Source organism: Leptonotus elevatus, chromosome 13 (assembly GCF_054856555.1).
Source record: "Leptonotus elevatus isolate MCC_2025b chromosome 13, RoL_Lele_1.0, whole genome shotgun sequence".
NCBI classification, from domain to species: domain Eukaryota; kingdom Metazoa; phylum Chordata; class Actinopteri; order Syngnathiformes; family Syngnathidae; genus Leptonotus; species Leptonotus elevatus.
In genome coordinates, this window is record NC_141251.1 from 11250010 (window position 1) to 11322098 (window position 72089).

The 72089-nt window shown below is 38.4% G+C and overlaps 2 protein-coding genes and 1 long non-coding RNA gene across 4 annotated transcripts in view; all 3 read right to left on the reverse strand.

Moving 5' to 3' along the window:
- Positions 1 to 2083, reverse strand: part of rab11fip2 (RAB11 family interacting protein 2 (class I)) — a 14185-nt gene extending 12102 nt beyond the window's left edge. Inside the window, exons 1-2 of the mRNA XM_086093637.1 lie at positions 1909 to 2083; positions 823 to 1369 (exon numbers count right to left, since the gene is read on the reverse strand). Coding sequence (XP_085949763.1) covers positions 823 to 1175 — 353 coding nt within the window. The 5' untranslated portion in view covers positions 1176 to 1369; positions 1909 to 2083. The remainder of the gene's footprint in view (positions 1 to 822; positions 1370 to 1908) is intronic.
- A 19402-nt stretch (positions 2084 to 21485) lies between these two features.
- On the reverse strand, positions 21486 to 42025 carry LOC147163810 (uncharacterized). The gene is made up of 5 exons (XR_015096899.1): positions 41929 to 42025; positions 40930 to 40964; positions 34298 to 34441; positions 30381 to 30515; positions 21486 to 21691 (listed from the first exon to the last, which is right to left on the reverse strand). It is a non-coding gene; the product is annotated as an uncharacterized LOC147163810 (long non-coding RNA).
- A 9370-nt stretch (positions 42026 to 51395) lies between these two features.
- Positions 51396 to 68089, reverse strand: fam204a (family with sequence similarity 204 member A). 2 transcript variants are annotated; one of them, XM_086093106.1, is made up of 7 exons: positions 67776 to 68089; positions 67491 to 67581; positions 66762 to 66792; positions 66530 to 66632; positions 65036 to 65125; positions 51714 to 51823; positions 51396 to 51522 (listed from the first exon to the last, which is right to left on the reverse strand). In XM_086093106.1, exons 1-7 carry the CDS (start codon positions 67962 to 67964, stop codon positions 51471 to 51473), a joined length of 666 nt encoding a protein of 221 aa, XP_085949232.1. In that variant the 5' UTR covers positions 67965 to 68089; the 3' UTR covers positions 51396 to 51470. The 2 variants fall into 2 exon arrangements, with proteins under 2 accessions (XP_085949232.1, XP_085949231.1); XM_086093105.1 differs by having other exon boundaries at positions 66530 to 66635.
- Positions 68090 to 72089: the final 4000 nt, after the last annotated feature.

Here is a 72089-nt window from a genome sequence, read left to right on the forward strand (position 1 = left end):
ACCCAAATGAGGATAAGTGGTATAGAATATGGATGTGTACAGTTGATGGGTGTCTCACATAACTTTTAGCCAGGGGCTTAATAGGCCAATTAGCAGAATCCATGTTAGTAACCAGGTTAACAATAATATTTAGAAGTTGAGCTATTGCTAAGCCTTACACAATAGTTGGCCTGCTACAACTAGCTGCCTCTTAAAGGTGGAGTCAATTCCACTTGTTTTACTTCTGCGCAACAAAACTTTGTGCCATTTTGCCAGAAAAATAATAAAGTAATAATTTGGTGCTTTAGACATGGTGTGTAAACTGTGATGCAAAATAACTTAATTTTGTTTTTCCCTTTTTCTTCACTAGTTTTTAATGACTCTCCATGCACTAACTAATCTCCTGCCCATCGTAATCAAGTGTACCATCATGATTTTAATTTATGACACGAAAACACTTCCTGTCAAAAGCAAATTTAGTCGATGCAACTTTTGCAAATATATTGCACTTCCTCGTGTACAGTTCTAAAACGAAACATTGCTTAGCACAGACTAAAGAAAAGGGGAAAAAAACATCCCTTTGAGGTGGTGCAAAAATCTTGACAGGTTTCTGTTTGTTCAATTTGTACAAGCCTAATACTGTATGTGCAGTGAAATACAGTGATTATTATAGGCAGCATTTTAAATGAATAATAAAGAACTTAAAATATGGATGGAAGGTAATTGAAGCGTAATGTTTTTGCACATTAGGGAGGAGAGTAAACATTCATACATATGGAATAAGGTATTAGTGATATAAGGATTTACAGTGGAATCCCATGCCACACTACTACTAATACTCACTCAGTTTTTTGTCGCTGTTTGTTGTCAAACACTTCGTTGAGGTTGATGGAACTCTGACCCAGAAACTTGTCCAGCCCAACCAAGGACCGATGCATAACAATGAAGCACAGCTCATAGACTTCTGGATTGCCGTTCAGAAGTAACCCAGGTAGTTCAAAGGAAGCTTCTTCTCTCCAGACGGGGTTGAGTGTCTTCTCTGCCACTGATGTCGAGTACTTTTCCTTGCCCAGCTGGATGATAGTGTATGCATCATTGGTGCCATTTTTGCCCTTGGCCTGTAAACCAGTAGCTTGAAGAACAGTGGCTTGGACATGAGTTGGAAACCACTTTTGAGACTGTTCACCCAGTGACATTGTCTGTGCTGGTTTTCAATGGTGCTCTTATATTGTTATGCAAATAAGTGTGTCATGTGAGAAAACATATTAAACAATGTGTTATTCATATTATTTTTTAACTTCCTAAAGTTATATAAAACATGACAAAGAGAGTAAGCTACATTTCAGAAAGTCACAAATCCAGATATCCAAGCCACTGACTGCTGAGTCATCTGTGGAGAGAGAGAGAGAGAGAGGTGAGGAGAAATCCACCATTAGCACAGAAAATAAACAGAAATAGAAATGTTTGTTTGTTTTTTATAATAGTATCACAAGAACTAATGTGGGATTATGACACACTTGTTCTTGTAAATATACTTAATTATAAACATACGCAAACACATATGCACAGTAGGTAGGTATATCAATAAAATATATACATATATATGTATACATACTATATAGCTTTTGTGACAAGTCCTTTTCTTGACAAATTGTATTTGCAGAGGGTCGGTTCCCCAAAACTTGGTACGGTACATGTAGTGAATCGGTGTGATTTTCTTTTCCTACCTATATACACTGACAGTGAACAACACCATGTTTACCTAACAATTCAAAGAAGTTGATGTATTAACGCTATCAACACACACTAACAAACAACGATTCTCACGGATTTTGCCATTGTTTTAATCAAAACAGGGGACAAAACATTAGCTATAAGCGGCTAGCTGCCACGCTAACACTTCCACAGAGCTCTATAAAGTTTTCTTACCTCGCCACCGTCATATGCAGCCGCCTTTCATCCCAAGATCATCTTGCTCCATTAATACACAGATGCTGTGTTGTTTCACCGCAGATGACAGCAAGTTAATATTAGTAGGGGCTGCAGTTGCTGCTCTTCGTTGCTAACAACTGCTGTCGAGCAGATGCAAGCTCCACTTCCTCGTCTGACGTAACTTCCTCCTTACACCGTCAGACATTGAGGAAGTACAGTAAAGTGACAGTAGAGCAGCCCACGCCCACGAGAAACATTCGCCTGGCATGCGATAACAATAAAGCCGAAGACTTGTCCTCTTTCTGCTTTTCATTTAACATCCAAGAATATTGTTTTATATTGTCTTTTTTCTTTTACCACTAAATGAAATAAATGATCGATTGAATTGAAATTCATTAAGCAAAAGAGTAACCTATTATTTACTAATTTGCTGTTTGATCTATGTGTCTATATTATATAATCAAGATCAGGTTTGATTAATTTACATCTTAGAGTCTTAATTTAAAATTTTAAAAAACAGGGAGTTGTCATTACCACATTTAAAAAATGTTGTGAACACGTTTTGATATAAAACTTGTTTGAGTGTAATTTTTAAAAGAGCCAATCAAATCTACATGAGACGATGTGATATTAATTTCTTCTACTCAGCATGGGCACTATATAAACTAATAAAAGAGGGAAGCTATGTTGAATGTTTTCACACAGAAACAAATTTTTTTTGAATGTACTAAATTCAAACATGCACTAGTTAGCATTAGTTACAAATGATTCAAATGTGTTAAACTAACATATAATTTAAATATTTTCAAGGGAAAGGGGGAAATTACCACATTTTAATCATTACACATTACAAAGAAAATTAATTATAGCCTACATTTTTTCATTTTGTTGTTTGTGTGCCTATATGCACTGATATCAAAGTGCCAATATACTACACCACCAATACTATTTCACCAGCCTGACATATATCTTCTTGGTAGAAATCATATGTCAGAGTTGTTGAGATATATTAGATTAAAATGGATGACAACCCTTTTAGTCTATTGCAACAATCTGCTAAATGAATGATAAACTGAGTCCACTCGACAGAAGCAAACGCCTGATCTAGTTGTGTTTCCACCACAAAATAGGTGGAACCCAGAGCTAGGAGGTTGCGCCAAAATGTGTTACCCACCCACTCAAGTAACGACTAATCATGGCTCACCTATTTTCAATGGGTTTGGTCACATGATGTTCACAAGCTGAGCCCTGTGATGTCATTTTTAGTCGACAGCAAGTGGCAAAATGGCCGCCCCCTGTGATGGATTAAAACGTGTGTATTTTGCTGCTTGATTCTTCATATTCCACAAACACAATATTAATCAGAATAACAAAAAAATTAAAAGATTGTGAGTAATTTTTGCCACCTCTGTCTCTATAACCCCGAGTTCATGTGCACAGATGAGTGTGTGACATACTGCTTGTACTTTATTTGAGAGCTAAATCATACAAACATCGTAAGTGCTTATGTCTCCTGAGTGGGACATGGAGGCAAAGATAAGAGGTTCCCTTGAATGAGCACAGATGTGATTGTCAGCCCACTTGACAAGTGCATCTTAACCAAACACACCAGACTGTTAGTTTTATCGTGGTGCTGCTTCCACTACCGTTGTACACACAACCAGGCTGAGGCGCTGGCTAGGCCGTCTATCAAACATTGTACTATATATTGTTTTTTTTTTGTTTTTTTTATTCATTATGTGGCCCACGAAAGAAATTGTGCCTTCTTCATGGTTCTTGCTAAATTGATTAGTTCTTCATAGAAAATTGGGCAACAACAACAAAAAAAGTGAATTTTTGTCATGTAAATGTAATAAACTACAACTTTCTATTGAAAGGGAAAAAAGGATTAGCCACCCGTCGAGTTTCTCAATATTGCTTCCCAAGTGGTGACATGCCTTTCTTTCAGTAATCAATAAGAAAGCACATTGATGAGCTACTTTTTGACTCCCAAGTATAACTCAACCGGTTCCATCAGCACCCACACTATTTTTTTTTAGGAATATTTTATGAGCTGTTGTGTTTGGAAGTGTTGTGTTGAATGATGCATGCTTATGGTCCACATGCACTGCCACGACTTGACAATAAGTCAAACACTTTCATACTATGCCATATAACAAAATATCAGTGCACCACTCCTTTGTGAGATAAAACGTGAAATTCCAACATCACCTGTATCCTTTTATTACCATCCACTGCTAGAGAATACATTGCTGCATTTGAAAATAAAACACCAGTCTATAAATTAGGCAGCAGTATGGTATGAACTCACTCACAATGCCGTAAACTGTCCAACATGCAAGTGTATAAGCTTGCAAAGTTTGGGTCCACGTCCACATGCTCAACCATATTAGATGTGGGCCCTAAGGGCTGCCATTCTCTATTGTGCATGTGGTTGTGGTTTAGACCACATTATTTAACAGTATAGCATATTTGTTGTATTACATTTTAAAAGTAATATCTAGCCACCATATTGTCCATCTGCTTTGGGGAGCTACTCAATTTATGCTCCAAAATGTGAAGGTGATGTACAAGTTCTGCAGGGCCGACTGATTTAAAAGGCCTTTAGCTTTTAGTTCAGCGATCAGTTTAGATCCTGAATACATTTCAATGAAAAAAAGGAGAGAGGCACACAAATCACCCCCGCTTTTGCTTTCAGGAATGTTTTTGTGGAAATTCATTGATATATGGATGCAGATGTGCGAGTCCAGTGGAAAGAGAAGAGCTAACACAGGCCACTAAGCCGGAGCCTGGTGACTCCCTAATAGTCTTCCCTTCCACCTTTTAACCCCAAAAAGAGTATGGGAACAAGTCCAATTTCAACTGTATAGTTTGATCTTATCGTGTAAAGATGCTGAAATTACTTTCACTTCAATGGTTTATGCGCAATGTACTTTGTATATAAGATTTACCAATCACTGCAGAATTTCAGTGAAGAAAAAGCAACTTGTAAAGACGGACAACTCAGGACAGTCATACCAAACAATGAAGTAGATGGCTATTTAATGAGCTGCAGCGAAAGAGTCCTTTGAAATCTATTTTCGTTGACGGCGCATGTGGAAATGCTGACGTATCCTGATGCTCGTGCAGCTGCAAGGTCACGCCATTGTATTTTATGCATAATTATGACAACAGCGGGCATAAATCCCCATGAGTCATTTTTGAAATAAATTAATTGAACACATTATTATTATTATTATTATTATTATTATTATTATTATTATTATTATTATTAACTCATTCACTGCCATTGATGACTATAGATGTAAAAAATGTATGTGAACTATTTCTATTAGTTTAACATTTTTTTCATTTCATTTAATTTTTTTATGAAAACCTAAATTTTTTATTGTACATTTTCAACAGATATAAAATTATCATGCGATTAATTACGATTAAACGCCCTTTATTTTTATTTTTAACTAGGCCTGTCAGGCGATTACATTTTTTAATTGTAATTAATCACATGACTTTACTTATCACCAATTTTATATCTGTTCTAAATTTACAATATTTTTTTCTAGGTTTTCATACTCTTGTTAGCAAAAGTGGAGAAAAAAAATGTAAACTAATAAAAATTGTTCAAATGAATTTTTGACGTCCATAGCCGTCAATGGCAGTGAATGAGTTAATATTATTATTATTATTATTCGTTATTATGGTTGTTTTTTAAATCACCCAACTTCTTGCAAAAATGCAGACGAGCTGCCAGTTTTTCATGATATACAGTATATTACATCACATAATTTTGATAACAAGGCAAATAAACATTTAGGTGCTAGACAATCACATTGTACATTTTCACACTGCAAAAAAACAAAACTTGCTTCAACCCCCAAACAAAGTCAATGGAAGCACGTTTTCTTACTACTGAAGTAGAGGTGAAGCATTAGACAGATTATAGAAAGAAATGTTTGCATGCTGAACAAACTCTCTTCTTGCTGCAGATGCACTTCATGCACAGTTTAGGGTCAGCAGCACATTCACAGGTCATGTTTAGTGGGGCAGGGAAACAGGTGTACGTGCCGAGGTCAGCCCCGGAAACAGTGATATCATTTATCAGAACTGCTTGGGAGGCTCTCTAATAAAAAGAGCATGTTTGTGAACAAATAGAAACTTGTCAACCCGGAATAAAATGTAAAATTTGAGTTGTTTTTTTTTAGCACCCCGCTAAATATAAATGTAAATCATGATTCAAATGCCTTTCTTATTATAACCATTGGTATGTTAAGTACATCAGCATGTACATAGTTAATAAACGGGATAACTCTTGCATACGATAAAATCATCATGTATCTGAATTTGCAGAGACACACACCTTCGTGCTACGGAGTAAAAAAAACAGAGTGGGCTGAATCAGTATATTTACAAGCTTTTGGTGCTAGAAGCAGAATGGAATCAGCTTATTACCAATTTCTACAAGGCTATAAGCATCCCACACAGCTACTCATTTCGTTCTCTTTTATAGCAATTTGCCTATATTAAATATCAAATTAACATTTTCTTCTCACTCATATAAGCGTTTAACTCATAACCAACATCAAGGATATTAAATATAATCTCGAGTTATTCAAATATCATCTCAAGTTATTCATTTCAGAGCGCAGGATGGATGCAATGACACATAAAACAGGATTTCTTTCTTACTTTTTAAAATGTTTCATGCCAGAAAATGTTTTTTATTTTATTTATTTTTGTTATATATGTTGCCAGATTGTTAATTGGTATCATTTTATGGCCCACTTCATGGAAAAATCGCTCTAGGAGTGAGTTCTTTATAAAGAGATATCCAACAATATCAATAACACGATCGTCAATAAGAATGAGATTAGTTGCATTAATAGCAACACAAATAAAATAAATGTAAATTATATTGGTTTGGTTTGGTTCTTTAGTGAACATATAAACACAAAGAAAACACATAACAAGTTTGAAATATAAATTGAAGTAAAAAAGAATAGGAAGAAAGAAAAGAGTTTATATGTTCAAAAGCGGTAGGAGAAAGTTAAAAACTGATCTAGTCCTACCCCTTATTAGTTTTATGTTAATAAAATAATACGGTAATGTATTTCAACAAAAGGAAATGTATATATATATTTATATTTGTACTGAGGATTTTTTAGAAATTTATATAACTGGAAAAAAGTCAATTATTTATTTACATATTTACCCCTTCAGACCCACATTTTCTTCTGCTGGGCATTTTTTATTGATTGATTGATTTTTACTCTTTTCATCCATAATAACAACATGGGCAATTTCTCATGTTTTTATTTGTTATAGTGGACGACATGATAGTATGGCTGTAACATGTTGCAAACTTACCAAGCTTATATATAACATTTTTAACATGAACATCATGCAAATCAACTTGTGATTGATCCAATCATGAGCCAGAAGTGTTGACATCATCCAAATGATGCGTTTTTATTGGTTTAGACACGCAAATATGTCATGTCCACTGTAATCATCTATGGATCCGAAAGGGTTCAACTTTAAAAAGGTCTGTCACATATTTCCTGACACACCATGAAAAAAAGAAAAAAAAGAACTGTTAGTCTGTTTCCTTGATTGGGCATTAAAGCTACTGAACACAGAAACTTCAATTTGGACTCACTACTGCCACCTGTTGATGGACAAAGAAACTGCACACACCTTTCTTCATGTACACAAGGCGCACATGACGTCACAGGGCGGGAAATTCCAACCCGAATCCAGTCTGGAAACTATTGGCCAAAGACTTGCAGGAGTACCCATCGTGAACATCTAAGGTATTAATCTACTAATTAGAAAATGTTTTAGTTATAAATGGTTAAATAAAAAGACTATCATTGTAAAGATATATACAGAGCTTTAAATACACTATTTTGGTGTATTTAGAAGTATTATATCAAACTGCTGGCTGCTCCGCTTTGACTTCAACAAGCCTTTGATCCGCTTGTGACATGGTCTGAAACGATAATGGTTGCATTATGATTAAATAATACCTGTTGTAATCTTCTAAGTGTAAGGGTGTATACATAACATCCTCACTCAGTTGACTCAAGGGAATATCTCCGCTTGCATTGAGGGGCTTGTAAAGAATTATGACTAGTGTGTGTTACTATGAGTCACCTTAAATGTCTCAGGATCAACTTGAAGTATCTGTAGTCATTGTTCCCCAGAGTGGTTCCTCAGTCAGGTCAGATACTTTGTTGGTCTTTCAACATCCTTCTTGCTCTTCTTACCGCGCCAAAAGCACATCACAGACACGCTGTCCTCTGCATGCAAACGATAACTTCATACGAGTTAGCGTGTCTGCCAGATGTTTTGATTTTAGCGACAGCATTGTTAAACGCAGTTTCAGTACAGTTTCAAAAGATTGATAGGTCATTTGCATTGCAATTCATAGAGAGGTTATTTAATCAATTAGATTGACAAAAAGTTGCAACAAAAAAAAAGGTACATTTGTGTTTTGAGAATCAGGTGGATTGGTTTTATGGACAGTTCAAATGCATGTATAAATTAATTGATGTAAGTATCTGTTTGGTGGTGACATACAGGTGACACGAGATCATTTCAGTGAGACAACAAAGGTCAAGGCCAGTGATGGCGAGATGCTCTAATACAGTTTCATTCTTGCGTTATATCAACCACAAAAGGTTAGCCAGATGACATTAAGCAGAGCTGACATGTTTGATTGGCAATTTGAGGCTCATGACCTTTTGTGATGTACAGTTGCTGCTTCCTGATGATATTAAACAACTTCTTTGAGAATATCTTCCAACAGATAGTTTTCTATTCATGTAAATGTCTTACTTCTTATTCACAAAAGCGTCATGGTACGTACGACACTGTGGCAAAAAAAAAGTTACAATGGTGGAAAAATAAGGGCTCATTTGAGCTTGACCCAGGAAGGCCAACCAAGGAAGAGGAAGTGGGGAAGGGATCATATACAACATGTACCTGAGCTGGGAAAAACAAAAGGGAGGATCAGAAGGTGGCAAGGTACAGAGATGGAAGTGAAAAAAAGAACTTCACAAAGCACCTACGGAACTGCTAGGGCAAGACCTTTACATTTACTGCAGACTGACGACATTTGCCCCAGTGTGTCCTGTTAACAATAAATGTATTAAATTATTAAATTATAAAAATATACATTATAAATTAATTGGGAGACTAAAGAAAACAATAACAGTTAATGATAGAAACATTGCCAGATCAGAGTGAAGTCTGGAAATACTTTTTTATTTTAGTTTTTTAAATTAATTAATTAATTTATTTTTTAATTAAAAACTAGTATGCCATTTAGGTTAAGTGAAATCGAGAAAGACTTCTAAAAATATATATACGGTGTATAAAAAACATTATTTATGTTTGCAACAAAAAAAAAATCATTAATTATAAAACGTCATCCACAATACTGTAAAATATGCACTTCCAATAAAGTTTTGGCAAAATCAGTTGTCATTTTTATGTGAAGTAGGATTGTTGGCATCTGCAGAAAGTAACTAATAAAGCAACTTGTCGTCTAACTTAGTTACTTTTAAAATAAAGTCATCAATACAGTAACTGCAGTTTTTCAGTGTAACTGTGGCAACGCTGATCATGACTGGCACTCGGCCTCAGGAAGTAACGCACGCACACACACACACACACACATTGATTTCACAAGCATTGATTTCATGATCGAAAGCTGCCTTTATAGTAAAACGATCAATTTAATATGCCCCATAACTTGCCGTATTTCAGCTGCAGGGTTCCACTCACATGATTGGTGGCATCCCTCACACTTACACTCCACAATTAGTACTTACATTTTTTTGGGGGGTCGAAATTTTCAATTATGTTAATTTTAATAACCTTCTTTCTAATGTATGCAAAAACTCATACTCAAATGTGACTTTTGCCAGAAATATGCTATGCCAATTCGATGCTCATCACACGACCTGCCGTTCCCAAGAGCTTTTTAAAATACATCAATGCAAAGACGGATTAAATATTTCTGTATTTTGCTAATCATTTATGAAATGCATAATTATCGCAGCTGCTTGTTGATGGGATTAGAATTCATTGTTTCCTTTCTCTCTCCATATATATATATATATATATATATATATATATATATATATATATATACATATATATACTCATACACACAAACACTTGTAAAGTTGCCAAGTCTGCAGAAGAAATATTGTGGATAATGGGCACACATACGCCTGGCAGAGCTGCACCCCGTCTCATATTTCATGCAATGTGAATGACTAATCCATGAAATGTGTGGGTTGGATGATTAACACAGACACCAGCACTGAAAATATGTTTGCTTTGAAACTGCGAATGCTTTATGAACATGAAACTATGAATAATTGGCAGAGAAAGGGAGCCTGTATAAATGTAGAACTTAGAATCACAGTTAATGACTAATTGCATTAAGTGAAAATAAAGTGTACTTTTGTTAGCGCCGTAATTGGCTTTTTAATGTGGCGATGGTGATGACGAAGCCTCTCCGCACTGTGCTCCTTTTTGGAGTGAGCCCTCGAGCTCCCCTCCTAATAAATGCAGCCTGCTTGACCTGGGTCGGCAACCCACCATTGATAAAATGTGAAGCAAAACAAGTAAAGGACTCTTTCTATTTATGTGACTTTTGGTTGCACTTGTTATCTTCAATATCTTTTTGACACTTACCAAATTAATAAGCATTTAGTTTAAGAACTAGGGATATTCAATACGACTTATTTTCAGAATGTCAGTATGAGTATTCAGCTCTTGAGTAGTCACCAATACTGATACGAGTACCGATACTACTAGTACTTTTGATACATAAAATTTCAATTTAATAAAATTTTCCCCCTTAAAATTGTATGAAATTAATGGCAATTTTCCCGTTATCTGTTTAAAAAAAAATCTGAAAAAAAGATTTTAAAAAATCTGATAAAATGTATTAAAATAAATAAACAGATAAATACAATTAAACAAGCAATCCAGTAGCCAGAAAAAGTCCAACCGAAATATTTGGTTGTGCAACTTCGTCCAACAGATGTTGGTATCAGCCGCCACCGCGAGTACCCGATGCCTCGAAAAAATGCAATACCTGGTATCGGTACTTACCCATCCCTAATAAGAACACATCAATGAAAAAGTGTCATACCAAAAACATGCACACTTACATTAATTTAATGTGTGATTAAGTCTTGAAAGAGACTTCATTTTCATGAGTATGTCAACCATCAAGTAAGTGTTCTTGATTGGAATCCAATTTAGGAATCAGATTTGACCACAGTCCGCAATTAAGCGTAACTATAATAATGAACCTGCTTGTGATTATTTGATATAAAGCAACATAGAATTAAATGTCACGACCCCCTCACAAACAGCCAGTGAAAACGTGTTTGGATTTCAATTCATTCTTGTCGAAGAGTAGATTAGAAGATGTTTGAGGGAGTGGGAAAGGAGAAGGAAAAGGAAGATTTACGAAAATCTGGGAAACAAAATAGGCGGCAGTTGGATAGAGGGATGAAGTAATGACTTGATGTAAAGGCCACAAACAGAACGCTTGCTGTTGCTGAAAAATCAAATCTGTCAGCAATTAGAAACCGGCTAAGCTGCACTTGTCAGTGGACAATGGAGCGACAGAAGAGGCGGTTAGCAATTATTAGAGCTGATAGAGTACCTTTATCTAAACAGCAGGTTAGTTGCCCAATCTCCTCCTTTGTCACTTGTTGCACATGTGAAAGGGGCACCACTTAATCCGAATAGTGTTCCTTGCGGTATTATACCCGCTCCAAGAAGTGGAGAGTGCTGCTTTTGGGACAATGGCCCAATAATCCAGGGGTTGATCTCATGCTCCTGCTATGCTTCCTTCACTTCAAGCACTGATCAGGATCCCTTACCTTTGAAGCTCTTTAGGAAAAGGAGGGCTCGACTCAAACGTGTACTCGCTATCGAGGCGTCATGCTTCTTGAAGGCATTCGAGATGTGTGGGTCTTATTTTCATTCAAAGGCCTTTGCAAAAAAAAACAGTGGGTGGCGCCGACTCACAGCGATACGTCTCATCTTGTGAACTAATGAACAACTTACCGAAAGTCTCAAATGAGAAAATCATGGCATATTTGGGAAACAAATTGTTACTGTTTGGGGTCATTTAGTACAACGGCGTATTAGGGACACGTATAAATATATTTATTTAGAGGGCGTTGGCAATATTCGGAGAAAAAAAACTAGCAAATTGCCATAGCAATTTGTCTCCGTCATTCACTTGCATTTACCTAAAGTATGCTAGCTTCTGATTGGTTAGTGTTTAGTCAGCTGGTAGGGGATCAGGTGTTGTCCCTCTCGCTGCCTTGAATGACGAGTAAAGTTTAAATTAAGAATGAATCCATTTCCATCCTGCCTTTTTATTTTATTTTTTATAAACAGTGTCCCATTAAATCAAGTCATCTTTATTTATATAACCACCAACGAATCCTAACATTAGACTATGACTACGCTACGTGTATTTTTCTGTAAGTTTCTGAGTTTTTTTCTTGCAAATCTGCCACTTTATAAAGTGGCAAATTTTCCACTTTATAAACTCACAAATTTCTGAGTTTTTTTCTCTCGCAAATTTGCCACTTTATAAAGTGCCAAATTTGGCAATTTACAAACTGGCAAATTTGATAGTTTTTTTCTCTGAATATTAAAATTACATTTAATTATTTAAAATGTAGGATAATCAGCCTAACACAGTTTAGGTCAAAATATGTCACAAATGTAACAATAATATTTGTAATCTATATAATAAATCTTAGAAATTTTTGGGCAAGCAGTAGCCGTACTATGCATCTTTAACGTGTTCATATTTTCCTCACAGTTTGCTACAAAAGGTAAACACTTTTCGAGCTGTTAATTGCATTCGTAGCTGCCAGGTGCTACAGTTTTACATCAGGCGGCAAACATCATTTGTTCGACAAAGCCAGTGCAAGGCTAGACACGGGGAGTGACTACAAACTGCCAAATAAGAAAAGTGGATTTGAATGCAAGAGTCAAACTTGTACTATCAATTAAGGACAAACTGCAAATGGAATTTGCAGATGAGGTGAATTTGTTTAATTAATGACGAGTGTGTATTCATGGTGTTTCTGAGAAAGTTAAAAGCAGAGTGACAAATGCACAGAATCGTTTAATATGTGCGATAAAACGCTTGCTGACACCGGCAAAAAAAAAAAAAAAAAAATCCAACATTGTCAATAATTGTTAAAGAAATTAGTTCAGGCTCTCTGTTGTAGAAGTTTAATTAAAATTGAAATTGAAAATCTTATTAATGTTTCAGCTAACTTTTAGGAGAGAAATAATGTATTTGGAGTGTCAGATTGAGTCAGCCAAGATAAAACTAAGCTACAAGTGCTAATACTGAATATAAACATTGTACATTTGCCTATGTGGGGCTCCTGAAATTGCCTGATGAGCTGAATATTGTTTGTAGCAGTTTTAGGTTGAATAAAATGGGTCAGTTGATGTTGTGAACACACGTACACACGCACGCACAAATAGCCCTCCACAGTTCTTGGCATCTTCCTCTTAAATCACAAAGAGGGCATTTGCGGTGATGAAGAACGCAGAGGCGTCCTATGTATTTATGTTCCAGATGTAAGAATTATGAAATACAGTAAATCAGTAAAGCGCGATTAGTACTCCTTGCAGATGATGCACATAAATCACTCAAAGCAGATTTGTAAAGATTACATTTTTGCATAAATTATAAATATATAGGCCGGCCTATGTATTTTTTAGAAATGTGATTTGATGCTGTGTGCAAATAGCAAGTGTGAATACAGACACTACTCATTAACATAACTGTTGAAGTTAATTATTTGTTTCCCTTTCAGCATGTGCTCTCTCAGTTACATCACCCTCTTGCAGGCTGAGCACATGAGGACCACATTTGTATTTATTGCAAACCAAAACCTCCCTCCCATCACTGGTCATGAAAAAAAAAGGGGGAAAAAATCTATTCATGTGAATTTGTGATGAAGAAAAATAAATGTAACACCGTTTCCACCTTGATTTTGAACAAAACACATCATGTCTGATTGGACGTTTTGTCGAGGAGGATTGGTGGTCACGGAGAACACATGAGGAACATTGTTTCTTTCCGTCAGAATGCTTTCACAGCTTAAACAAATTTATTAAGAATTATTTTGATTGACAGGAGCCCTTTCTCCCACAATGTCTTCTTTTTGCTCTCACATTCCTCATCAGCAGCTGTGCAGCGTTTTGAATGAGATGAAGGCTAAAACTTGCTCCACTGCACACACACACGCATGCACACGCCGACTCAAACAAGGTGAACTTTTATACAGGCCTGAATGTGCTACTCATGACATATTTCAGAAGTGCAACAAACAATCACAGCAGTTGTTCATTAGTGTGTTGCGTTTGTTTTTGGTCAAAGAAGTAAATCCCAACATTTTTTATTTTTTTTTTACAATAATTTGTTATATGCAGCGCTAGTAGTCTAAACATGGTATTCTGATCAATATTGTGTTTGTGGAAGATGAGTTAAGCAGCAAAATCCGCCCCTTTTCACCCATCTCAGGCGACGGCCATTTTGCCATTGATGTCGACTAAAAATGACATCACAGTGGCTCATGGCTCAACAACCAATCATGGCTCAGCTTGCGAACATCATGTGACCAGACTCAGAACACAGGTGAGTAATGAATGGCCGTTACCTAAACAACTTTGATTCATGTGATTCTGTGACGTCATTTTTAGTTGGCAGCAAGTGGCAAAATGGCCGCCCTCTGAGATGGATTCTGCTACTTAAATGCTGTGTTTAGACTAGTGGGTGTGTATACAACATAGGTTATTGTAAAGAACATTTTGGGGTTGAGTACCCCCCCAAATTTTTTTGACAATAATATTTTTAGTATTAGTAATATTGCGTTAGTAGAATATGAGTTCAGCAGCAAAGGGGGCGGCCATTTTGCCACTTGCTGTCATCTTAAGATGATATCAATGTTTCTCAGGTCTCAGGTAACAACCAATCACAGCGCAGCTTCAGAACACAGGTGAGCTCTGATTGCTTGTTGCCTGAGTCCTGAGCAACTGTGATGTCATCTTCAGTCGACAGCAAGTGGCAAAATGGCTGCCCACTGAGATGGATAAAAACAGCTGTATTTTACTTCGTAACTCATATTCCACAAATGTAATATTAATCGGAATGTCATGTTTAGACTAGTGAGGTCACATATAACATATTATTGTCAAGAAATGAAAAAAGAAGAAGAAAAAGAGTTCAACCTAAAATCAATTGGGACTTTAATCATATGCAAATATAACAGGAAATTCCAGCCGGATTCCTAAAACGAAAACGATGTTCACTTGACTATCTGCTGCAACGTTCTTGAGGTTTCCCAGCAGTGAGTGAGTCAGAGGCACAGTGGAGGTCTGTGCAGGTGGCATGGTTGCAGAGCCCGCCGGGGGTTTTCAGCCCCCGCTACCACCGCCCCCCACTCTTCTCCACAGGTGCTTATTAGCACACATGAGCTGCCACATGTTCCCAGCTCAGCCACCGCCCGAGGGTGCAAAATCAGTCTTGGCCCATAATCTTCACAACCTGACCAAGCCCTCGCTCCCACTAACAAGGGCACATGGCGGAGCATTTATGCGCTTGAGCAGAAGGTATTACCCTTGTGATTCCTTTTCTTCTCGCTGAACTGTTGGACCTTCCCAAGCATCCTTTGTTTTGTTCCCGTGTTTGTAGTTTAAGGTCAAAATGGCAAGTGATATGGATGCACGTGACACTGTAAGGTCGGGCAACTGCGCTCAAAGGCAAAGCGATTACAGTTGTTGTCGATTATCTGCAAACAGATATCAAACACCTTGGTTGAAATGTTTTACACCTGGTCAGCATGACAGAAACTCATTGTCATCGTAACAGCCTCCCCAACTCTGAGTCATGTGGATGAATGGCTACGCTGTGTGTATGCAAGGCAGGGGGTGTCCTGCGAGACGGGATCTGTCCATGTTTGAAGTGAGCATATGGTCGCCGCATTTGCATTTAATGCCATTCAGATTACTTGTTTTAACTCGTGCTAAACACCTCACTCGTTTGGGCTAATTTGATGAGGTCATGGTATGACCCCGTGACCCTCCTCTCTCCATGTTCTCTAAGTGAAACCAGCTGAGTCACAGAGCAATGGAACGATCGAGGGAGGGAAGGGTGTCATGGCTGGATTGGACCAATAACGGACGAGCTGCACAAAAGCCGTCAGACACGACTCTGAACCGCAAACTGGCGTGAAGTCTTGAACATGACAGAAGTTCATTTTGATTTCATTCATTTATTTGATGCATATGTTGCATCAAAAAACAATTCGCATTCCCAGCCCTAATATATATATATATATATACACATTAGTGATGCACCGAATATTCGGCAACAAAAAATGGCCAAATAAAATTTAAGCCGAAAGAATATGGCCGAAAGAGGATGTTGTGGTGACGCAAGCAAAAAAAAACTGCTGCAAGGAAGCGTCTGTTTGAATTAAACACCAAACGCGGGGGTGAGTGTCCGCCTCGCTGCTCGCTGGCACCGGCAGCTTCATTGTGCACAGAGAGGAGAGGTGCGTCGCTTGGTAAACTTTATCAAAAAAGGCACTACAGGTGAGCCACTTTTTCTCCTTTTTTCCCTTTTTTTCTTTGAGAAGAGACCCTCGAGCGCTTCCACTTTTTCACTTGCATTCTGGTGGCCGTGCTAAATACTTTAGCTAATGTTAGCACTATTGCTATCAACAGTTGTAAACACTTACCACTATCTCCGGGTGACTACAGACCCGTACAGGACGCCGTGTGTGACTTTGCAGTCCGTTCCCAAAGCCGGTTGCGAAGAAATATAATAATTTCTTTTTAAATGTTGGTGAACATGTGAATGTGCCGATTTTGAAGCCGGTGCGAACTACTGTATATTAAAATGCTCAGTTGCTCACCCTGCGTTGCGCATTTCAATTTGTATTGTGCTTTGTTAAAATGCCAGTGCTAAATAGGCCTAAATATTTTTATAATAATATTATAATTTTAATTAACTTTAATAAATGCAATGATAACAAAAGATTGGCATAATTTTTTTTCACCATTTTGGCCAAGCTTTTCTCATTTTCGGTCAAAATTTTTCATTTTGTTGCATCCCTAATACATATATATATATATATATATATATATATATATATATATATATATATATATATATATATATATATATATATATATATATATATGTTTATTTATATATGTATAAAAAAAAAAATATATATATATATATATATATATAAACTAAGCAGACTGCAGGATGTTTTAAAGCCATAGCTTCAGAGGAAAAATGAAACCCCTCTACTGGTTCCTCTGATAAAATGTTGCGCTTGCTACAGTCCTGCATGCAAAACACACACACACACACACACAGACACAAACTTCCTCCACTCAACATGAAAGGCAGTCCAAAGGAATATAAAAGCCCTCTTATGGAATGTTAGTGAGGCCCGTTGACGACGAGCGGATCCACAGCAGCAAACCAGCTCCTTTCTATTGCTGTAGACTTGAGTGTTGACCAGCCTCCAGAGAGGAGTCCCGTATGGTCTGAGAGGCTACATTTTCCTAACCTCCAAGGCCACCGCCGCGAAGGCGCCTCAAGAGAGCCTCTTTCGTGTCAAAGGGGGGAAGCCATTGAACTGGAGGACGGCCCCTGGCTTTTGATCAGTTCACAAGTTACAGTTTTGCTGAGGCCCCTTTTTTATGCAAATAGAAAAATCTTCAAACACTGTGGAACTACGTCTCTTTCGGATGTGCCTTAATAGGTAGTGCTTTTAACATGGGAGCCAAGGACTCACTTGAAAGCCCCTTCAGAGTACTGAAAAGCACGTTCGGTGCCCAGGTGTAGACGGTCCCCCTTTAAGAGCTTCTTTTCGGACCAGGCCAGAGTTTTGTATCCTTACTGGAAACCACATTTGACTCCCAATTAAGGGATTAGGATCTAGATTATCGGGAAACATTTTCCAAACACCTAACATTTACTAAAATTCCCACAACACTTTCTGTCACTTGTACCACACTTTAACTTTATTGTTTAAATGGAGAAGCTTGTTTGCACGTAATTAGCGGCTGGACTCCTCCACCCAAATGCACGTTAGCATATTCGTTTACCATTTAACCACAGAATCCAAAATCTATTTGAATGGTTTACTAATTGTACTTTTACCTAAAAACATACTAAATAAAAAAATAAAATAAAAACTCCAGGATCTCTCACCATACACGGGTCAACTGGTGTTTTTTCCGCTTTTGGTAAAGTTTTAAAATCCATTCATTTGTGTCAGTCGTAGCAGCTAGCTAGCGCTAAGCTAAACCCTATGAGGGATCGTTTCACCGGTCCAAAATTCCAAGATTGCAAACTCTCTTCGTGCTAGGATGTCGTCAGAGGCCAACAGCAAAGTAATGTCAAAGACGGTAATATACAGCCTAGATGGTTTTATTGACTGTTTTGTTTGTTTATGTAAATAAAAGTTGACTTGATTTGACTTGACTTAAAAATGTATTTGCCAGCTAAACATTGCTGTACACACAAACAATTCTGGTTGTCTAATCTGATCATTAACATGAAGTAACTTGTGAAATTCTGCACATTTTAAAATTGTAAAATACAACTTGACCCCAGTCTCCACAAATATCTAAATTATTATTAAATGTATTACTGCTCAATTTTGACGTGAACGTGTCTTTAGTATTATTATAGTTTTGGAAATTTCATTATAGTTCGTTTTTATTTCGTTTTGAGTTTTGTTTTTTAAATTAAATTTGTTTTCAGGGTGGCTCTATTAGTTTTTATTAGTTTAAGTTATTTCAAAAATCATATGTTTTAGTTTTAGTTAGTTTCAGGATTATTTTTCATTTTTTAAAGATGTGTATTTATTTTTTTATGTGTACTTGTGTGCAGTATTTAATAAATACCATAGTACAATGAAAAAAAGTTATGCACTTCTTACCTAGCATTGTATTTTGGCTGAATTAAAAGATAAAGCAGGCAAGGCGAGCCATTGGAGCCAAAAGTCAAACATGCAAAATTGTCACCTAGGAGTGATGTCATCTGAAGGTGTGTTTTTATTGGCTGCTGCTACATGACATCACTTCCGTGCGACACACTTTCAAAAACGTCCTTATTCCGGTTAATATCGAAATAAATATATTTATTGAAAATCAACCCCAAAGGCTCATGTATTAAATGAATTACCAAAGATGAAAACTAAGGACATTTTCACTATAATTATAGTTAGTTTTAGTTAGTTTTGTAAACATAAAACATAAAATGTAGTTTCAGTTAGTTTTGTCTTTATAAAAAGAATTTTCATTTTTATTTTATTTTGTTAAATGACTGGAATTCTCCCAGTACAGGCAAGTAAATGGCGGTCATTAATCGCGCGTTAAAATAAATTGTGGCATTAAAAGAACTCAAAATAATGCACTAATTTTGACACCCCTAATGGGGAAGATGCCACGGACTTCCGGGTTTCACACATCAGCACCGGTTCCGGCCACTGCTGGCCACGCCCCCCCAACCGCGCGCTCCCGCTCTCTGAAATGCTTCGGACAACTGAGACAGACACACTACACACTCGCACCCGTCGACGGGAACGCGCAACCGAGGGGCACAAAGGCGGAAGCGCAAGTGCTGCGACGCGGCCCACATGTCGCAAAAACCGGAAACAAAGATGATGTGTGAAACCCGGAAGTCGGAAGTACCCGCTCCTCCGTGGCATATACCCTATATAAATATATATATAAAGATGTCCGAATGTCAGGTTGTATTTGGTGCGTGTGTCTGCTTACCCTTTAAAAGTGCTCATTCTGCTCATATTCAAGTTGACATTGCTGCAATATTGGGAGGAAGAGGGGGTCGAGGTTGAACCAAACTCTCTTCAAGGTCAAGTTCCAATGGAAAGGGCCAACAATGCTTGTGCTAATCCTTCCCCCTCCACCATGCTCTGACCTCGCCCAGCGGCTTGTGGTGGGAGCAAACGAGAGGCCCGGCTTGTCCCCGCTACTCAGGCTGGCATTATGCGGCCCAGAGCTCTTGGATTATCTACCAATTAGCACCAATTGCACTGGACGGCATTAATTTAATGTTCTCTATACATTTTTAATACCATTTAATTTTGCCCCTCTTCTTTTCCCGACTTCGCTTTGGCCTAATCAAGATTGTCAGCACTCTTTTCCCTTTTCTCATTTAAAATAAAAGAGTTAGGGTTTAATTTGGCTTAAAGCAGCGTAGAATATGCTTGCCCGCGCTGCGTTTGTTGGAGGGAGAGAGAAAAGGGAGAAAATCATTTTATGGGAGATAGTGTGAAGGACTTCAATGAACAAGGCCGCCAGCTTGTGTGCACTGCGCCATATTAGCCGCAAAAGTCAGTTTTAGAGGAGTAACGTGTTTTCTCACGATTGTGCCCCCTGCAGTGGAAGAGTTTGGTGGGTTTGGATTAGGAGACTCCATTACATTACCCTAATAACTGGATAAAGCCGCCTCATCCAGTGCAACTGATCCTCAAGTATTAGCGCCCGTGGCTCATTACAGTGTTTCAGCAGCTGATCTCCAGACAGTTGATTTCTGAGTACAGAAGACTGATAAAAACACACAGCTGCAGGAGTAGCTGCCCAAGCATGCCATGCAACTTTCATCTCTGAGAAAATGAATGATTCACGCCAAGCGAGCGTCAGTCTGCTTCCTGCGATTCCGACTGGCGCGCAGTAAACCGAGTCACTAAACTCCCCACTCATTTAAAAAAAAGGCTAAATGATAATATTTAGTCTGCTATGAGGGAATTTCCATGGAGGTGAATTTTATCACCAACAATTTTGTTTCATACTTACGGATAATTGACTAGGTTCTATCCATAAATCATGATAAACTATGCTAAACTCACACAGTGTAATTGCAGTCTGTAATCTGGAAATGTTTGGACATGTTCACGTTTTGCATCGAGATGTTCACACCCATAGTGGGAGTTATTTTTTGTGTATTATAGACACAAACGCGCACACACTACAATATTTAGTTTGCCGTTGACATATTAAAACAAAAACATTTGGTACAAACATCTACAAACTTGACATATGAAGGTTTTAGTTTGGTAACACTTCATACACGTTAAAAAATAAATACATATTATTATTTATATAAAAGCAGCAAGTCCGTCCCCGAATGCATCCCACAATTAGTTGCACTGGTTGTTATAAATGTAACCCTTTGTTGTTAAAATATGATTTGTATCAAACTTTAAAATAAGGCACTTTATTTTGTATGTATATAGATGTCATCGATTTAACAGAATGGACACAAATGTCCACCTCATTGAAAGCATGGCCAAAAAACAATGGAAAAACTAAGAATACGCTCCGGCAGGCGTGTGTGAAAACAGTGCGGGGAGTCGACAAAAAGCCAGAAAGCGATGAGTTTTTCTCCCTTTTTTTTTATTAAAATGCAAAATTTTTGCCATTTTAGATCAAAGTGAATTGATGGAGAATGACCTTCATTACAAGGTTTGAACATAAAAAAAAAAAGCGGCGGCATGAGAACGTGGCAGAGGAGCGAGCAGATTCCATATAAAGCCCAGCTTTCTTTGATGTTAACTGTCCAGACCAATTAGGCCCGAGGACACGAGCGAATCCTGGTCGCTTTCATGGATGGATTCAGGTTGACGCGCACTCTGCTGCAACCACACACCAACTCCTGGAAATTCAATTAAACCACATTTTAAGAGGGACTTTTAAAATATGAAACTATTTTCATTAGCAGAACTTTTAAAAGTAGTATCAGCACATGCCGATGTGTACGGGGAATCAAATTATTGAGACCAAAAAAAGTGATCAAATGTGCAATATCCTGGAGCGGCTGCTCACGTCCTGCAACTTGTGGCCATAGTTACAAGAGATGTGTGTATTACGTTTGCGGGTGTGTGTGTGTGTGTTTTGTAATGTTGTAGACCACAACACTTTGTATTACACAGAATGGCCAGGGGGCTATTTGCGGCCAACCATCCAGCGATTAGTGGCCTTATTAAAAAAAAAAAACAGTATATGGCCGGCAATACTGTTGGGTGTGGATGTTAAACCAGTGTTTGACACACCTTACAATTACTACTACTGATGATAAAAAATGATTATGTAGAGCAAGCAAATAAACTATTTTAAACTAGATCATAATGTCGAGGTTAGTTTCAGAAGCCAAAATGTTTTCCTCTACCTTTTTGTTCTTTGTCAAAGTCAGATTTTGTGAATACGGCGTATTAGTGATTAATTACAATCATTTCTTGAAGCTAATTTGCACTTTTATATCATGATATTATACTACATATAGGCTAACGTCAATACAAAATTATACATTTTTGTAATTTCTTGTGTACTTGTGTATAATATTTTGCAAATAAATATTATTCTTGAGAAATTAAAAGAATGACACTCAAGTCAATTCTACTTTCAAGATTGTCGTCTTATTACAGATTGCGCTCTGCTTTACAGTAACTTTAATTTTATACTAAATGGCAAAGCTGTTTCCCGCCATTATTACTAATTAGGCCTCCATGTTCTTTAAATTTTTTCAAGCAAAATTTAGGATTTGTTGGAATGTCAGGGTGTCTTTTAAAAGAGGGCTTTTTTTGATTGCCTTCTTCAACTCAAATACAACACAACAACAAAACCGTATAATATATATGCATAATAAGAGAGTTCATTAAGCAGATTCTAAATAAATGCTCATCGTCTCGGTGTAGGGGGAGCTCAGGTGAGGCCAAAGGTCATCAGTCATTAGCAATCCAGCTTCCCTTCAAAGTGTTAATACGAGGTCAGCTTGTGGACTAGAAATCCACTGCCACAGCTGGTACATTCACTGTCTCCACGCTTGCTGTTTTCACTAGTGGAGTGAAAACAATCCTACTGCTGTTCCCCCCCCCCCCCCAGTCTGCCGGGCCGACCTTGCCCTTGGGCCACACCATCGTGCACCGACCCCAGCTGTTGTCACTCTGCAGGCCCTCTGCCTTCTCGCCTGCCCCCTCTTGCCAGGACCTTTTTTTTTTTGCGGTGGCCCCTTCCTGCAGGTGTGCAAAGGTCCCGGCTCTCGCTGTTTGATTATAGTGCCGGCCAAACAGCAAAGCTTGCCTCGGCCCCCGGTCCTGGGGGTTTGATTCAAGGCCCCCAAATGCCTTTTAGATCCCTAATCCTAAACACTTAAGCCTTTCCTGATGGGTTCAACTCTAGGTCCCAACGATTTAACCAATCCAAATAGTGAGAGCAACGAAGGGTCGGGTTCGTCCTGATCTACCTTTTGCCCCTTTCTCCTTTAATTCTGTGTATGGACGCTTTCTCACTGATTCAAGATCTATAGATGCACACAAATATTTATGGCACTCCCTATTTTTAGTCACATTCCCGCGGCGCCAAAGGGAACTGCACCAGTAGCTACGCGACCCTCCAAAAGTATTGGAACAGTCTAATGGATTTCTTTAAGATAAGAAATCAGCTTTTAGTTTAGTTTGTGAGTATGTGAGTTTGGATCTGATACACAACAGGAAAGATAGCATTGTGCTCAAAACATGGCCTTTTTCAGTTATTTTTTTTCTTCCCCGTCATATAAGGCATCCTCTACAGGGTTTAAGTCTGAAGATTGACTTGGCCGGTCTAAAAACTGACATGTTTCGTCGGCATCTTTCTGCTACGGATACCCGAAGAAGAAGAACCTTGCAAACGTAGTTAGCCTCTGGTGGTAGTTGCAGCTCGTGTCAGACCAAATGAGTGTGCAGGTGTTCGTCACCGAGTCCCGTGATTCGGGCTCCCGCAGCTTGTTTACCACTGCTTTGCTAGCTGCTCGTTAGCCGCTCCAGCTAGTTCTTGCTAGCCGCTCTTGTTAACTGCTCCAGCTAGTTCTTGTGAACCACTCTTGTTAGCCGCGGTGCCTCCAGCTAGTTCTTGCTAGCCGCTCTTGTTAACTGCTCTAGCTAGTTCTTGTGAACCACTCTTGTTAGCCGCGCTGCCTCCAGCGAGTTCTTGCTAGCCACTCTTGCTCGCCGCTCACGCTAACTCCTGCTGCTCACTCCCAATAATAATTGGTAGTATTTGGTGGTAGGCTTGCGAAGTGTCTGTCTGAGGCAATTTAGTGTGTGTGTGTAAAAAAACTGTTGCATTCTATTAGTTCACCACTAGATGACACTAAATAATACACACTGTATCTTTAATAGCTTGTCACTTACATTATTTTGTCAAAATACTGACTTGCATTGCTGAAACTCACCTATTGGGTAGTGATGCCTCCTGCAAACGAGCCACTGCTCACCCTGCCGCCCTATACTGCTGGGCCAAATGTGAGTATGACTTTAATTAGCGTTATTGACAGGGGGCGGAACCAGAAAATGGAAGCTCTAAGCTCAGTCTAAGCGGCCAAGTCATGAGCCGAGGCTGTCAACTTCCGAGTTCATATCGCTGTTGTCATCATGTTCCATCAATGCAGATTAGTGAGCCCATCAGAGAAGAAGTCATGACATTACCTCTACTGAGTTCCACAGATGGGCTTTTGTGTTGGGGATCAGATCCATTCTTCCCCAAAGCTTCAGTCTTTCAATTATGGTTAAGGTTAATCATTAGTTAGTTGAGGCTCATCTCTGTACTTTTTTTCATGCATGCAAATTTTACATTTTAATATGTGAACTAAATCTCTATTCTCTACACAGTACAGTTTGTGTTTATAACATGAACAAACGTTTACTTATGACCATTATATTAACGGTTGATCAATTTTCACAAATTGTGTGCATAAAATGCTGCATAGCTACAAAATATAACCACGGTGAAGCTAAATTTGCGTAATTATTATTATTATTTTTTTTTTTTTTTAAGTGTCGAGATGAGATCTTTTTCATTTTCCTCTTGCTGTTAGAGTAAACACGGCTGTCCGGGCCTCCACCTGCTTCAGGGGGCTTGAGAAATGAACTTTTCCTGAAAAGTCTGTGACCTTTGACCATGCCGAAGCAGGAAGGGGCTGCCAGCAGGCAAATGCCCTTCTGTGTGGCCAACTGCCATTTAACCCCGTAATTGTTACAAGGCAGCTCCTGGCCGTCCGAAAACTTGGTTTCCGGAAATCACTCTTAAGCAATCAAATAAACGCTCATGTGGGGAATTTGCCATGCCCGAGGCCAGCAGATTGAGACTCTCAAACGGTGATTACAAATTCACTGGTTGGACTTGACACCCTTAGGAACATAAAACATTAAGGGGTAGGAATATTTGTGGGTTTTTAGGCATATACATCATTACACTAAAATATTTGTCACTACAGCAAAACCGCAATAGGCCTACTGGTCAATTCTAATTGGATTAAATACGACAGTTTGCGGGTGAAAATGTGTATTTTGCACATCATTAAAACACAGAAATTGTCCCAAAAAGGTAAGGTTGCCACAATGCACTTACGACACCTACGCATGGGACGTAGGTGGCCGACCGTCGAGGCAAGCTCGGTGCTACTTACGCAACAACTAGCTAGCAACAAGCCTTGCTGGCTACTAGTGTGGCTAAACACTGGCTAAACACGGGACTCGCTCATGAATCCGTAATCATCACCTTCATGGCGGCAAATAAGCTACACATCTGACAAGTATCGTTCTCACAAAGGGATGACGAGGAAAAATGGAGAAGCCATGCTAAGTGCTAAGCTAACCTAGCACCAGAATTTTGCAGGCAAATTCATGTGTGTTTGGACGTCGGAGAGAAAGTCTACTTGCTAAATAGAGCCGGAAACGGAAATTAATTACGTTATCCTACGCCATACGTCAGCGAGGAGAAGTGGCCTATTAGCTTAAAAATATATTGATAAGCAGTTCGGAAAAAGAATAATAAAGAATAATATAGAAGTAGCATTAAATGTTTATAATTTCAGTAGGCTAATATTATTTGTTTGTTTTCACAATAGTCCTGAGTTTTTATTTTAGCGTTTGATATCTGATAAATGTGAATTTAAGAAATAAGAATTATTGATTATATTGTTATATTCTTATTGAAAATCCTTGCTTCTGGTCCTTGCGATCAATCTGGGGGGTGCTACAAAAATTACAAAGTTGCTCCTCAAATGACGTCAGTGATTTGCAAAACTGCTCACACACAGAAAAAAATATTTTGGGACCTGCATGACCCTAGTGAGGATAAGCGATATAGAAAATGGATGGATGTTGATATTATTTTATCGAACTGCACTTTTTCACATAATTAGAGGAACAACTATTAGAAATAGATCTCAAGTGTGATGCAGTTCAGTTCTAAGCAGCTGCAAAACATCACCACAAAAATAAACTAATAGCTAAATGTTTAACTTTGTGACCATTGGTTGTTGTTTTTTTTTGATAGGGCACCATCCATTTAAGTAGTCTACAAACACTACCAGTTGTTCTTATATTTATATCGTTACATAGGTTCTCATTGAACAGTAAATAAAACACATGAAAACTTCACAGATGAAATACTATTTTGCAATCAACTCTGCCAAACTTTCACTAGTGTTGGTCTAATTTTTGATTAGCGTTGAACCCCAACAGGCCTCGGGGCTGTGTTGTAGATACAATATCCACTTGAACTTTATCATGTTGCTCCCCAGCACATCAGGCTTTCTGTGTGCTTGGCTGCACTTGGTCATTTTTTCCACCCGCGCACATTTGCTTTTAGCAGGGCGCACACCTCCAGACGTGGGCTTAGAGTGTTTCCTCAGCAGCCTCTCTGATAGTAGAGCACTCTGTGATTGCTTCCCAGGATCAGAGCGACGAGCGGCGCGAGCGGGCAGCTCAGCACACCTCACATGCTGCCAGATCAAAGGTCATTCGTGGAAGCTCGGGATTAAGAGGGAGGTAAAATTATATTTTATATCCTCTCGCATTGTTTTTTATCTGACCCAGCTCAACCTGCACTCCCGCAACACCTCGGCGACGCCGAGAAGGTGTTACTTTTCAAGAGGGGGGCGGCGGCGGAGGGGGGGGGGGGGGGTTTGCTAAATGTCGTGAAACAACAGACTGATTTGATGCGACCTTGAGCAGCGGGTTTTGGAGGGAGCTCGAAAGAGACTCCGAGGTCACGCAATGTGGGAACTGTTGCTGTCTCCTGGGTCAGACGGAAATAGTGTCCCGAATTAAAGACGGCTCATGAGTGATACGTTCTCTGAGGTCACGTCTATTTATTTCTGCCTGGGGAAAGGATCACATACACTAAAGGTCTGTAACATGTGGGGGGGCTGCCAATTACTGATCATCATTAAAGTTATGATGCCACTTCATTTCAACCAGTTTTTATGTAACACCTCCGCATTATAATGTCACATTTTTTTATTTTCCTATACAGTACTTTTATTCTGCTATTTTTTTTAATGCACGTTGTATAGTGTGAAATTAACAAAGAACATTATTTTAATGTCAAAATTTGGTCAAACAAATAAAACAAATACACATGAATAAAAGTGTGTCAGTGACTTAATGTGGCAATTTCAAGCCTATTGTAATAAATGACATGGTGTTTTCCCAACAACAAACATAAAAACAATTTTTGTGCTCTAATTATTAATTGACAAAGATATCACCCTTTGGGTCCTATTGGTTCTTTAGGGCATGTTTGTTAGTAAGTTGTTAAATGTTCTTATTGTTTAATTTGTTCAGGTAGGAGAATTATGTTTATGAGTGAAAAATGGGTGAAAAATGATGATCCCTTTTCTTAAGACAAACTTTATTCGAAAAGAAAAGAAACAAATACATGTAAACAATTTTACATACACAAAAAATTAATAATTATTATTTTTTTTAGCTATGATATCATTTTTGCCTTACCAGTATTCAAGATTCTGTTGAAAAAGGGTGTAGGAAGAAGTAAAACGACTTATCTAGTCCCACCCCTTATTCCTCATCAAAAATGAATTCTTAAATTCCCCTTGAAACCCTGTTCAGATAATAATAAATAATTTAGATTGTAAATATAGTAACAGCAAAATCGGGCAAATAACAACATAAAATAAAGAAATTGACATCGCTGGATACAAAACACTCATGATGTTATTTTTATTCTTTTGTATGTTTAGCAAATACTGGATAGGTCAGAATTAAGGGCTTATTTTGCTCAACCGATGAAAAAAAAAAAAAGAGTAATGAGACCATGACTGAATAATAAAATGATTAATATCTAATGATGAAACATAAAAACAATCTGAGAAGTGGTTTCACATCATATGATGAAACTTTTTTAAGCAACTTCTAGAATTTTTTTCTTACTAAGAATTTGTAAATGGTGACATTTTAATCATAATGACTACTTCTAATTCTAAAAAAATAGTTCACGTAGTATAATGTAGCTCGTAACACCCGATAAATATTAAGAATGATATAATAATTAAAATAATTCTACCATGTATATTATGTGTTTTAAATCACATCTTGTTTTATGGTCATGTAAGCGAAATAATTGCCAAAGTATTTTTTTTTTGCGAAAAAATATAATAATTTTTTGCCTAAATCATCTAAATCATGATGCAAATGGTTTAATTTTTTGTTTCCTGAAAAATCTGAAAAAAATTGACTTGGGTGATCATTTTAATAAGGCATGTCATGCAGTATATTTCATAAATATGCCTTCTTGTTTTGTACATATTTCATTAATTGATTTCAATATTAAGACTGGAAATAATATATGCAATAAGGACTCACAAAACGAAGTGTCTCACTTTTTGCAATCTGTCAAACTAGCTTAACTATAATAATATTCATAATGAGTACACTTTTGCCTTTTATTGTAAAAAAAAAGAAAAAAAGAAGTGAAGTGGACACAAGTGAAAAGCGTATGTTTTGACTTCATAAGAAAATATAACCATATTCGGTAATTAAATGTATGGTCAGACACATAGCAATGAGATCATGTTGTTGTTAGGCTCACATGCAGGAGTGTTTCACAGTTTCTCAAATGCGGCGTATAATAGAGCAAGTCTTGGATGAAGACTGGATGACAGGACCTTGTGTGTGTCCAGGGACCGGAGACGCTGCCCTCCATGTGATTCAAAATGTTCCGTCAGAGAGGGAGAGGACTATTAAGTGGTGTGCTATTTACACATCATAAGCCAGTCTATTATATTGACATCTAGACGACCCAGTCCAGCAGTGTTGTGCGCCCGCTGCGGCCTAGCTCCCTCTGTTTGCTCTCAACAGCCGCATGCTGATTGGGTGATTTTCAGATACGACATTCCAATGCGCCGCGGACTATGCGCAAGATCTTTTCATCGGAAATAGTCCGAAAGCATTCATTACCCGCGGAGAAATGAGACAAAAGGTCACGAAAGCAGTACGACAGGGTGGAGCTCTGTGAAGTGGAGGTGGGCTTTACAATCCAATTGGGGATTAAGTTATCTCTTATATCTCTTACTTACAATAAATCCACACGTCCCCATCAGAAATGTCTTGTTTAAACTGCGGAGGAGCATGAAGCAAATGTTTGACTTTATTTAAAATTCATTGTTCAGAATTACATAGCCGAGTGGGGTGAGGCCTGAGATTGCAAAGGTGAGTGGACAGGCTGTATATATTTTTTTATTTTGATCCAGAAATGGTTTAATTTCCATCCAGTTGTTGTTCTCTTCACCAATCTGCCATTTACACACGGCATCAAAATATTTGACATCCTATAATGGGATTGCATCCAAAGTAATTCCTGTAACTACTGTTGACATAAGTGCCCCAAGTAAAATAAATCTATTTTGGCCATTGATGTAAATGAACTCTGTGTGAACCATTCAATGCATTTATGCAGGTAATTGATCATTTATTCAATTTATCAACCACATTGTTATAAAAAAAAAAAAAACTACAATTCTTTCATTCTGGTGACATTTCATGCAAAACATTTTTTTTAATCATCTCCTCTTTAAACAATTAAAAGCCAAATCCAAAATCATATCATAAATAACCTGACATTATCACAATATCTTAAAAAAACCCAAAACAATGACTAGAATAATTAAATCAATAATAAACAATACAAAACTCATATTAATTCCAAGCTAGTTTAGTACCTGAATTGGGAAAAATGCAGGAAAGGTTTCTATGTAGATACAGCGGACCTCCAGTATATCAATATCAACTGCACGATTGTGTAAACTCGTCGACTTTGAGTTTAATGAAACCATTTTTCACATTAAGCCTTGTATGTCTTACTTAATGTGATAATTTAACGGCTCGGTGAAGTCATCCACAAATGAGGCTTTCATAAAAAAGGAAAAAATGGCAACAAAAAAAAAAAAACTTTTGGGGGAATGAGACATTAAATTAGCTTGAGAAACATTTGAATTGGAAAAGACACAGATTGCACGGATGATAGGGATCTGTGAAAAATTTGGCAGACAATTTCCTTCTACTCACCTCTCCCATGAAGCTGCGCCCAACTGGGGGGGGGGGGGGGTGTTGTCCCGGTGGGAGAGCCTCTCTGTGGTTATCATACCCCATCTAGTGGCTGCTTTGGGTTAAAGGCTGGGGGTCAGGAACCAGTGGAATTGTCTACATAATGTACAGACAGACAGACAGACAGACAGACATAGATAGATAGATAGAAAGACAGATGGATAGATGGATGGATGGATAACCTTGCTCAAAGTGTTGACACGTTTGACGCAAATGACTGTGAAATTAAAAGAAAACAAAAACCTAATTGGGTTCAGTTTGATTATGTTTGAAGCCGTCATTTAGAGCGGCTACAATAGTGTGTGAAATTGCAGTAGCATTTGTACAGAATTTGATTGAGGGGGGGTAGAAACAGTTTGCGGAGGTGTTGAGACTGCGGCAGCACATGGTTTTGTGTTACAGGCATACGAAGGCAGAAGAATGTGTGAAAGCGATGCCCTCTGGATCCCCTCGTTTCACAAAACTATTATCCAATTGAAAACCGATCTTCAATACACTCCCATTGTGCGCCTCTCTCAAAGAATAAATGCAGCAAAATTGATCTCAGGTCTCTGAAGTGGGCCGCTGGCGCACCAGTTTACAGATGGGACCATTTTATTCACTTCTGTAGGCAATTTACAAACATGCAAAACGGAGAGCCCTCCACCACAACCTGAGAGCCATAAGCAGGAGTTCCACCTGTCTCATAATCTTGTTGGAGGGAGATTTTCATGCCTACAGAGGCACGGCTGGGGTGGGGGGGGGGGGGGGGGGGTGGGGTATACAGCTGAGACGACATCAATGTGTTTTAACAATTGAACTCGGTGCAGTGAGTGTGCCATGTAGAAAGGAGCAACATCTGCTAATGCATTGTGGCTCATGCTGTCAGCAGTTTGACTTTATGGTCTCTTCCTGCCATTTTCACCATTGTTGCAAACACATTCTATTTTTCATTATTTTTCAGGGTGTACCTCTGGGATCAATTTTAAGTCACATATTGTTTATTTATAAATATACTAAGAGTGGCTAACTAGAATTTGGGGAAAGTTTAAATTGTAAGACTATGATTTGACGATTATTTTCCGTCATTCAGGATGATTACAATTTTAATCGATTTGAATCTAACAAACCCAGCAAGCACGACGTTCAGACAACAATTTATACTCATTCTAAATAAATTTTAACATAAACTTAACATTCATAGTTTGTGCTTAATTGCCACAATTAAGTCGTTGGTAGCTTTTTGTAAACCACCCATACAGCATTCTGCCACTTATGCAAATTTACAACTCACAATAACGTCTGGATGTAACCGAACATAAGAACAGCAGCATAAGACAAAATTAGAGTTCACGATTTAGCAATTTTTCTACGATTTGCTTTTCAAGATGACGATTAATCGAATTAATTCGATTTATTGCCCAGCTATAACCCACAATTCCACTGATGGGCTGCAAAGTTACTGCTACTACTACTACTACTAAGACACCCAAAAAATGTCATTATTTTAATAATATGGTTTTATAATCCTCAGATGTTGCAACCTATTTACAGAACGTCCCAGCTAATCAGGCCGTAAGCACCATTTCAATTGCTCGTTGAATGGGTGATGCAATCCATGATGCCAAAGCTCTCTCTTCAGTAGATTGTCTTAAGGGGCCTGAAAGCACTTGTGCAAATAAACAAGCTATAAGAGTGAGGGGAAAAAGGATTCCCATAGACTGCGCAACAATCCAGCGGGGAAACCACGTTTCCAACTGGTGCCTTTTACTTTATTAATCCCACACATCGTCATTTGGAAGGTCCCTGAAAAGGACTTATAAATTACTTCTAATAGGCTCCAAATCAAGCAGCAATTAAAACTGCATTAACCTTAATGAAACTGAAAAATTGAGACCTCAATTTACTGGAGTTGTGTTTGCACAAGCGTGGCTTTCAATAATATATGACGCAATGGGCTATGTGGGATGAGCACGTCCTCTAATGTGAACCTCCTGTGTGTGCGCGCGTGCGCGGGGACGCGTGCGTGATCATTATAGGCCTTGTTAGAGGTTAACTTAGCAACATTGGGGCGTCTTTAGTGCAGCCGATGAGACCGAGCCACATAGTGCCAATCAGTGTCACAGGTGTTCATAATAGTCTGTCTAATTGCTTCATTATTGGCGTGGAAGCCTGAGTCCCCCACCCCAGTCCGCCACATCTGGATTTCGGGAAGCCCGGCACAGCGGAGAAGCCTCTCTTGCGTTTTAACATGTATCTGCATGTTGCTGTGATTTCCCAGGAGCGCTGCATTTATTTGGACGCCGATTCTGACTCAAACGCCTCTAATGGAAATTCCCAAGGCTGGAAGTTGGGGAGGCGGGAGCGGAGTGGGGAATTGGGAGTTTGTGGCAATTTATTGACTTAGAGCTCATTTGTTTTGCTGTAAATAAAAGTGTGGTGGGGAGGGGGAATGGAAAACTTTTTTTTTTAATTCAATAGTTGGTTTTAGAAAAGTAAAGGCATGCTCATGTTACACATAGATGTTTTTCTTGTAAAAGTAAAAGTACTGATTAAACTTCTTTACTCCTGTTTTTTTATTTTCTTCAGGCCAAAACCCTGTCTAATATAAGAGTTGTGCTTTGGCGCCATCATGTGGCATCTTGGTGCAAATGAACTATGTTGAAGTGGGTGTTCATTACTTGCAAAATGTCACTGTTCGTGGTAGGGTTCGACCCCTATCTCGCACAAATAGATGTGAATTTCTGTAATTGAAATGCACACAGTAAATTTTACTCTGAAAAGGACTATATTCGGTTCCAGTCTAAACAGAGTGAACTTTACACTCAGAAGAGTGTAAAAATGTTATAGCTCTATATAATAAAAAAAATATATATATTTTTTATTTTATTTTATTTTATTTATTTTATTAATATTTTACCCTCTCCCAAGTGTAAAGTTTACTCTCGTTTAGACTGGACTATAGTCTTTTTAGAGTAAAATGTATTCTATAAAATTTACGGTGTAATTATTTTTAAATATGTTTATAAATTCAGAAAAATACTTTTGTATTGTTCAAAAACATTAACTCATTCACTCCCAGCCATTTCACTGAAGCAACGCCCTTCGCTCCCAGCAGTTTTACTGGATTTGGACGGATTTTGCCAGGCCCACTGAATATTGTGTTCTATTGCTATAAAAACATGGAACCTACCAAAAGAAAGATTAGAGCCTTTTCTTTCATCAGGAAAAAAAATGTATATTTTTGTCTGTTTCCGTTTTGCAGCAATTAGCATTAGAATATAGCTAAGTTTCATCATTATTCACAAATCTATTCAAAACATTGGTGAAATGAGCTTTTTTTGCAACATGGCCCTGGTTGATCTCTTATACTCTGCTTCCACCTGCTGGCCGTTTTTTGTAATAACTAGCATTGCTTTAAGCGACCTCTTCAGGCTCTAGCATTAAAAAAAAAACACTTAAAAAAATGCATAAATGCGTTTTTTGGAGCAAATTAGTTAAATGTTTTCAGTGTAACTTCTGTACGTATTAAGCTCATTTTAGTGACTGATGTCAGTTTCTAGAGTCAGACTAACTTCAAAATACACCTTACCAGTATGTGACTTCCGATTTGGCAGAGAATCTTTCAATGCCAGAAGCTAATGTTTTTATTTATATATTTATTTATTTATTTTTTTCTACGAACCATTCTTGAAGCCGACAATTTTCTTGCTTCTCCGAATTTGTTGGTCACTGTCACTAATCCCAAAGATCTCAATCAATCCAATTTTAAAAGGTAACGAGGCTACTTTGACAAAGTAAGAAGTAGAAAGTGCAAATAACACTTTTCAAACGAAGGCGGTAAAAGTCAAATACATATCAGAAACATTTAGTGCAGTACAGTAATGAAGTATTTGTACCTCTTGGCTTGCCAGCACCAAGTACAGGTGAGCTTGCTTCTCTGTGTTAAGTGTGCTAAGGCTTGAATGGCTTTAAGCCCCTTGAGATTGGCCACAAGAGACTTGCTGTCCAAGTCAATCAAGCCTCTCCTCGGTGAGAACAACCTGGGAGGGAATACGGTGATTATTTAGAACAGCAGCGAAACCACCAGAGATGATTTGTTTTATGTCACACAACATGAATGAAATGACTTTTGAAAAAAAATACTGACATATCTGTCAGATTAGTCACTGTGTAATGGCCACAATATTTCCATGAGGCCCATAAAATTAGGCTGAGGTCACCGGTGTTAATAACATTTTCCAGGAAGCGCCAAAAGGTCTTCGCTCCGTCTATCAGATAAGCTTTGAGGAGACCCCGCGAAACGCCGCAATGGAGGACTGAGACTCCACCTCAAATCTCCAGCCACCTCTTGGCCACCCACACAGGTTTTGTATCCATGCTCACATCAAGCCCGGGCCTGCGCGCGCCAATTAATTCGGAGCCATATGGATTTCAACTGCGACTTTTGGCAGCTGTTCGTCCAAACCACCGCTCAATTTGGAACACCAGGGAGTCTGTGTCACCTTTTGGGAATCCAGGAGATTCCTTTCCGATTTCGGCCGACAGTCTTCATCAGGAGGATTGGTTGTTTCTCAAAGGGGAAATCATGGCCCAGTAGGGCTGTTCTTTATGTTTGGAAGTCATTCCGGTGGCGTGTGGTGCCTAACAGTCATTTATTGGCGTCACAGGGTTGACTTGTAAAACTGATCACATTTTTGTTCATTTTGGACGAAAGAGGATTAGGGCCAGAGAAGAGAAAAAAAAAAGATTTTGACTTTATTCTCAGAATTCTGATTTTGTGACGTAGAGCTATAAATTGCGGGGGGAAGTCAGAAAGAATAATAAATTCAGAATTCTCACTTTTTAAAGCGAGAATTCTAGTGAAATGGCTGGGAGTGAATGAGTTAATGAGTTAATGTTTTTGAACAATACAAAAGTATTTTTCTGAATTTATAAACATATTTCATCTTTCAGCAGAAAGAAAAAGTTTGTTTCTACCTTATTCCGTTCTTTAGTAATCAACAATAGAAAATGGTTAGTTTCACCCGATTTCGCTTGTTTTGGACTAAAATACGGAGAAATCAAGCTTTTAGAGAAACGATATTATTTCATGCACTCTAGTGAATTTTACACTTCTTTTTGTCCATGAATGATGCCACAAACATCTAAATAGTGCTTTACTTCTATAAAACACTACCACCAAGAATGAAAAAGTGTTTTTTGATAGCAAAATACGTTTATTTACATTCAACAGTGTAACAATTTGACAACAATTTGGCAAACTATTTACAAATGTGTACAACTGTGGTGCTATTTACAAATATGTGGATGTTTCAACGACAGTTTTTATTTTTGTGTAACACTCCCCTGCGTGCAAGGAGACGCAACAGCATTTGCACAACAGATTGCCTCTTCGCGTGCAGAAGCTACACTTTCTTGCAGGCCGTTTATTCCGGGGAATAGCAAGTATATACTGCAGTGTGTGTTGCCAACAAGTCTAATATCAGGATCATGCTACGGTTACGTTACGGTGGTGTTACGTCTGGCTTCCTCATGTCCTTCAGTTGCTATACCGGGTGGTAAGAGATGTTCTGATCCATCTTATCCACTCCATTCATGGTGGCATCGTAGTCCAGAAACAGTGTCTTCTCCGTGATCAGACTGTACCCGCTCCTCCGATGAATATGCATTGGACTCGGGGTACTCTTCATTGTCCGACAAAATGTCCGCATGTGCAGCTCTGGCGTTAGCAGAGCTAGCCGGTGATGCTTTATGACGTGAGAATAAAAGCCACGTCCAACTGTGGCGTCCAACTGTGGCGTCAACCTCGGGATTCACCATCATCATCATCATCAATGTGCATCGGTCGATGCTTTTCGACAACTCTCCATCGCCCGATCGAATGTCCGATTGTGTAGAAGTACCCGGTCGGTTATTGTGCGCGTTTCCCGGCGTTAGCAGCTTACTACGTGATCATAACGGTCGCGTCAAGGCTTCCAACTTTGGCGTCAAGCTCGGAGTCATCATCATCGTCGACATCAATGCGCTTTTTAGTATTGATCGATGCTTTCCGTCTTTGAAAAAAATGCTCAAGCGTGAGCTGCTTGCAACCGGTCGCCATTGTGGCTTCATCAGCCATTGTCTCCTCAACACTCTAGCTCCGCCTCACGTCTTCTACTGACGCCCACGGTGGGCGGCCCATCCAACCTTGTGCAAAGAGAGTCATCGCTGCCATCTAGGGGCCAAAACGAGTCATTATACTAACCAGATCTGCTTGATACTTTCAGCACAGCTGCCCAAGGCTTTCCTCCACCCGTTTCCCCCCCCCAAAAAAAAAACACATAGTGAACGTCTTTTAACGTCCTCGGCGCCCTTCCGTAGGTTTTTACTAAACGTTTTATAACGTTTATGGCGGTCAAAGAGTTAAAGTCAATTTTCAGAACTCAAAAATCAAAATTCTGAGAACAAAATGAGAATCCCACCAAGGCTTTTTCTCCTCTTCACTGGCCCTAATCCTCTTCCGTATTTTGTGCCATTTTTGGATTGGACTAATTATTTTTGGTAATACAGTTCTTTCCCACACCTGTCATAGAAATAGGCTTGTCTTGACTTGATTCTCCCTGACAACAAGTGCCAGGGTTATCAGTCCTCAGAGGCCTTGTTGAGTTTTCATGTCATGTAAACAATACAAACACAAGATGTGATTCTTTGCGTCCCGCAGATGTTAACACCTCGCGCAGACGACTCTTAGTGATTGCACATCCAGCTAAATCCTTCTAATGACATCATTAGAAATGACATCACAGTTACAAATATTATGTTACTAGTCGTAGTTTTAAGCAATTGTCTGCTTGAAACTGACTGATGCTGTGTGTTTGAAATTCAAGTGCTGAAATATTGTACGATTTTTGTAGCTTGCTCGCACCGGATTTGGCAGCAAGACAATAGCTATGGGAAGTAATTTATTTTGTCAAAGCAATTAAATGCCTACTTGATCATTTTCTTGGTCAAATGTGGTAAACAATTTAAAAGAGCACTCCATGACTAAACCTCTCCCCAGGACTGGTAAAAACCTCATGAGAGAGAGAGAGAGAAAAAAAAAGCCCAACACTCTTAATCTACATTGTTAACATTTGTGAGTTTCAGACGAAATAATTCCTAAACAAGCATTCTATTTATCCTTGCTTCCAATTATTAATTTAAATTTATGTAACCCCACTTACTCCCACAGTTTAATTAATGATGCTCGTTATCAGCTGTGTTTAAGAGGTAATGGACAATGCTGAATTTTGAGTGTTTACTGCGTTTGCGAAAAATCCTTCTTTACTCCTTTGTAATGGACTGCCAGCAAACAAGAGATTAACAGTGTTTGTCACTCTTCCTGCAGCTGTGTTATAATGCAAAGCAAGGAGGGGATGGGGAGGGGTGGAAACGGCATTAAGCGCATAACTTTGAAATGGCGACTTGAAATAGCTACCATGGTCAGAAGAACTGGCATGCCCCTCCAACACCTAATCCACGCTATAATTCCTGATCTAATTAGAGAAAGGCTCAGCGTTAGGCCTGCCATAAAAGAATAAAGAACACAAATCACGTGGCGACATGAAGGGAAAATGGAGGTTGAGACTTGGAAAGAAAGAGAAAATGAAAGCATGCGCGGAGCAATAAACTGAAGAAATAAAGATTAATATGCAAATAACAACATAACCACTGTAAAAGAAACATGTAAAGTCAGCCTTTAACTCATTCACTGCCATTGACGGCTATAGACGTCAAAAATTCATTTGAACTATTTCTATTAGTTTAACATTTTTTCCCACTTTTGTTAACAAGAGTATGAAAACCTAGGGGGGAGTCTTGCGATTAATTACCCTACACCCTAATTTTTAATAATCTTTTCTTTTTTGAAAAAAAGATTATTTAAAAAAAAAAATGAAAAGATTATTAAAAATTAGGTCATCAGGCGATTAAATGTTTTAATTGTAATTAATCACATGACTTCAATAGTTAACTCATGATTAATCACAAATTTTATATCTGTTCTAAATGTACAATAAAAACTTTTTCTAGGTTTTCATACTCTTGTTAACAAAAGTGAAAAAAGTAATAGAAATAGTTCAAATTAAAAAAAAATTACGTCTAAAGCCGTCAATGGCAGTGAATGAGTTAAATAGGAAGTCAACCTTAAACATTTCTTGACAATAACATGTTATATGTGACCTCACTACTCTAAACATGACATTGTGATAATATTACATTTTAATGCCGTTATGCAGCAAAATCCGGCTGTTTTTATCCATTTCAAGGGGCAGCCATTTTGTCTGAAAATGGCATCACAGTTACTCAGGGCTCACGCAACAACCAATCACAGCTCATCTGTTTTCTGAAGCTGAGCTGTAATTGGTTGTTTGAAACCTGAGCAACTCTGATGTCATTTTCACTCGACAGCAAGTGGCAAAATGGCCGCCTGATATTGATAAAAACTGCTGGATTTTGCTACTTAACTCATATTATTCCACTAACTGTCTTCTTTCATCAGAAAAAAAGAAGTGTATTTCAATCGTTTCCCGTTCTTTAGTTATCAGCGTTAGAAAAGTTTTGTCCAAATTCCAATTCCTGAGAAAAAAAGGTAGAAAAATAGCTTTTTGTAAAACAATAATTTCAAGCACAACTTGGAATTTAACACTACTATTTTTTTTCTTTTGTGACAGCTCAAAAATCTAAATAATGTTTTCGTGCAATAAAACAACGTTCCAAAAAGTGCTTTTGATAACAAAATAACTATTGACTGGTTTAACTGCAGCTTTGCCGCAACATCCGGTCATCCAGGAGTCGACGTGACCGGCAAAACGAACCCCGCGGATCATCGCTCGACGGTTGCTCGTTGCGTTTGCTCGTGAAGCAACTTGATCGCCGCCGTTATTGATGAGCCGGTGAGGATGCTTTTTTTAAGCCAAAAAGCAATCTTGCAGGTGTTAACTGCTTTGTTGTGCCGATCGCTTATTTTCTACTTCCTCCCTGCTGCTCTACAACACGCTAGTAGTGACAGACGACTGTTGAATTTTGTTATTTCATTAATAAAAAAAAAAGTAAAAAACAAAATTAAAAAAACTCCCATTCCCAATCTACACTTCATGCTTCTCTTCTTCTACAACAAGATCCTTGCGTGATACTGGCTGATCTTATACTTGCTGCCACCTGCTGGCCGTTTCTTTTAAATAACATTGCAGTCAAGCCTAATCCTTCAGTCAGAAACTGCGCCAGACCCTCCTGTACACTCTTGCATAAAAAAAAAAAGCTTATGACATATTGATACGTCATATATATTGAGAGAGTTAACAATACAGATACAGGCATAACATTAGACTGTTTTACAATACTTTGTCCATTAGTATTTGTTATTGTTACAGTAATTTCTGGACTATAAGCCACCACTTTTTTCACTTGCATTTGACCCTGCGGCTAATACAAAGGTGCGATTTATCCATCATATCACAATGGGGCGCACTATAATAGGAAGCGCAAGAGCGTCAGGCAAAAACAAACCAAGTGAGCCCAAATACAGTAGGAGAGACAGAACGAGAGCGAGACAATTTGCGCCCTCATTATGGAAAAGAAAGTAGCGAGAACCCGGTGCGGTAACATTAAAACACCTGCGGCTTACAGTCGGGTGTGGCTTATATTTAACAAACTCGAGTATTCCCCAAATGTAGCTAGCGCGGCTTATAGTCAGGTGCATAAATTACTGTAATCAATTCCCAAGAATTAGCTCTCAGCTTTAAAAGGGTTGATAACACCCGCCATAGAATGAAGTAGAATTTACAGAAGCTGCATTAAACCATCCATTTTCTAAGCAGCTCAGGGTTGCGTAGAACTCGACCCCCCGTCCCAGCGGACTTCAAGCAAGAGGCGTAGTACTACAGCCTGGATTGGGCAACACTCAATCATAGGGTCCAAAAAAAAAAAACTGACAACCTTCCACACTCACATTCACACCATCGCTGAGTGAGAATTGAACCTTCGCTGCATACATAGTCTTGGTAAAAGTTAGCAACACTTGAACCGACACCTTATATTTTCTTTCATTGGTATAGCATGGAGTCATTTTTATGGCAGACACAAGGTTGAGATTAAAGTGCTGGGAACATATTGTTGATCCAGCACCAGACATGATCAATCCTGAACCAAGTAATGTTCCATCATGAAGCAAGAACTCAAATATCCGCACGTAAGACTTTCCAGAATCAAGTGGAGAGAAAACAACTCTATTATATTTTCAGGTGAAAGTAAAAAATAAATAAAAAATACACTCCAGAACATCAAACATTGCCGATCCAGATACTGTACAGCCAGACTACGCTAATCGAGGATTAAGCTATTAAATAGCCAGAGGAAAGACACGATTGCATACCGCACAATTGTGCGGCGCTCTAATGCAGTCTGAAGTCTGAGCTACATTCATGGGGATGTCGGTAAACTCCCATGTGATGTATCTTTGTGGGTTAAGAAATGAAATACACTGATTTAGAAGTCAGATAGATGTGCTTACCAAGGTCAAGGAGGCTCCCCAGCGTAATTACAAGCCTACCAAACACAAAGGGCATTGTTATTGGACAAGTATAAAGCTGCACATTACCAGAGCAACACAGCTGTTTCTATCAGCCAGCACTAGCTGGGGAAGACAAAGGGCGGGCATCAATTTAGCCTACTTATCTAAAGTCTCTAATTACTTGGTTTATTTGATAAACAGAACAAGGCGAATCCTTAAATGATTCCGCAAGATCCAAAGGGGATTAATTCCGCACTCCTTGGAAAAACAAGTCACTGGTAGAATCCCGATTTTCACTCTTTAATCAGGCATTAATTAGGAGCAATAGGGGGACCAGTTAGACTTGGCATTTGGCGTGATTGCTGGAGAAATAAAAGGCCTGTATTAGTTCCTCCAGAGGAGGAAGTAAGCACACCAGGCTAACACAAAGATGACACAACAGAACAGCAGCAAGTATGACTTTCCCAGCTGCATTCAAAGCATCTTTTCTCTGGGCCCAGTTGGATATGCATGCTTGCTCAGAAAGTCTGGCTCATATAGTATACTTTCCTCATCACAAGAAATACACTGATGATTCACTGACAGCCCCACATCAGCAAATAGCTATGTTTGAATGTGGACAAAAACGCCACATGGCGTTGCATAAGTGATGTTCATTAATCATCGGCGGACTGAGAAAGTCCGTTGGTACAGACCTGGGGCTTCATGTACAAAGACTTGCTTGGCTTTCTGATTAAAACATACGGCCAAATCCAGAAAAATGTTGCATGCACACAAAAAAAAATCCAAATGATTCAGAACCGATATTTGATTCAAAAGGATTTGATTGACAATGATTTCTGCTTCAATTTATAGATGCGCAAAGCATCGTCATGATCCAATTGCTAATGCTAATGCTAACTAGCGCACTACTCGTGGCACTCTTATCACTCAAAAGAACGGCTATTCATACAAAACTCTTCAGGAATGTATACAGAGAAGCATGTTTACGTTACTCACTGGCGTATACTCTTCTTACGTTGCAAAAAAAAAAACTTTTATTGGCATAACTTGATCGTGACGTTTTCCTTCTACTCTCTAATGTGGCAACAAATAACAGTGTATCAGAATGTGCGGGACCACATTGCCCCTAAGTGGCCATATCGGGTACAACATGAACAGCGCAATGAAATACAAACAAAATACTTACCATTTCATGTTAGTTGAAAATGTATGTCTTTGGACCACCAGTGAAGGCTTTGAAGGCCCTGACTGCACGCCACTGGGTAAAAACAATGGTTCATGTGTGTTAAAAATAACTTTCTGAGATAAAACACCGCACTGATACTAGATTCTAGAAGTACCCCTGTCAAGTTTTTAAATCATTTTTAAATCATTTCCGAAAGAGAATGTTTAACATTAAAATCCCATCCTCAACGACAACAAAACACCAATCATGTCCTTACTGGCAATTTGTCAGTGCACATTACGCCCTCAGCGGTCCCAAAACAATGAACAAAATGGCCTATAAAATGTGTTTTGCAACCGTTTTGCACTCAGTCGTCTTATTTTGGCGAGCTTGAATAAAGAGGTAGCGTCTCAAGCAATCTTAGCTTTGTTTGTTTTAGGTAATTGCTACTTGTCCCTGCATCCTGCCGGCCCAGATGATGCATGAAAATTACCATTCCCCGACTTCAATCAAAGCTGGAAGAAGAAATGGGACGACAGTGGGACCAGAGGAGAACAGATGGGGAGTGAGAGAGGAACTCTGAGGCACAGAGCTCCCTCCCTGCATGACAGGAAAGGGCACTGTCTCTGATTAATTAGGCCGAGTTGGTAATCAGTTTAATAAGGCTGAAGTTGATGGTGAGAGGTCCCCTTTGGCGGCGGCATGCCAAGCTTAACACTGTGTTCAGGGCTTCACTTTCCTCCACCAAGTAAACACACTGTCTCTATTTACATAAATAGTTTCTTTTGTCGGTGTGTGTGTGTGTGTGTGGAAAGGAAGGGGCGCTCTTTCTCCAAACTGCAGCATGAATACCCAACATCAGCACTTAAGTCATCCCCAACAATGGAACAGGGAATTGCAGACAAATTCATGAATTTTTCAACATATGAGAGCTAATTAAATTGAGGCCTTTTTGAAATGAATATAGTGTGAGGTACTCACTAGACCTACACACACAAAGAGACTATAATTCAGTGATTGAATTCCAGTGTGATAGCGTTCAGCCTTTTACCATAGTGAGCTATGCAGATGGTCGGGTTTTTTTTTCATTCTTTTCTTTTTTTAATGGCAAATCTCATTATGGTAGTTATCACTGTATAGAGAACAAGACGTCAACGAAGGGCTAAAAAGCTGCACAGTACCTGCCAGCTTGTCAGCAATGATACTTTGTTGGGTCAAATCGGGGTCAAAACTCAAATTTCCCTCCTGTTGGTTGGTTTGGGGACAACACAGTGGTCTGATCCCGGATACAAGCGGCCAAAATGAGTTTCCTCCGCAGGCTCTCCCTTAGAGATAGGGTGAGAAGCTCGGTCATCCGGGAGGGACTCAGTGCCGAGCTGCTACTCCTCCGCGTTGAGAGGAACCAGTTGAGGTGGCTCGGGCATCTGGTTCGGATGCCTCCTGGACGCCTCCGGGCATGTTCCACCGGTGGGAGGCCCCGGGGATGACCCAGGACACGCTAGAGAGTCTATGTCTCTCGGCTGGCCTGGGAACGCCTTGGGATCCCGTCGGAGGAGCTGGCTGAAGTGGCTGGGGAGAGGGAAGTCTGCGCTTCCCTGCTAAAGCTGCTGCCCCACGACCCGACCCCGGATAAGCGGTAGATGATGGATGGATGGATGGATGGACAGTGGTCTAGCGGTTAAGACGTCTACTTCCCAGTTTTGAGATTCGGGTACTTGGGTGTCATCCCACAACAATGAAATTACGAAATAGCGCAACAGGCTTTCACAGTAACCATCCGAGTGCCCTTCCAGTTCATCTTGGCCAGTTACACTTACATTGTCAAAAACACAATTGAACTGTAAAGGCCTCTAAATATTCACATGACCGGTTGGAAGCAGGACAGACAGATACATCTGGACAATAGCTATAGCGCAACATTCTGAAAAAAAAGACAATAATTTGATACTGAAGACATCAAAACACAGACAAGGTAATTAGTCTTGCAAGCAGTTAGTGTAAAACTTCTGTGTTTCTGCCATATGTTAAACATTAGACGGCACATTACTTTATAAACATTGTGTTAATTAAGGAACTGGCAAAACGAATAGTTCTTTGTTTTGTTTTTTTTAATAGGGAAAGGAACCATATTAGGTGACTAACGTGTCAAAATGATAATGAAAACAAATGGTGCAAAAAAAAAACATCTATACGAGTGGCCAAAAAGGGTTACGAATGGTAATTTGTAGTTCTGAATGATAGCCAGAACCTAAATTTAGAAATATTTCTGAGATGGAAAATGTAGCATCTGGATAGCCTACATTGTGTCAAAAAGCCAGGCCAAATCAACACCAAAGTTTCTCAAGTTGGGGCGCACATTTGTACAGTCATTCTAAACAAGCAGGTAGGGGCATCAATTACTGTAAGACTTCCTTTTTAAATTGTGAGCCAGCCAGCCCTTAAAGGGGGAGTTTGCAGTTAAACTGCTAGCAAGATTTGAATTTAGGCTTACTTCACTAATCTCACTCACTTGAGCCTCTGATGAGTTTCACCCCTCTCTGACGTACACAAGCAATTCTCAAACATGGCCATTCATTACAGCATGTGATTATGAAAGTGTGTCGTTGTGATAAACAGTCACAGAAAACACATACTTTATCTAGCTTCAGCAAAGCAGTGCTAGCAATACTACACTAGCATTAGCAATGTAAACAACCCGACCTTAACCATGGCTGCTATGTTGCTAGCATGGCACTAAATGTTATCAGTTGAAGTTTTATTTTTCATGATTGTACAGTATAATCAATTAAAAATCCAAAATGACAAATGACAAGGTAGAATTGTTACCAATTGTGTATATTTCTTACAGTGAAAATTCTTGAGCAAAACCTGAATCGATATGCACACTAGAGTGTGCCCGAGAGTGCACGGCAAATGATTGACACATCATCAGTCACATTCTGTCTCTGATATTAAAATTGAAATTAGAGTGTACTAGATAAGGCCACAAAAGACTGATAACTTATGTGAGAGGAAAGATGAGCTAAAAATAACCAAATAAATAAATATGGATCCTAAGTCTGTCAATGTCATGGCAGTATTCTCTTCATTAGAATCCAAATTACTGTATGTTATTTTAAAGGTCAAATTATGACACCGCTTATGCATTGTTATTTTCACATTTTGGTCCTAATGTACAACTTAAACATAGTTATGACCTAGATGACTGCGAGTGGCGGCGAAATCCATGTCTGAGCAGTTTCTGTCTTAAGTAAACTCAGAGGACTGAGTCCGAGATAAGAGAGCGCCACATAACCCGTCGACTTTAATGACGGTCCACTGTCACAAGGCTAAGACAGTGAAGTGGTGGCGAGAGAACACAGACATAATTTAAGCAGTGCTAAGTGGTCTATTGTCATTCAAATGATGAATTATACTTGGCAGAGGTTTTAGCATCACTTTTACAAAGCGCTGCCATTGTTTGTGTCGACGCAACGTTCTAAGTCTGAAAGAAGGGAATTACTTGGAAGAGTTTGGAGTTCCTTGGGGTTTGGACACAAATTAGTTCCTCGCTCAACTGGCCTGCGAGTCAGACGAGCCACGACCAAGGCAGCGCAAGAGCTTACAAAGGACCACAGTGCCACTGTTATGTCCGTTAAGAATTATCAGTATCAAAACAGAAATAACGAGTTTCTTCCACCTTTTAATTAAGGCGCCACCGTATAATTGCCGGCTAAACAGTAGGCAAGTGTTCTTCATTTTGGCACTCAGCAACACATTACCACATGAGCTAGTCTTTCCAGGGATAAATCAAGGAAATGTTACACCAGCAAATGGTCTCTTTCTCATTCGTATTAAGAGCATAATTTCATAATTGTGTCAAAAACAAATAAACTGATAAATTTAAGTTATTCCACAAAACAAGGATGAAATATAACTGTTTCCCATAAATAATAAGAAACTCATTTATAAAAGAAAATACTTGAGTTTATACAAATACATTGCAAGTATCTACACAAATGCATATAACTAATAACAATAGTGGAAAAATAAGTTTTGTATGAATTGTATTTTATAACTAGCTTTTTTTTTTTAATTTATTAAATCCAAATGTGACTTGCTTCACACATCTTGACAATCTCCTTCAGTGTCCAGGCTAATGGAGAACCCATGAGAAAGGGCATTGTGACATTGTGAACGCATTATACTTGGCACTGGAGCATACTTTAATGCAACCATGCTACATGTCCATCTAAAATGTTGTGCAACGTGACGCTAATTTGGGGTCAAGACGTGTAATGTTTAGCATACGCACAGCGATGAAGAAGAGAGGTTGGACCAAAGTACTATTCAGCTTTGTGGCACTTCTTAAGATGTGATTACCACTGTTGGAACTGTTAAATTGTTCTATAAAGAAAAAATGAAACATGAATTCACTTATTTAATCATTCATGCAGATGAATGGCAATATGTGGTTTGCGCATAGAAGATGAATGCATAATGGTGCATGCTCAGCATATTTGGTCATTGAAGTGTTTTTAGTTCATGAGAGCAAAGGAAAGAATTAATTAAAAGTTCATTCTAATTTCTTCCATTTCCTTAAGTTATACTAAATGATAAAACAGATGCTTTCCAAGCAATTTCCAACAAAGGCAATCAAGAGGATGTATAAGTAACTCACTGAGTAAACTATAGTTTTTTTTAATTATAGATCAAGTACATGTTTAGTTTGGCCTAGATCTCACAGTTTGAGGGAAAGTGAATCATACTCTGTTCTGTACTTTATGATTTAAATTTTGAGCCCTAACTTCACTTGACCATGCAACAGCCAAACAGCAAAATGACACGTAATGATGCTTTTATATGGAGTTAAAGTAATAATTATAAGTAATAATATGTTCTATGCAGCCCCACTATGGTATTCTGGTTCATATTGCGTTAGTGGAATATCAGTTAAGCAGCAAAATCTAGCTCTTTTTATCACTGACCTGAATTAATGACTGGATAGCCGCGAGGCCGCCATATTGCTCCTCCCAAGAAACATTTTTCGGCATACGATCCTATACATTGACAGTATCCAAATTGGAGAACATTTGAGACAGTACTTAGTAGAAAACGCATGATTTATGATGTTTTAAAGAGGACTTCAGACATTTTACAACTTGCCTTAAATCCATGTATAAATTAAATGCTTAATTATGTTTACAGTTGGAAACTTGTATTTTATTTATTTATTAAAGAATTATAACTGTAATTCAACAAAAGATGCCTCTGCCAAATCTAATATTGGGGTTCAAATAGCTGAGCGATAAAAGAAAAAAAGGGGTCTTCAAAGTAGCACATACCGTTCACTTGTTAATTTGTTTTTATTAATTTTTACTTGTTAAAAAATAGTGACTCCCACCCCTTCCCTGCCCCGCCTCCGAGCTGTATATGTCTAATCTGTACGTATACCGCATAGTTCATACAGTAGTCTGCTCGCGAGATGGGAGGAGCAAGATGGCCGCCCTGTCGCTTCATCGGCTTGCACAGGCGCGTATGGGGTATCGGCTATCCAGTCATATATTCAGATCAGTCAGTGGTTTTTATCCAGTGTTGCTCAGGTCTGAGCTGTGATTGGTCGTTGCCTGAGCCCGGCGCAACTGTGATGTCATCTTCAGTCGACCGCAAGTGGCAAAATGGCCGCCCCCTGAGATGGATAAAAATGGCTGTATTTTGCTTTATAACTCATATTCCACAAATGTAATATTAATCAGAATGTCATGTTTAGACTAGTGAGCTCACAATATAACATATTATTGTCAAGATATGTTTAAGGTTGACTTCCACTTTAAACCATTATAGAAAATACGTCAAAACTAGTCTATAAATATTGCATAGTTACCAGTGAGGTATAAGTGTTTACCATGGCACAAGGCATATTGTTCATACAAAACACTGCCAAACTAATTTCCTCGCAGCAGAGGTTCCTTTTGGCTTTCACATGAACCAATCCTTTCTGTAATTATCAATTGTGACACCCGTAATTACTGGAAGACTGCTGCACTGCATGAATGACACGTCTTTTGTGTTATAATTCTGTGCATCTTGACAAACATGACCCATTAAACAACCCTGTGGCCTTTTTCTCGAGCGGTGATTACGCTAATTAAACCTGCAAAACATTTGAGAGCTGCAGACGTGCCAGAATTAAACAGGTCATTAAATCAGCTGAGTATGTCAACATCCGCACAGTTTGTCACTCCTCCCAACAGGCTATCGGCAGGAGAAGGAATCTAATGTGGTATATGGCATGCAAAATGTAGCTGAAAGCACCAATCACGTCTTTGATAGATAAGGGCAAACAATAAATACATGTACAGTCGCCTCCAAAAGAATGGAAACGGCAAGGTCAATTCCTTTGTTTTGGTTGTATACTGAGGACTTTTGGGTTTCAGATCAAAAGATGAGTGAGACATAAGTTCTGAATTCCAGCTTTTATTTCATGTTATTTACATCCAGATGTGTTAAACAACTCAAGACAGAGCACCTTTTGTTTGAACCCATCCACTATTGGATGCTTCAATCATTTGAAAAGCTTTACTATGGCCTCTTTCAGTTGTTTGTTTCGGGAGGTTTCTCCCTTCAGCCTCCTCTTCAGGAGGTAAATGCATGCTCTATTGGGTTAAGGTCTGGTGACTGAGTTTGCTAGTCCAAGACATCCAATCCACGTTTCCTACCTGACCAAGTCCTTTGTTGTACGCTGTGTGTTTTGGGTCATTGTTTGGTGCATGATGAAGCTTCTGATTAGTTTGATGCATTTTTAAATTGCCCGACGAAATGGGATTGTACACTTCCGAAGTCATTCTTTGCTATTTGCATTTACAAGATCAAGGATATGTGTAATAATATCGATATATAAAAATCTAGCAAATATAGTATATTTTTCATTAACAGAACAAGGTTTTTGTTGCCTCTTTCATGGGTTAATTGCGGCTAAACTCTATCCTGACAAAGCACGTATGATGCTACATAAAACTGTAATGTGTTTTTTTTTTTCTTGAAAGTTTCCTAATGCACGAACACTTGCTCTACTTTGTGTGAGGTGTTTGGAGAACCAACAATATCTTTGAGATCTTCCCTACGAGTTAATCCTATTCTACCTGCTGATAGCAGCAAGCGATAGCGCCGATGTCTTATTATCACCAACATATGTTCCCCTTTCATACCAGAGAAGCCTCCCAACCATTTAATGGGATTGTTGTTGTTTTCTTTTCCCCCCGATCCGCACAACAAACAGTTTTCCTCGAAGACGTTCGACATGTGCCCAAGGAATTTGTCTCCGTGTTTCCCAACAAATCAGCCTAGGTCAGGGGCTAAGATTGGCCTCCAGTTACAGACTATTGAAAACAGCTCCTCCAAATGACAAGGGGGGGAAGTGGATTTTCCAGCTTAAAAGCAGAATCATCTCTGCTCAAGGCATTATCTTGTGTTCAAAGAGATTAATAACGGGTGATGCTATGGATAGGGCGGCATGCTGTTCTTGAATCAGCGCTTGTCATATTCACTGGCAACATATTGCTTTGAATACTATCTAGTTAGCTAGTTTTGATGATTTCCCCCCCCCCCCAATTATAAACAAATATAAATATATCTAGATATATAATATATAGATCTACTGGCAGAGACGCAGCATTTTTCACCAGTTTACTGTACCACTTTTTGCCGTTTTTGGAGTGGCTGACCTTCAGCCAATGGTGCTGCAATGTCGCAGATGCAACAGCCAATCAAAAATGCCGTGTCCTATCATAAGCTTTCCAACAACAACAAAAAAAGCTATTTCTAGATCCAGACAGCCGTTGCAAAGCAGCGAATAGAATACCTACAGCATATTATTTTACAACAATACTTAAAAATGTGAAAAAGGAGGTGGCTACAATAAGGTTATTTTGGTGCCAGACGGGGCTGGAGAACCAACGGGTTATTTACCTGCCTGATGGAAATACAGCCAGTCTATCTTCAAGTCTGGGCACAAAATTCATAAAATAAACATTTCCACTCTGCTACTTTAAGAGCTTGTTGTGATCTATGCAACAAACTACTCTGTTACAATAACCAAAGTCTTCCACAACTTTTGAAGTCTGTAAAAATTAGCTTTCTGCGGCTCTGTTAATGGAAAATCTCAGTTTCTTCACTTCTCAGTCAAGATGTTTTTTTTTTGCAGTCTTCAAAGTGTAGAAAATCCCTTGTTGTACTTTGATGTGCTTAACAGAGTTTTGGCACACGTCTCATTACAGAGATAATTAATAGTTTAATTAGCACACATTCTAAGCAATTCACAGCATCGCACCCACACACAAAATTCGTGCGATTCACTACAATCGATTCAGCATAATTCTGTTCTAGAGATCTGATGTATCATCAAAAATGGGCACAAAATTGCTGATGTTTTGTTCCTAACCTCTCATACTGATTCAGCGAACACAGCACAACGCCCAAATATGTTGAATACCAATCACATAGAGGAATATATATTTTTTTCCGTTACCTTAAAGCAAGCAATTATGTCCCATAGTTAGAAAAATAACTACATAAGCATTATGAATACAAGTAATCATCATTCCAAAGCTGTTTAGAATGAACAGTTGCAAGAATCGGAATGATCATTTAAAAGCAGCTTCATAGGCAGAAGCGGGGGGGGAGGGGGGTGAGTAAGATCAAAGTCACAGAGTTTTCGACTGGTTAACATGCTGAAGAGCGCTCATCACACAAAGAGTGCCGAGTGGAGGCTTCAAGACACGCGTGCCTGTTGTTCAGATGCAGAAACAATAGTATGTCTCCCAGCATGGGAGACGGCCAACAGCAAAGCAAAGCCTCCGTTTCATGTCTCTGGTGCCCCCCCCCCCCCCCCCCTCGCTCAGCCGCTCTCTCAACTTGCAGTTTATGTTAGCTAACAACAATTTACAGCAGGCAAATTTCATTTTCTTCACACAAATCCGATCGCACATTATCCTGTACATTGCATTAGGGGCCTAATCTTTCCTTTCTTTTCCCCGGGAGAAGAAAGGAGCGCCTTCATGATTAACCCACTTTACAGCAATAAATAAACGCATCATCCAGTAATGTACAGCAGATTTAATTTGAAGGCCACAACGCTCAAATCACTGAAATGTAATGGAAAACTAACACAATGCCGACTCCAATGGACGCCTAGGGAATTAATTTGAATGTGCCATTTTTTTTTCTCGCTTTTAGATGGATTTTCTATTCCGCCCTCAGCCAACGCACTCTTGCGGGTGTTAATTCTTTTAACTGTGCAAAAACATAAAACTAAACCATATCAATTTGCCATAAGAAACAGAGTTTTATTCAATTAACATAATAAAAAAAATTCTTCCTTTTCCTTCCATCTTGGTCACATGTAGCCCATGTTGCTTTTGGTTTCCCAGCGTTTTTTTGCCTCGAACCTGAAAAAAACGGAAAGGAAAAAAACACTGCATTACTGAACCCTTGACACATTCATTGAAACTGTCAGCTTTCATCTGAGAATGACTAATGAGTCAAAGTATCCAGACTTCAGCAACTCCATCTTAACTGTACTTGACACCATGGAAGATGGGATGGCAGACACAAAAACATGAGGACAGAGACATCGTACCCCCAAGCTATTTGCTTCTTCCTTTTCTTCGCTGCCCTCAAAGCGTCCTCTTCCTGTTTGCGCTGCACAAAGTCACGGCAATCAGTGGCTTCGGCGATTTTCACAGCCAGCTATTTAGAGACAGAGGAGAGGCCCGTTGGAGAATGGAAATTAGTCTGAGGCATAAAATAAAAGCTGTCTGACTGATGCGTCAGGGCGCTTTCTTGTCACGGTCTCTTGCTGCCTCCTCCAACACCGCAGCAGGGTTCAACATTCACACAGCATTCTCACATACGGCATCCACGCAGAATGCAGTAACAGAAGAATAAAGAAGGATTCGGTGAATGTGCAGAGGAAAATGGTGGGGCTCGGGATCTCCAACAAGGTTAAGAACCTCTGCTCTAGCAGCAAGCGTCCACCGAAAGGATGGCTCGCTCATGATCACGCGTCCGCATTACCATGTTTCCATCTCTAAGTGCCGCCTGTTCTGCTTTGCAGTGCATATAAACTTGAGCATGCAAATCAACACCGAAGTGGCCAACAATGGTTCCACAAATATGGTTTTAAAGTTATAATTTACAGTTTCGAGGCAGAAATCTTTGTGTCGACCAAACCGAGGTAGCCAAATTAGTTTTCCCCCAACATTACTTCCTCGATAAGTTCAGTGCTTATGAAGTACAGTTCAAATGTTTACATATCTTTGTTTCATGAAACGAAGGTTTATGATAAAGCTACAGATTTGATTGCATTATCGCGGAAAAATGATTCATGAACACTATTTGTAAACACTAATAAACTGTCTTGTCTCTAATTCATGGTTTATTTGCATTTATATGTGTGTAAACGTAACTAATCAGATCAAAACATTTACGTATAATACACATACTGTTTATTGCAACACAGATTCATTTATTGCTTGCGCTTAAAATAGATGAGAAAACCTTGAAAAAATAAACGCATGTTAACTCATTCACTGCTATAAATTCTTTATTTTTTTAAAAAGATGATTACAAATTAGGGGCGACAGGCAAAAATAGTTTTTAATTGTAATTAATCGTATGACTTCACTAGTTAACTCACGATTAATCGCAAATTTGATATCTGTTCTAAATGTACAATGAAAACATTTTCTAGGTTTTTATACTCTTGTTAACAAAAGTGGAAAAAAATTATCTAATAGAAATATTTCAAATGAATTGTAAGTTTATAGCCGTCATTGGCAGTGAATGAATAAAAAAATTAAATAAAAGATTATTAAAAATTTGGGGCGGCAGGTGATTAAAATTTAAATCGTAATTAACCGCATGACTTTACTAGTCACGATTAATCACAAATTTAATAACTGTTCTAAATGTGCAATAAAAAAAATTCTAGCTTTTCATACTCGTGTTAACAAAAGAGGGAAACAAATGTTAAACTAATGGAAATAGTTGAACAAAAGTCGCTAACTATAGTGACATTAAGTTGTGAACTGTGCGTTTGTAAACTACATTCAGTTTGTTCACAGCCATGTTAGTGCAAGCAGCGGGGTCGCCTTATGGCCCAACGGAAGCAGGACCCAAAAAAATAACATCAATTAAAAAAAATGGCTATGACGTCCCTTGAAGAAACTGATCGAGAATGTGATTAGCATCAACACTATGATCCAAAAAAAGACACAAGACATCGCAACAGTGCTCAGTCTGGATGTCAATTTCACTAAAAGACTCCTTAACGAGTCAGAAAGACACATTTAAAGTATCTGTTGTGGAAAAACTGTCAACAATAAATCAGCACAAGTGGCGACGTTTTCTGTTTGAAATGCTGCAGGCAGTCCCTGAAAACAGTAGTGAAGGGAAGGACCGTGACAGCAAGAGGCAAACATTCAAATCCCAGGGAGGACGCGAATGTATTGTGAAGCAGAATAATCCCAATAACCCCAGTCACACAGAAGCACGGGAAACAAAGCGCAAATCCTGCCTCCGCTGTCACTCCTGAGATAGGTTTATTATTCAAGCAGAGGCAAACTTCGATAAACAACTTGGAACAATTTCGCCAAACGTCGGGGTAATTCTCTGTAATAGTCACAGCACAATCAAAAGGGGAAGAAAGTCTTGAGGTAATGAAGAAATGTGCCACCGCTGCACCACTTGAAAATAAAAAAAAATGTTTCAATTATAATTAAGTGGGATAAACTTTATTAGAAAGACTGAAACTAAAATATCTCCTAATGCATGCTGGGATTAAGCAGGTCAGAGCGAGCAGGCAGGAAAAATTAAACTCTAAAGGCTTTTTATCACTATATTTCAGGAACCAAGGGTGTAAAATGTTCTAATTTGGGATACATTAAAAGCCATAAAGGTCTTTCAAAAAGATTAATGGTACTTTGCTTGGATTTAAGATAAGGGCTCCGGCTGGCTGCGAGTGCCGGGCTGTGGCAGGGCCCCTCAAGGCGCTCATCTTTACAGCCACTACAAGATTTGTGAAAATGTCGGTATAACCTGAAGCGTACATACGATGACAGTCCTTTGCCATTTTCTAGCTTTTAGAATTCTTCAAATCATGTTGCAGAGACCTTACAACGGGCAACCGAGTCTGCATTTGCAGTAAGTTTTGCAAGCCGATGATAGCGCACGGGGGGGCTTTTCCTTGCTCTTTGTTGGATTGGTGTCGATTGCTTCTGAGTGGCTGCGATGCGGCGGCGAGATTATACACACACACACACAAACACGTTTATTAAATTACGGTATTGACAAATCCAACGTCAACTAGGAGGCCTCTCATATGAGGGCTTATTGTTGGGGGCACAATCAAATGGATCAGCATGACACTAAGTGGCTTCACGTACAGGCACTTTTTTTTTTCTTCTATTTTCTATTTAGAAAATCACCTGTTCTCTGTTGGACCATTTTGCAAAACCAAAATTAGACACACTCCCATACTCATCATTTCCATTTTATAATATACCTTATAAAGTCAAATAAAAAATAAAGGTTGGCCATTTTTATTTGTAATCACTTTTGTCTCATGATTGTCTTAGCTGACGTTCAACATTAATGTCAACCAAGTTACCTAGGAGACGGAACAGATCAAAGAAACAAAAAAAAAAAACCTCAAATGTCTGATTAATCAAGCCTGCAAACAGCTTATTTCCTTCAGCCTGCATGCAAGTATGAAAATGAGATTCCGAGAGCAGTACATTGTGCAGATTTGTTCATTCTTATCTGAACAAAGCCAGCGGCAGCTTATTTCATGGATCACTGGCACTGTCAGCGCTGTGGCGCCGAGCAGGTGACGGCTCCTCTTTCTGTGGCGAGAACAAAATTAGCAAAAAGTCGGCACAAATTAGCCTCTCATGTTTTCTGTAATATGACATTATTTTTCATTTACTTTTTTTTTGATCCACTTTTCGGGATTTTTTTTTTTTTCAGTGTTTGCCTCCCCCCCATGTATCTTAGTGCCAAATCCTCTCACATTAGAAGCTAGTGCAAATAAGAATGGAAGTACAAAGCTGGGACAAAGGCACGAGGCAAGAAACCTCCTGCAGTCTATGTTTATGTGGCCCTAAGAGGTAGTTCTTCCCACTGCCATGCATATTAATATATGATTAAGTGCCTGTCATCCTCATTTTCCTGTTCTGTAGTTTCTCTCTCTCTCTCGCTCTCTTGTGTGTCCTGTGCACAGGCCTGTTAAAAATAAGGTTTATTTTGAGGATTAATACTCTGACCTTTGGTAGATTTGAATGCAAATAAAGAAGAAAAAAACATCATTGTAGTCAATGCGGCCACTGCAGCTTAAGGCCACGACGAGGGTTAAGTCAATAGTACTGATTCATTCAAGTTTGGGTCGTCATGGAGATTCAAATGGAGGCCCAAACATGGAACCCCAATGCGATTAAAAAATAAATAAATAAACATAGCTGCCTGCTGCACTGCATTTTACACAACAGCAATAAAAAGTGGTAAGGCTCTCTAAACAGTCCCAATCAAACAGCTACCAAACACAATGCCTCAATTAAAGACAAAAATCGCGTCTCCGTGTGGATAAAGTGTTAAAGCTTCTTTTAACAATATCAAATAAATGATGGCTTTAAGGGCGAAATTGCCTTAAAGCCATTCATAAATTTCCTATCCAGGAAGACTCTTCCAATTAAAACGTGTGAGAGGTGGATTAACAAGGGCTATATGGCTTTGCCTCACTAAATCACCTCCCCGAGCTGCTCTGCTGCATTTGACGTGTAAACGATTAATGACCAGCCTAATTCCCTTATCACACTACCTTAATGCCTAAATAATGTGGCCTTAGTCAACCTTGGCAAGAAGGGCCATATAAGAAAGGAATGAATATCAGATTAGGCAGTGTGTGTGTGTATGCGTTACTCCAGCATCAATTCGTAAAACTGAGGCAGGAGGCGAAGAAAGCGTGTTTTGTTGCAGCAACATCGGGAAAGGTCAAAGGACGAAGAGATCAATGGACGCCACCCATATCGCCTTGGAAAAGACAGAGACCCCATGCCATCCGGCAGGCTGAAATAAACTAAGCACGCAACCAGTTTCAAATCCAACAAAAGGACAACCCAAGTCAGAGTAAATAATCTGAATCATCAAATGAGCAAGGGTCACCAACATATGCGCCCGCCACCACCAGGTAGCACCCCCAAGGACCACATGAGTAGCCCGTGGGCCTGTTCGAGAAATAGCTCATCAAGTAATGGGACATTGTGAGTTCCTAAAAAGGTTGTAGAATATAAACATTGGCAGACATTTACAGAATGTAATTGATTCCTACCTTGAGGAATCATGGTTGATCATTTTTGGTGAGAAATCATTAAAATGGTCAGTGTATTCACAAATTCTCACAATGAATATTTCATCAGGAGACAAACTAGAATACACATTTTTTAATTTTATTACTGCTAATTGTCAGACCAAAATTCTCTTAACTATGATTGTCAAACAGGCACACATTTTCTGAGCAAAGGTTTTATCCATCACATTTGTTGCAATGTCATAATCATTATCAATTTATATTAGAGATAGACCGATATGTTCGCCCGTACGCCCCCCCCCCCCCCACGGGCTGATACCCATACCGATTGTTTGTTGTCAAGGAGGCTAATAAATATTTGGAGCTGATATTCACTTTCACTAAAAGGGAAAATATTGCTGTCAAAATGTGTTAAATAAAAAAATTAATGCATACATAAATAAATACATGAGTAAATAAATATTACATAAGTAAATTAAAAAAAATACATAAATGAAAATAAACTCCAACTATCTCCCATTATTATTGTTGAAATGTATTTCAGCATATCTTTATTGAACAATTTTTCTGGTTTGCTAAATGTTTTTATTTTTATTTTATCTTAGACAATGGACATTCCTGTTTTAGAATTAGAACAAAAACATGTTAAATGAAAGCTCACTATTGTTTTCAAGAGTAAATAAAGTTTTCTCAAATTTCATAAATATCCGCAATATTAAATTTTCACTTGTCTTTGCTTTAATCTGAAACAAAAACAGGAGGTGCAGAGAGAGAATTTAAATAAATAGTTGCCCAAAGTGATCTAGTGATTTTTTTTTAACCGATACCGATATTTATGAAAATGCTGAATATCGGCGCCAATAATCAGCCCCACCAAAAATCGGTCCATCCCTAATTTATAGGTTAATGTTATGAAAATACATTGGAGGAATCTGGGTCTTGAGAAAAAAAACATTAGAAAACAGAAAATAATCTAAACTTTTAGATATTTCTCAAACAGTCAATAAACCAATCGGAAAGAGCCAAGCAAGTTCTGCCAGCTGCGACAATGTCGTTTGTAGTCTCTGCAAAACCACGTCACTACTAAATTCAGCAATATTGAAATCACGGTGAACAATATGTACTATAGGAATGAATAATTGAAACACAGCATTATTTCAGTCACAATGCTAAATCCCAATGCACACCCCAGTGGGCAGCCTCAGAAGAACTTTTGTAATCTTGCCACCACTTTGACAAACACAATTACATGGCAGGCAAAAAGGAAGGAGAAAAAAAAACAACTCCAGGGAGGACACAGCCGAACAGCAATGTCTCAATTTTCTCTTCAAGTAATCTGATTCGAGATACAAACGACGTGTCATCATTAGGGAACTGACACACAAAAAAAGTTCACTTGCTTGTGCACAATCCATTATCTTGCCTCTTCTGAGTGGGGTGGGCTTATTAGCAAGCTTTGAACTCACACTTAGAATAATATGCCATCAACAGTTTTATAAGCTAATTAGAGAAAACAGTATAATTAAAGAGTGACTAGCAATAAACGGCAATCATGGAAGAAAAAAAAAAAAGGGTGCTAAGCTTTCACTACCACCAATTAAGGCATAATTACAAACAAATTATATATGTGTTTTGCTGTGGGCTCCAATTTAAAAAATTGCTTTAATTAAAAGAGAAAACATGCTAATTAATTAAACAGCACACAAATCTACATTGAAAAGTATGCTTTGTCTCTCAAGTAATTAATGAAATACAATAATCCAAATGAGATTCCCAGGCATTTGATAAAAGCTTTTGTACCCATTTTTGAAATCCATTTCAAAATTAATGGGTGAAAATTTAATGTGAGTCATCCAGAGATACAATAAAAGTTCATTCACTGATAAATTGCTTATGATGAAGGGAAAGAGAACAAAGAAAGAGAGTTTGACTAAACTCTCCACACGGTGGCTCGGGGGGGGGGGGGGGGGATTTTGCGCAGGGACAGTCAGCCTAATTCTCTGATGGCGGTGAGGAGAAAGTCCAAATCTGATAAAGCCAACCTTCCATTTATGTTCTGCTCATTACTATTTTTGATTACAATACAGAGAGCGCAAACTAAAGGTGCGGAGGAGGGAAAAAAGAAGATATTAATATCACAAAACACCCTTAGTTTGGTTCTTTGTTTTAGCTAAGCTGCCACGACGCCCTGACAGAATGCCACAGAACCTTATTGTTTCCCAGCTATTCAGGGTGGCCTTCCAAAGGGTAGATTTCAAGGACAGCCTGGCTTTTCCTTTCAGAAAAGTCCACTGATGAGCTGCGCCGTAATGAGATATTGGCATGTTCAAATGCTATAAAATGAAATGTTATAGCGACCGGTTACATTGACTTTTTAAAGGGATACTTGACTCATGGAGTCCTTTTCGTATATATATTAGGGGTGTCAAATAGATTCAATATGCGGCCGAATCGATTTTTAAACATCAATTTTTAATGGGAATATTCAACAAAACGTCTTACTTAGGGTTAAGGATTCACACATTAAGCATGGAAGAATGTTATATTAATGGAACATTAAGCCTTAATATTTTATTTCAGTGCTGTTCAAACATGAAACAGACTGCAACCTGTTTGTTAAATGCAGTGGCTCAGTTATAAGCCTGAATTTTCAGATAAATACATTTTCATACAAATCTTACAGTGCACATGTATAAGTTTACTGATTTGTATTTTCTAAATTTGAGTTTAAAAAAAAATCGCAATAATCAATTTATAGATTCGTATCGAGATTAATCGGCATCGAATCGAATCGTGACCTATGAATCGTGATACGAAACGAATCGCCGGGTACTAGGCCATTCACACCCCCTATATATATATGTATATATATATATATATATATATATATATATATATATATATAATAACTTAAGTTGTTGTTTTATTTTTTAATGACATGATGCATAATGGGAGTGGTACGGTAGTGGGAGTAATTCTGAATGGGAACGGGAGTGGGATGGAAGTCGTTTTCACCGGGAGTGGGATGGGACATTGTTGTTGTTTTTTTTACTATTGTCCAGGACTGGGACGTGATTTTTGCTGTGGGAGTGGGATGGGACGGGAGTGAAAATCCACTCTCGTGTCACCCTCTAACGGACACAGAAGTGCTCATTTGAGTTGAAGATGTCTTTTTCACATAAGCCTAAGGGAAAATGCACAGACCGTGTACCTTCCCACAATACAGTGAGTGAAGCTTACTGCGATACCGTGAGCTTTCTTGCGATAGAGCAATAATTATCGTAACGTGATAAAAACTAAACCGTGAGCTTTCAATATTTTTACATCCCTACCGATAATAAGATATTTTTAGCAGGAAAACAGGGTTTGCATGATGAAAATGTAATTTGGCCCGCAACAGAACTATTTGATTTTTTATTTTTTTTTTTTTGCCCAACCTCTGCTATAGTGTATCTTATATATTATAGGCTTTCTGAAGCCATGTAATATATTTTTTCGTTTTCATATTCATTGGCTCCTGGAGTCATGAAACGAACCCAAGACCCCCCATTGTGGCAGACTGAATAGAGTTTCTGTTTTGAAGTAGTAATGCCTCTCTAATAGTTGAGATGAGTGCTACGGGGAGACTCTACACTCTAACATGGCGTGACAGTCTTTTGTCATAAAATAAACCCACTTCCTCCACATAAAGGACAACCTCAATTTCAAAAGACCTCACTTGCACTGTTATTTCAAAAGGGAAAAAAAGTGAGTAATTATTAAGGATGAATGAAACACAATAACCAAAGAGTTGATTAGTGAAACAATATTGCTGAGTCCAAAGTCAGGTATTGTTTGAGTTAGCAATTGTTATGTGGGGTCCAGGACTAGTGTAAACTACAACATCTCCCTGAATCTAGTAAATACTCTTTCAAAGTACATTTTCTTCATCTTAAAAACAATTTTGATGTGGTCATTATACAAACCCCTCCAAGATGTAGACTTGATTTTCCTTATTCATACAAAAGATGATAGTGAGTCTTTTCTGTAAACAGTCACTTGAGATTTTGTTGCTAATTAAAAATGCTTTACAAAACTCAATATCATGGTCCATGTTTATACCCCCATAAAAATGCTTTCGTTGTAAGTACAGCGTCCTTTTCTTTTGTCTCCGAATTTTAGGTGCTGTATTGGCAACAAAATACTGTATGTAGTACACACACTGCGTAATATAACCAGTGCATTCGGTATAGTGACAAATGTCTGTCATATAGTACATAGCCCTCCTCCTGCAGGGTTAACTTCACTTTTGACTTCGAGGCCACGCAGCTTTATAGATCTAATTTGTTATCAACTTCCCGCCTTGCCTCATTTAGCTGAAATAGCTGCAAAATCAATCTGTCAATTGTGACTTTCTGGACGCTATCACATCCCCTGACAGAGCTTGCGGCTTCGCAATATGTCAGTCACTCAATGTTATGCTAATTACAGAATTAATTAGCCCACATGAAACTTCTAAGTGGGAAAGCACGCGCATTTATCAAAAGACAGCCAACCTGGACGACTTGGACTTTCGAATATATAGTGCTGAGCTACATGGACTCATTCAGAGGCTATGTTCCCCGACACACACATTTATGTGTTCAATTGCTTCTAAGAAGAAGTATTTAAGAAGCGGTATTACCGTGATGAGAAGTACCTACAGATATCTTCATGAGAGAAGAGCCTTGAACAATTTAAAGGAATACATTAGGGAGCTTTGACTAAGCCATGAAGACATTTGTGATCATTTGGTACTCAAGAGGAAATATGATTTATTTTATTATTTTTTTTATATCGCTGGTGCCGGGCAGAATCTTCATACCTCCAAAATCATCACTTTTAACTCATTTGCTGCCATTGACGGCTATAGACGTCAAAAATTCATTTGAACTATTTATATTTTTAAAAAAATCTATTTTTGTTAACAAGAGTATGAAAACCTAGAAAAAAATATTTTGGTACATTTACAACAGATATAAAATTTGTGATTAATCGTGAGTTAACTAGTGAAGTCATGCGATTAATTACAATTGCAAATTTTAATCGCCTGATGCCCCTAATTTACGAAAAAAAAAATTAAAGAAAAGATTATTTTAAAAAAATTGTAAATCGTAATTAATCGCATGACTTCACTAGTTAACTCACGATTAATCACAATTTTTATATCTGTTCTAATACAATAAAAAAAATCGAGGTTTTAAAACCCTTGTTAAAAAAAGTGGGGAAAAATGTTTTACTAATAAAAATAGTTTAAATGAATTTTTGACATCTATAGCCGTGGCAGTGGCAGTGAATGAGTTAAGGAGACCCCAAAAACGGCATTTTATTCAACCATAACAATGCATCATCAAATAAATCAATCAACACTTTGGATTGGTTAATATTTTATAAATAAATAGGTAAATAACACCTACACATGTGGACTGGCTAATAGTGGGCTATAGTTTTGTGAAATATTATGAAATGTACCAAATTGTGACATGGATACTACTTTCATTTTAAAGTGGAAGTCAAGCGAGAAATTTTCTTCACAATATGTTCTATGCACTCCTACTAGTTTCAACACAGTATTCTGATTAATATTGCATTTATGGAATATGAATTAAGCAGAAAAATCCACCGGTTTCTGTCAATGTCAGGGGGCAGACATTTTGCCTTGTACTGCCACTTGCTGTTGACTGAAAATTACATCACAGTGCCTAAAGGCTAAGCTTGCGAATGTCACGTGACCAACCCCAAACCAGGTGAGCTGTGACGGTCGTTACCTGAGCCCTTTGGCGCTGTGATGTAATTTTCAGTCAGCAGCAAGTGGCAAAATGGCTGCACCCTGAGTTGAATTAAAAACGGGTGGATTTTTCTGCTTAATTCATATTCCACAAAGGTAATATTAATCAGAATGTCGTGTTTAGGCTAATATTTATAGCAAATAAGATGTTTTTTTTTTTATTTGGCTTACACTAAAACAGCATTTGTCATCATGCACTAATCAACAACACATTTTGCCAGTGATATTCCTAATTGACGTATTGTATTTCAGCATTGGTAATGACTTTCTAAGCCACTTTCACCACAGACTTTTAATGTTCAAATGAAAAAAGAAACTAATATATAAAGGAAAACCATTCAATGATGTGATGAAGCTCATAACAGTAAAAAAATCAAATAAAAAAAAGTGACGCTGACAGCCAGCTTTCTGTCTCCTTCCATTTCTCTCAGAATAAATCATGCCATCAACACGCCAGACCATTTTCTTTACAAAACAATGCCTCGAGGGACAAACAGGCCTCTTTAGTTCTTCACAGCTGTCAGAATATTTTTGCATCTTTTGGTAGGAAAACCTGTTCATATTGTTTCTGAAAAAAGCCTGCCAAGTGCTACAATTTCGTCTTGGTGTTACGAGCATAAACAAATAAAAAATCTAAGCCATTGCGTAGAAAATGAGCCACTCAATTATAACCTTGAAATTGATTCTGGCCACACCGGAGACTATTGATCCTCTAAATATTTGTCACCGAGCCCCTGTCAGAAGTGAACAGGGCTGCTAAAAACAAAAACTGTATGTTTGTGAACACCATCTGCACAACAATGCTGTAGGAGTTTCCCTCATTAAACAGTACTTAGTTCCCATGAATTCTAATTGGTCAGTTCACTCCTCTGGTGGAAATGAAATTATCACTGCTAAACAAGGAAAGGAGGATGCCAGACTGCTGTCAGGTCCCATCATCATTCTGGCAAAACACAAAGCAGGTGCCAGGGAGGCAAGAACCTCGGCTCAGGCTAAAACCATTCACCAGCACTCTAAGAGGCTTTTTCAAAGTACAGAGCAGGTGCCTGTCACAATTGCTTTTCTTTAAGTCCTCAAATTTGCCCAGTTTTCTCAAAGTTTAGATGACAATATGATGGACTACTATATACAATGCCCATATCACTTGCTTTATATCAAATTCAACCAATTAACTTGATTTAGTTTTTTTTCAACAGGACCCATATTTTACGAGCCCAAGGTTTATGTGAGGATGAGATTTTCTCAAAAACATTTCCTGATAAAACATAAAATCTGATATTTTAAGATATAACATATTCACAATTTCACGTCAAATCAGTAAAAAAAAAAAATATGTAATTTGAAAAACAATTTGCTTAAAATGTAATAATAATAATAATTATTATTATTATTATTATCGACTTATGCATATTTGTTTACATCAACAAATCTGCTGATGTAAAATTAAATAGAACTGTTTGGTTGGGTTTGGAATTTCTGCTCAAGCAAACCTATTCATGACGCTTACTGTAATTATTGGACTCATCTCATTAAAAAAAGAAAAAGAAAAAGAAAAAAGGACTGTGACAAGAACCCAATATTACAAGAAACGAATGCTATCCTATATTACTGATGATGATGGGAACTTGAAATGTTCCAAATACACACACCTAGCGGTGTTAGAAAAAATCGATTCGGCAATATATCGCGATATTACAGCACGCAATTCTCAAATCGATTCAATATGCGGCCGAATCGATTTTTAAACATCAATTTTTTTTATGGACATATTCAACAAAACGTCTTACTTAGGGTTAGGATTCACACATTAATGGAACATTAAGCCTTAATATTTTAACAACAACAATATGTTTGTTAAATGCAGTGGCTCAGTTATAAGCCTGAATTTTCAGATAAATAAATCATTTTTTATACAAATCTTACAGTGTACATGTACAAGTTTACTGATTTGTATTTTCTTAATTAGAGTTTTTTTTTTTATCGCAATAATCAATTTATAGATTTGTATCGGGATTTAGCGGTATCGAATCGTGACCTATGAATCGTGATACGAATCGAATCGCCAGGTACTAGGCAATTCACACCCCTACACACACCTAATGATGACGATGATTTCAAGGAGCATATTCAATTAAACTAATTATTACAAATGACTAGCGAGTGGCTGTATATAACATCGTTATGGTAACCATGAAACTTTTGTGTACCTTTAAAGAGAAAAAACAACAACAACAACATACATCTGTCAATGTTACACGTTTGCAAGTAATTGTGTTGAATGTTGTCAGCAAAATAAATCAACAAACAAAGAACTCAAATTTTAAGACTCAATATAAAGCGAAGGAAGGTAAAGCCAAGTACCGTAGCTGCTGTGTTTCTTTTTAAATACAATTACATGTTCGGGGGCTACACTTTATGCTAAATTACTTTCAAACCACTTGATCCTTGATGCCTACCAAGGCGGTAAGTTACAAACTTCAGGCACTGCATTTAGGGACATGTACACTTCAAAGGTATGAAACTCATACCTGCGGAATTATTTAAGAGTTGGCTTGAAAGCAATGTACCCTTCATTAAAAAGCAGAGCCAAAAGTCTTTTAAAACTGCAGCACTTCAAAACTAAGGGGAGGGCTTTCCATTAACTCAATGGAAAAGGGCTGCAGGACTGAATGGTGGGTGTCTGGGTGTGTTTATGTTCCTCTATGTCTTTGCGGCAGAAATGGCCACGGATCCATTAGCCTGATTTGTCACAGCACAAGCACCCCAAAGATCTCTTATCAGCACAATGTACCTCTCGAGTGGCGAGTCTGTCGCTCATCTCCTCCGCCTTTGCAGTGTCCCCTTCAGCTATGGCCCTCTCTATGCTCTTTTCTAGGCCGGACTGCATGAAGAGAGAGAGAAAAAAAATCAGCCTTTTTGGAAGGGGGGGGGGGGAATAAGGGTACAGTGGGGGGGAAATCAAAGAGTAACTTCAAAAGTCCCCAGGGCCGTATTTTTAATATGATTGCCATTACTACAAATATGTAGATTTCCCCTCACAAATGAAAACCTTTTTGATTGGATATTAGTGGGGAAATCTTAAAAATGCTACAGGAGATTACCAAACATAAATGTCACTTTAATTACAAATTTCCATTACGGGACGAAGCAGAGCTTTGTGATTGCGAGGCAGTTCTGCTGTGATGAGCCTATCTATGGAAGCAGACCGCCAGATTTCTTCAGCCCCAAAATATCATCACATTAAAATAAAATACAAGTGAAGGAGGTTGCTACAACTGTGTCCCCTTTGATGAAACATTTGCGGACCTCAACTCAGAATATATCACATGAGGAAAATAGTGTTGATTACTTAAAACATTTCACACCTCATCATCACTTCCCATAACTTGCTATAATTCTCAATATTGGCTGAGATCCGTATTTTGCCTCCCGTAAGCAAAACTAAGACATTCATTATTTTAAGTAATTCAATTAAATATGATTATGATTGGCTGGCGACCAGAACAGGGCGTAAACCGCCTCTTGCCTGAAGTCAGCTGGGATCGACCCTAGTGAGGATAACGCGATGTAGAAGATGGATGGAAATTATATATGAATCATGAGAAAATGCATTTGAGGGATGAAGAGTGATTCATTATACAAATGTGAAAAGTTTTGGATTCATTCAGCTTCTTTATCTTTTCATGGTTGCACCCATCAGAATGAAACTAATTCAGTACAGTCTCCGTTTAATGAAATATGAACATATCCAAAATAATTACGACAATCATTTTAAACTGAAATGAGAGCAGCTTTTATTCTCTGGGTCAGTTATAATGCTCATTAATCTTGCACACATTTTGCTTCATTTGCAAGTTTCCAATGCGTCTGAAAATAAAAATGCACGACTTGGGAGGCATACTGGAGGAAAATGTGCTATTTTCATAGCCTCCATAAGTACTTACTCAAACTCTTGTTCCTCTTGCTAAGCAAAATGTAGATTTTTATGAGGATTTGCACAGTGGAGGAGAACCCTACATCTGACTTTAATCTCAACCACACAAGAAAGGAGTGTGCCTCTAATCTTATCACTAAATGTAGCTGAACGTAATCCTTAATATTCTACTCAATGTCAGGTTGAGTTTCCGGGAGGATTTTTCTAATCCAGATGTCATATCATATAAAAACAATGAAAGAACACGGTGGCATGGAAACACAAAGGATGTGACAGTGTTACCAACAGCAACGACATTAGCCGCATTAAACCTCTCTCGCAGATAAGATGGAAGGCAGAGGGTTTTATTACCTTTACGGGGGGGTTGGAACATGCAGGGGGATGAAATCGATCATTTACACCAAAATATTGCTTAAGCCCATCCCAGTGCTTCTCCTGCTCCTCCTGACGCTCTCTGCTGACAAGAAATTATAGTTACAGTGGTGTGGACGACAACATTTTACGAACCTTCAACATAATATTCAGTACTCATTCTTTTGTTTTGCATTATGTTAAATGAAATGTTATTAGGACAATTTGGTACCTTGTCTCTGTTGACTCTTTGCCCTCTGTTCCTGTCAGGTAACATAACAGACATTGTTATCATCAACACATACACACATTTGTTTCTATTTCTCTGCACTAATTACTTTGTTGTTATTTTTGATCAGATGTATACACAATAAGGTGTCCATAATGTTATTTCTACTATATAGAGTTGTCTATGTTGTTAAAGTAATACATTATTATACTGTAGGTGAGGAATATTTAGTTAAGCTGCTGCGTGTCTACAGATTCTAAAGTATTGCATTTCCTCAAATAGTGGCCTGGACTACGATTGGAAGACGTGCCAATTAATCATTGTGTGTGTCGTCCACAACAACAACAAAAGCGCTTTTCCCCAAATAGACGCCAAACCCTTCTTCCCTTCAGAAAAATGTGTGTTCCAGTTTCCTCTCTGCACACTCCACTCTGATGTGTGAATCCATTTTCATGGTATGGGACACATCTTCAGATTAGTTCCGCCCAATCTGTGTCTGTTCTGGCCATTTCCTCTTTAATATTTTGTTTGTTTTACAGTCTAATAGTTCAAAGGGAAAATACATAATATTATAAATCAATATAATTTCATAATTTGGCCTCTAGCCTAATAAACCACCTTATGGCAAACACATTGCCTGGTCACCACTGCAGTTCAGTAAAATAAATAAATAAATAAATAAAAAACATGGCCACTATGAGGAAATACAGAACAATAGGTAACTGTCAATACCTTTCTTGCATTGACGTCTTTTTCTTCTATTTTTCCTCAGGTTTTTCGTCATCTTTGTCTCTTCTTTCTTCTTACGTAGCTCATTAAATTTCTTGAACATAGAGCACAGTAAATTCACAAGAGTTATACTTTCAGACGTACATCATATCTACTTTTTATGAGCTTGACGTCCAGCAGTAACGATGGATGTGATCAATTAACAGCCTTCACAGCTCAGCTGCATTATTACACTAAGCAACAGCAAACCGCGGATGAAGACGAGCTCGTATATTTTGTACAACATACTTGCCACGTTCCTTGGGATATACCAGGCAGGCAGCATGTCGGGGGTTCATTTGTAGTATCAACAACCGTGGGAGTCTTCACGACTGGGCTATCGTTTCTTTCCACGACTTCCCTCTCATGCTCCTCTTCCTGCTCATCCGGACTGAGATCGTCTTCTGTTAAACCCTTGGGCAGAAGACCGCTGTACATACCGATACACGAATACGAACAACGTACGTTATTCCATGAAAGTGATAAAACGGGTCGCTTTTGCGATGAATTCAATTTTCACAAGCAACGAGTAGAAGCTCACATTTCCGGGTAAACATGGTGACGTCACGAGAACAAGCGCACCAATTGGTTGAGACTTGGTCATGTGAATTGAATACCCAATCACATACGTACCTGCATTACTGAGAACAATAATAATAATAATAATAATAATAATAATAATAATAATAATAATAATGAAGATGATGATACAGAAAATGGTCGGTTTACTTGCAGCTTTAGTTCTACTGTGTAGTTAAGTTAGGTACTACATTTAAAGATATATTGCTAAAGTTTTCTTCAGAATAAAGTTAATAAATTTAAAACGGCAGCCTTCTTGAAAACTCCAATTCCCTGAACGCTTTATATCAGCGTGTGCCGTGCCATCCTCCTGTCTGATAACAGTTGACTCATATTCCTGAAGAGAGGTAATTCCTTAACACAAATTGCTGTTTGTTTAATTTTTTTTGTTTTTAAAACAACATAATTTGAGAGTGAGAGGCGCTTCGTGCATTTATATCTGGTAAAATTGTTTGTGCAATTTGTTTTCCTAAGACGAGACCGTAGACGACATTCTTATCCATTGCTGTGATTGGTCAAAACAAATGTGCACAAGATGCCGTGTCATCCAATCAGCTCGAAGTATTATACAGGATGTCCCTCCTTTCCTGAACGGATCTGCCAAGTGAAGTTCTAGATTGATAATGTGAAGAACTCCCTTGAGTGAATCACAATTATCAATCTGGCTTGTGAGGTTAGCGTAGTGTTACAAGAAGTTGGACACCGTTTTTTTTTAGCCTAAAGCAGACGTAGGTGTAAGCTAAACACACGCTTAATGTAAAAAAGCTTCACGTCACTTGATGACATAAAACTGCAATCAATCATCACCAAGATTTATGCGAGCATGTCTACTTATGTAAACTGCAACCATTGTAAATATTAGAATGATCACCCTAATATTTTGCATTTTATGAGCCTAACACGTCTTCCTCCCCAAAGGCAAACAATACAGCTTAACGACGAGCCACGAAATCCAAACAATTGTGGTCATTGTTCTAATAATTTCAGAGGTTGACTAATACTAAAGTGTCATGTCTCCCAGACACATAAAAAATATACCAGATGTTCTTGTGATACTACTAATAATAACTGCATTGTATATGAATGTATATTTGGAGCAAAAATTTATGGCAACAATCCAAGCTAGTTTGCATCCCCCAAACTAGTGTTTAAGGACGCTTGCAGGTTTTAGCAGATGTACTGCTAAATGAGGTGAGGTCCATAAATTACAAGGAGGCCTTCAAATGTTAACCTATTTTTGTGCCATATTCCCGGTGAGATAAGCTTTCTTCTATGGCCGTCCTTGCTTTGGGCATTACATTATTATTAGGATGATTAGCATGCAAATCTTGTATAACCCAGAGCACTGGCACATGCACATCTACCCTTAAATTGCTCTTTCACACTCGTTCCCATTAAGTTTTCTTTTGGTAACATAATATTGCAAAGCTGCAATAAGACTATGTTTTGTGTCTCATGAAGTACAGAGCTAGGTTTCAGGAAAGAAAATGTTTCCAGGTAAACTACTAGTATTTTTTATTGATTGCATAATAGATTATTATTTATACAGTCCTGAAGTAAAAAAAAAAAATTAAAATGCCAATTCTTCAGTTAGTTGCAATCGAAATGTGACAATTTTTTAAAGACGTGATTAATTAAATATGTCATTCAAAGCATACCGGTACTTAAGACCAAATTAATCGACTACATGAGTATAATGCCTATGCGTTATTTTTTTTACCAAAGTATTTTTGCCGAAATGAGGCGGCTTTGTGAGTAAAAAATAATAATAATAAAAACAGAAAGAAAGAAAGAAAGAAAGAAAGACAAAATCACAGGGACCTTGTAGTGTCCTTGACCTCCTGATACCGCAAATGAGAGATGAGTTTTGCAAAGTGCAGTGCACATTAAAGTGGACAGATAAGCCTTATGCTATATTGAATGTCATCTTGAACATGAAACATTTCAAACTCATCTTCTAAAATGTACAACCATTAACTGGTATCACTCACTCAGCATTACAGGAACTTGAATGACGTGTGACTAGTTGATGATGAGTAGCGTCTCAAACTAAATTAGAGTCCTAAGGTCTTCACTAATGCTACACTATTTTTGCCGTCACCAGTACAAATAACATACATATTGATCACCAGACTTTGTGCTCTAATTCACACTTGAATAATGTCATGTCAATTTCCTGCCAGCGACCTCTCTGTCTCTCTTTCCTCACTTGCCCCAGTTCATTATTTCCATCATTTCTTGGTAATTTGGAGTTGGCTCTTTAAAACTTCGAGTTTCTTATTAAGTTTTGGCCATGGTGGATAAGAGTCAGGCCTGTAAGAGCACAGAGATAAACTAATCATCTTAAAACCCTAATTATTAGTATCTTGCTGTGACAGACTGTTTTTTGCGAGCCTACCAAATTGAGCCTCAAATGAGGGAAGGCAAATCTGCAGAAGTGGTAATAATTTTAAGTCATTTGGATCTGGCGTGGTGTGGCAGAATTCATTAGGACAGATTAGCACTGTGTGTACAAAGTAAATTAGATATCTAATAGCAAACATGGAGGTCCTCGCCAATAGGAGGTAAGATGTTAAAACGTGATAGTAGATATTTTAACACTTGTGCTATGTTGACTGATCGCCGTTTAAGCCAGAAGCTTCACTAAACTCTTAATCTTTCACCTTTCTGTGCATTGCGGCCGTATAGAAGTGAGGTTGGTGATCTGCAAATCAAAATGTTTATTTATTTGTCAGAATATGAAGTTAATTACACGTGTAAGGGGAATGTGGGGCGAAATACGGCTACAAGACGATATAATTACACCAGAATTGGGTGCACACCATTGTAAAATACATGTATTGCTTGACCCTGGTTAGCCAGTGAAATAAATCCTCCTTCTATAGCCTTTGTTAATTTGTTTTTATCATCTCCAAGTGGTGTTTGTGCAGGCAGTTCAATTTGCATGTGTAATTCCACTGTGCAAATTGACAACAAGTAGATAATTCGAGGAAATAGGCTAGTTGCAGGCCCCTGCTATCTTCCCGTGCCTGTTCATTTTGAGGAACCACTGAGGCATGAAACTCATACATCAACTATTTCCTGACAACGCTCTGGCTTATTGTCCCCTAAAATGTCATTACAGCCATTATTTATGAAGCTAATTCATTTATTAAACCATATTTACTCTGACAGAATTTGTCACATTTTATCCGTATCCTGAGCGTCGCTTTGGAACAATGTCTCTCAATGAGGATGTGTGAACATGGCCGACCCTCACAAAGTTTTGACACGACCCTATTTGTCACACACAAAGCCCAATATTCCGCAATTATTAGGCGTTTGCTGTTTCACTGCCGTAACTCTTGGAAACTTTTCACGGTGTAATTGCTTTTGTTGCAGTAATTTATTACCCAGCATTCCCCTTCCCCATTTCACCCAACAAAGCTGAGTAATCAGAATCAGATGGAGTGAAGCTATTTCAGAAGCACTGATAACCCCCCTACCTTCCCTTGACAGATTCCCTCCCGAATGAATGTCTATTTAGTTTAACACGTTACAGCCAGGTGTGTTCTTAAGTAAGCTGTTCGATCGAACCCCGTGGGATTAGTGGGTCAGTCTCAGGAGTTCGGCGGAGGTCAGGAAACACACCTGACTCAAATGACTCGTGATGATATGCCGCGCTTGGCCATCATTGGCTGCAGGTGATCAACACATTACATTGCTTGGCCTATCTGTGCTACAGGGTATAAATAGTTGACTTGCGGCTGTTTTGATGGTACGTCGTGTAATTTCTTTATTAATGTAATCCCTTCATATTGACTATATCGAGCAAAAAAAGAAAGTGGTCGGACGAACGTGTGCAATACGAATTCACATGTATGGTGTTCCACAGGGTTAAATTCTGGGGCCTCTGCTGTTTTAATTGTATCTGTTGCCCCTGGGTTCCATCTTAAAGGGATACTTTACTTACCATTTTCAGCAAACTTTTGTCCAGAATGAATT

Bases quoted from the DNA above. Each gene is read 5' to 3' on its own strand.
- fam204a (XM_086093105.1), bottom strand. From the start codon at position 67,964: ATGTACAGCGGTCTTCTGCCCAAGGGTTTAACAGAAGACGATCTCAGT. The intron at 67,582-67,775 runs GTATGTTGTACA...TCTATGTTCAAG, and splicing joins TATCCCAAGGAACGTGGCAA to AAATTTAATGAGCTACGTAA. The intron at 65,126-66,529 runs GTAATAAAACCC...CTCTTCATGCAG, and splicing joins GTTCCAACCCCCCCGTAAAG to TCCGGCCTAGAAAAGAGCAT.